The sequence below is a fragment of the Molothrus ater genome, chromosome 6, assembly GCF_012460135.2.
Source record: "Molothrus ater isolate BHLD 08-10-18 breed brown headed cowbird chromosome 6, BPBGC_Mater_1.1, whole genome shotgun sequence".
Taxonomy (NCBI): domain Eukaryota; kingdom Metazoa; phylum Chordata; class Aves; order Passeriformes; family Icteridae; genus Molothrus; species Molothrus ater.
The window spans coordinates 31,779,332-31,851,420 of NC_050483.2; the positions used below are offsets into that span (position 1 = coordinate 31,779,332).

Sequence of the window (72,089 nt, forward strand, 5' to 3'; positions counted from 1 at the left end):
TAGAAATATTTGATAAATTGGTGAATGTACCCAAAGCCTAGATCGTGATGATCAAAAGGGATAACCCAGGCTTGGAACAAACGCTAGAACCGCTCTACTAGCTACAACAGAAATCAACACACCAACAAACTGTTTTAAGAGTTTTAAGATCTACAAACTTTAATTATAACAGAGAAGTACATTTAGATGATACCTTAAACAGGGCAGACACTACAGGACAGCCACACCTTTGGCATATCACAGCTCAGATGGAAGCTTTTCATGTGCAGTTGCTGGTAGGCTCTCACTGAGGACAATTTGTTAAATCCAATGACTCTGATTACTACCTAGTTTACATAAGATTTTGCAATGTTGACTTTTCATACAGTGACTCTTCGAAGGTTTCTATTTTCTGTTCTTCTTCCCAATTATGTTAGCAAGCTTTTCTCCTTTTCTGGAACTGCTTCCTACGCTATATTATCTGGCTTGACTCCCTAAAGTTGTCTACTGACCCTGACACATATCAGATGTCAGTGCCAAGGACCCTTCTCATTCATGATCCCACACAACAAGGACACTGAAGAGCTTTCAGAATGAGGCCGTGCTTTTACAATGATCTATGTTAAATAGATCTAAGTAAGTGCTACTGGGAAAATGTATGGTCTTGCTCTCATGCACTGTTTGGTTGTGGCAACAGTTGAGTTAATATGAGTGGGTGGTGAAATGATTTAAATAATTAGTACTGTATGAAAGAACATGTATAATTTTTATTTAGGTTGTCTTAATTTATTTTTTGCCCGGATTTTGTGTTCAACCCACTGTATGGTAGCACATGCACCACTAGTTGGTCCATTCTAAAGAGCAGGTATGGACCCAGGAAAAATAGCATTAAAATAGATTTGAAATCACAGCTTTCAGAAAATTACTTTTACTCTGATTCAAGGCCAAGCTATGTTTTTGGTCTTGCAGTAATTTGGCGGGGAAAAGGTGTATCTTGATGAGCAACTAAACTCCAAAGATCCAGCTTGAGCTGAGGCAGTAAGACGATTCTTTCACTTGGTTCTGATGGTAAAATCCAATTTATAAGTTATTATGGTTGCAAAATCTTCCAGGAATCTGAGCACATGAGTACCAAAATATCTAGCTGGTCATGTTCCCTTGGGAGCAATATGGTCTGTCCTAGGCATAAGCATCTTGTAACTCTGCTAGCATGGTGGCTTAGTATCATGTTATACTTTAAAGCAATTAACTACTGAGTGGAGCTCTGGGAATAGAAGAAATATCTTGCTTTTCCATAGAGCATATCTCTGATCCTCTGATAACAAACCAAGCATGAATCTACTTTACACTAGGAGACCATTTCATCAGAAGGTCACATTCAAGGGTCAGTATGTCAGAGCTGCTGTCTGGGCATATAAACTGAATATTTGTATGAGATTGTGTACTGTAAGATTTACTTATGGATTACTTTCAGGCCACAAAGCCAGAACGTACTCTTTCTGTCTAACCTCCATCTATTTGTGTGTGTATGTCTGCATGCATGTGAACTTGTTAAGAAAAATGTGTTAAAGAAAAAGGAAAGATGGCTGGGATGTACTTCTCTGAAGTACAATTCAGCCAGGAGATTGGTTTACCAACACAACTGCCACAGAGGACGATATGTGACCTTGGATATATATTAATGTATTTGTGTTTCTTAAACCATAGTGGACTCCAAGCTCTATGCTAGGAATGACCTTACAACTTATTTAAAAAATGGCACCTACTGAATGTGATTGCCAGGAATATGTAGGGTTTTTCCTTTTACCTGAAGTTCTTCAGCAAAGCAAAAGTCAAGTTGCCCCAGTCCCTGTTGTGATAATGGTATTTATCACTGCCTCTGAGAAAAGCCAGTGAGCAAAACTGATCATTTTGGAAACCTGTAATGTGCCTAGATTGTTGGCAGAAAATTACTTTGAGTATCTGAACCTTGTCAGTTAGTCTTAGAATTAAAGAACCAGTTCATGAAATCTATCTGAATCTTGGTGTGAGGCACATTAGCATTATGATGACTAAGTAATGTTTAAAAACATAAACTGAGCTCTAAAACAATGATAATGCAGCATCTCCGGGACCCTGTATTTTGTACTGCTCTGTTAAGCGTATTTCTCAAAAAAAGACCATTTGGGCAAATTTCGGTTACAAGATATAGGGTGACTTTGCTCTTTCAGATTTCTTGCCTGGCCATTTCTTCTCAGAATCGGAAAAGCTGACAACATTGAGTTGGAAGAGCAGTCATAAACTCCTAATCGTGATACAAGAACCATGAAAACCACTGGGGCCCCTCTCCTTGCTCTGCAGTTAAACTGGAGGGACAGCGTCAGGTGCCGGATAAGCCTTTAAAATGGCAATCATCAACGTGGGCACCTCAGCACGGCACAGAGGCTCACTTGGTGGGCCAGCCGCGTGTCCCACGGGCGAGCTGCAGGAGCCGGGCCCCTCCCGGTGAGCCGGGCCTTCGCCGGGCCCCCCGCCCGCCCACCAGGGCCGGCGGCGGAGGGGCCGGGCCGGCATCGCCCCTCGCTCCAGCCGCGGCCGGGCCCAGCCACGCGGGACCCCGGCGGCTCGGAGCAGCCTGCCCTGGGAGCAGAGGAGGGGAGGGGAGGGCAGCTCCTGCACTGCCGGGCCGGGCCGGGCCGGGCCGAGGTGGTGCCGTGGAAAAAAGTTGTGGCGGCTTCAGAGCTGGGCGCTGCGAGCGCGTGCGGGTACTTAGTAAAGCCGGCGGCTTCAGAGAAGCGCAGCCCCAGCTCAGTACTTCCTCCTGCCGATAAGATCTCCGCCAGCGCTCGTCACGGGTGGCGGCCGCCGCCGCCGCTGCCCTACTTGAATCGGTTTCAGACTCCTCCCGAGGCGAGACGGGAGCGGGAGCGCGGCGAGGCGAGGCGAGGCGGGAGGGAGGAGGCGATGCTGGGGGCCGCGCCGCTCCGCCCGGCCTCCTCCGCCCCGCGCAGACCCGCTCCCAGCGCTGCCGGCAGAGCCTGCCGGGCGGCGGAGCTGCCGCTGGGACCGGCATGGGGACTTTAGGCAAGAGGAGAGAAAACCAGTGAGTTTGGCGTGTTGCTTTATGCCCCCCTCGCTCCGCTCCCCGCGGCGGAGGGCACCGGGGTTGGTGTCACGCCTGAGAGCGTGCGGTGCCCGCCGGGGCGGTGGGGCGGGTGCGGCTCTCCCGCGGCGGGGCTGGCGGGGGGTTCCGTGGGGCACGGGGGTAGGACTGCGGGCGCCGGCCGGGTCCTCCCGAGCGGGTCAGGGAGGGGAAAGAAGCGCGGGAGGGAGTGTGCGGGGGAGGATTTTGTTTCACTCTTAGGGATGCCGGTGTGGCCGAGCAGGCGGGTCAGCGCGGGTGGAGGAGCCTCACGTTACGGTGCTGTCTGAGCGCCGCCCGGGCTCGGTTACCTGCGGCACGGCACCGCCGGGGCAGGCGGCCGGGAACGCGGCTGGCACCGGCCCGCCGGGCGAGCGGCACCTGCTCCGGGGTCAGTTAGCCGGGGGTCACTTATTTGTGATGTCCACCCCACCGCCAAGGGTGTACAGTGGAAATGCAGGGCAGGCGTCCCCCCGCTGCATCTCAGTCCCCCTTTCGTCTGTCATGTCGGGTGGCTGCTGCGAGAGGATGTGTTCTAAGGAATAACCAGAGGTGCTACCGGCTGAGCTTTGCCTGTCCACTATGGCCAAATCGGCCACATAACTGTAAACTTTTTTCAGGTGTAGAAACTTCAGGTTTTCTCCTGGGTATTGCCAAAGCCTGAAATATCTTCTGCCTTAACTCTTTGTTACTACTTGCTGGGATCCTCTGCCTTGTGTTGAAGAGGCACAAATAAAGCTAGGAATAAAGCTGGAAAGGGGCTTAAGCTTGTAAAAAGAAAACACTGAAAGCTGATCAGGCCCTTGTTCTTTTTATATGAGAACAGGAAGTCAGATCACAAAGCTAAGAGGGAAATTGAGAAAAAGGGGGAAGGGTAGAGAATATTTGCGTGTCAGCTACTGTCAGCCTAACTACGGAGGAGCTCAGTGATGAGTATTGCGTCTGAAGGGTCAGGTGTGTATTTTCCTGAATTTGAAATTAGCTGGGATCAGTGTTGGGTTGTAAATGACACCGTGGTCAGTTTCGTGGCTTCCCCAGCATTCAAGTGAGATGGAAAGGTAAGGATGAGGCTGGACTCTGACAGGGATGAATTAGGGTCCAGTCTGTCTTCATAAAGCATGCATTTTTTTAGCTTCATGCAGGAGTGCCTATTCGGGGATGTCTGTGAATTTATTTCTACTATCTCTATGTAAAACACACTCTGGAGGAAATTTATGCCTTTTCTTCCTGGCACTATTAGAGTCTTGCATAGTGTTCCAAGAAAAGTTATGTGATAGCACCTTAAAGACACTGGAGTCACTTGTTTAGGAAGGCTGTGGAGTGTCTGAAATAAACCCAAAGGATCCCTGAAATTTCAGGAGTCCCTGAAATAAACTCAAGGTTCATTGAAATGGCAGTGCTTATTGTTATTTTGCAAGCTGTATGGTTATACTCTCAAGTCAGATCTTCCAGTGGTTCCTGGTATTTGCAGGCAAATATATTAAATCACTTTTGATTAATACAGTACTGTTCTAATTTACTATTTGATACAGAAATATGAACTTGTGTGCAAGCAATGAAAAGCCTTTAATATTGTCCATAAACATACGTGTTCTTGCAGTAAAAGGTATTAGACGAGTAAAACACAAGACTAAAATTAGATATGTGCTTTATTTTGGTCTTATTTACCATTGTTATTAAATACATTTATTTGCTCATGTATACTATTTTAAAGCAACCTAGGAAATAATAGTATTGAATAGATGCAAATTAATATATTTGTTTTGATTGTGAAATACTCCACTATTAGGTTGTGCTGGTATTTTGTTTACTTAACAGTGACTTCTCAGATTAAATCAATAAAGCTAGTCAGGTGTTTTCCAATGTGGTTAATATTTTTTTGCTCCTTTACTTTTGGTGGACACAGACATCTGATGGTAGGGTATTGCATACTCTCCAACAAACAGATTATCCTGCTGATAATCCTGACAGGTCATTCAGGGAGCTCTATGACCATGTGCTCTGCAACTGACATTTAGCAGAAAAAAAGTCACTTACTGAGCAGTCTGTTTGGTGTACATATCAAGGGGAAGGGTTATGTATTTCAGCAACCCAACTAGAAAGAGTTAATTGTCCTTTAAATCTTTCCTCCTTTCCCATGCAGTGTAAAATTTGCCACTCTCTCTTGTATTTACTTCACTATTGTGCTTTCTTCTAGGCAGCCTGCCCAAGCATGCAGCACTGCCCCTGAATCAGTGCTGGAGCTGCAGCAGACCAGCCACTGCCACAGCCTCTCAAACCATACTCAGGTCATGATGGTGCCCTTGGGGCACCTAGCCAAAGGAGCCACTTTGGAAGACCTTCTTGAAACCTGCATTCAGTCTTTTGGTGAGTGCCTGGAGGTTTTTAGAGTCATATTAATTTGTTTCTACGTCTATGATTACGTTTCTGTTGGCTGTGTTTCCTAGTAGGGAATTAAATACATTTATTGGTGAAGTAGAATGGTGTTAACTGAGAATTGTCTGTGCTACAGGTGATTGTGTTGGTAGTTGATGGATGTGTTTATGCAGATGTGTGTAATATATGCTGAGAGATTAGAATAACTACTGCTTGTTCTTGAGGGAACTGGACAAATTCCAATCATCTACACTTCTGAGAGTACTTTTGTTAAGTACCAATTTTGTAAACTTCAGCAAGTAATCATTATATTTTTGTATATTACAATAACATTCTCATAATGCGTGTAAGCAACATGTTCATATTAAACATTTTTAAACAAGAAGGGCTATTTTTAAGCTAGGTGAGATAACACTGGATTGCTTTTTGCATTATCAGTGTAGATTTCAAGTTGTTTCTTTATAAGAGGAAAGAGTCCAAACAGAAATCACAACTGCATTTTTTAAACGTATCAATTATCTATTTGTCTTTTAACAATAAGAATTGAAATACAGATAAGTGTAACCATTGCCTGAGCTGTGTACCCCTAGTTTCCCTTTCCAGCTTTTTCATTAGTGTGTTTATATTCAATTTTATTAAAATGTTATTACTGAAGACACTTGAAGTGATTCTGAATAATTTGCTTATAAGTAGCGCATCTGTTTGTTAATGCTGTCTTTCAGTGCTTTGAGCTACTCCCAAAGTATATGTGGGAAAGTCTTAGTTTCAGAAGTAGTCCTTAGAAGATAAATGTACTTGAACACCCACTCAGCTCTAAAATAATTATCTATATAGTTAAATAGTAACACATTGTGCTGATCTACTGGTACAGTACATAAATACTGTGTAAACAATGACTAATCTTTCACATTTGTTTAAAACGAGGGGTTTTTTAACTTTAAAGCCTTCTAATCAGCATGAGCAGAGAAATTCATGTCTGAGAAAAGCTGGTGAAACATGTAATTGTCAGTAAAGTCTTGTCTCTTTTTTGCTTCTTTTCTTCTCCAATTCATTATTGTGAAGACACTGAGCTTCTATAAAGCCCTAATTCCTCAACAAATGTTGATTGATATATATAAATAAGTTTCAGTTCAGTAGGAGGGGGATAAGATAGCTAAAACATAAGGCTTTCAGGTAGCTGTAATATTGTGACTGCTTGACCAATATTAATATCTCCACATTTTAATGAAAAAACAGTAATATAAATGTAACATTGTAAAATTATAGTATAGTTATTAAAGTGATTGATTTAAAGTAGTGCAGGTGAAACCCTGAGTAGATTATTTTTGGCTAATACTCTGTATAGCAATATAGACATGCTTAGGTGTTCTCAAATTGCTGAGCATCAATATATTAAAAGGACTGAGGTAATGAAGAAAAGTACCTGTGCAGTTCAGCTACACATGCATGTGAATCTTTCTTGAGGGTTTCACACTTCAGCTAGAAAATTTACTGTAATCCACTAGATAGGGTTTTCCTGACCCTTGACAAGCTGTACATGAGTCGAGCAATGTAGTGCATCAGCAAACATTGTAACTCACTAAGAACTGCTGAAATCATGTGTGCTGCAGAGGTTTAGACCCTTAATTGGACAATTCATAGTAGTGTCTGTATTTATACATCTTCCATGAAATTATGCATGTTCTTATGCTATGTTGGAACTTCGCATTAAGATATTTAAATAAAAATACAACTGCTACAACACTAGGTAACTTGCATTATAAAGTTCATTAAAGAAGGCTGTTGTACTATGAGCAAAACCAGTGCAATATTCATTCACATTATTGTGCCAATAAAGGAAGAGATAAAAAGTCTTTAATCTGAGATTTTGAAGAGGGTTGGGGGCAGGGAGCAAAATGGTGGGAAAAAAGCATAACTGCAGAATGATTACAAGGAATCTGAATGATTGAGCAAATTTCTTTCCATGCATGGTACTGAAATCTTCTAACCTCTATGCTGATAGTTCTGTTTAGGCTGAGATTTTATCTTCAGTCTTGGATATGCTGACCTATAATATTTTGTATGTTATTCTATAAAGTCATTATTGTGATTTGAGTAAGTTTTATTTAAATGTTTAAAGTACAGAATCCTCCCCAAGACATTGTACATTTGAAGTTTACTTTCTGAAAAAAGCCATTGGTTTATTTGCTGTCTAGTCTTAAGGAGAACAAGAGGCAGAAGATAGTGATGATGATGTATCATGTTTCAGAATATATACTGCATCTTGTTAGCATTATACTGCACTTGCTACACATGCTATGTGTACAAATACAATTCCTCTGTAATGGATGCAGCTGGGTTTATACTCCTGGACTCAATCATAGAAGTTTGGAGAAAGCAAACAGTGTGTAAGAGAGGCTGCTATCAACAATGGTGTGTAAGGAGAAGTTGGCAGCCTTTTGCTGTATATGCAGAGAATATCACAAGAAGGTCTAACCAAGAAGGTATTAAGTATCAGTACATACTTACAGCTGTGGAGAACCCAGGCTGCAAATTTATATTGATTCTTGTTGTATTAATTGTTGTAGTTTATCTTACAACATGGATTAGGAGAAGAAAGGAGGATGGGAATATGCTAAATTGAAGTTAAAAGTGAGACACCTAAACTTTGCTGCAGTATTATAAATGGGTTCCAAGAGGAAGGACTTTGTTAGGAAAGCCAAGTTAATCCAAAAGCTTAGTCAGTGCAGTTAACTTAAAATCCTGTTTTGGGGTGATTAGTATGTGTGCTTTTTCACCTCTCTCAAACTTGGTCTTCTTTAGCTTGGACTGATGAATGACAGGCATGTGCCTTAATGACAGAAACAATGAGGGTCTTAAGAGGTAATTTGAAGTCATGTAGGTGGTCACTACATCTGAAAGAGTACATCATACCAGTGTTTATTCAACAGCATGATGAGGAGATGCTAAAAGTAGAGGTTTCTTCAAGTCCCATGGAAATTTGAATCAGGATGATGAAGATGAATCATCCTGCAAATGAATTGCCAAAAGTAAAGGCAACAAAAAAGCAAGGATGTAAGTGAAGGCAGGAGTTTGGGAAAAAATAGCATGATGAGAGATTGAATGTTGGAAGTGTCTTAGAAAGGAATATTGGTCCTTTCTTAGGAGAGGATCTGTAGAGACTTGAAACCACTCTCACCAGCTTTAAGAGAAGGTATTTGGTTATACAGGAGAGTGATTCAAAACATGTTCCAAAATGTGTCTCAGAAGACCTTCCAACATTATAAGTAGCTACAGGATGTTGTTACTGCTATGATCTGGATTGACAAGAAGAATTGTAGAGCACAAATAAAGGCATCACACCTGATTGCCTAGAAAAGAAGGGGAGGAAAAGAGAGAGAGAGAGAGAGAGAGAGAGAAGAAAAGAAAGTGCATAGAGAGGAAGAGCAGGAGGTAGGGTAAAATGATTTTAAAAACTAGAAAAGACAGTAGCTGCAGAAAGGTTAGATTCAGTGCAACCTCTGCATCAGAGATAGTAATCTTGAACAAAAAGCTCATAAAGAGATAATTAAAAGTAGATTTTCCATTTGCAACAAAATGGCTGAAGTTGTAAGTTCAGGGAAGCAAAGAAGTAGTTAATAGATCTTGGCCAGAATATGACAGCTTCAAGAGGGAGATAATTTATTCTGGAGGAAATCTTCATTAGTGACTGTGATTAGTGAGTGGAATTTTACATAGAACAATGACTTTAACCCCCTGCATCCATTTTTTTCCCCATTATATAGCACATAAAGTGCCTCAAAAAATGTGCTTTTGACTGGCAGACAGTTCTCTGAAAGTCAGTATGGCTTTGTCTCTTATTTTGTTGCTAGTTGTGAAGGCATTTAGGTCTATCAGCTTTGTTGTTGAATCCAGCAAGAGGGTAAGGTCTAGTTTGTTGGCAGTTCAGTAGAACACAGGAAGCATCTGCTTAGTAGCACAGCCATACTTTTATGTCTAGTTCTTATAGTAATCTTCGTGACACTACATAAATGAATAACATATTTAGTTCAGAAAGTGTTACAGATCAGAGAGGAAAAATATATTAGCAGTGTTCCCTTCACTGGATACCTAATTTGTTAATTTTATATCTGCTAAATGTTCATGACATTTATCATGATACCCTAGGGTATCCTCATGCTACTGTGAACTTGAAATTCTGAATATGTGTTTTGAAGTCAATTTCTAATCTAGAAATTACTTTTGTTTTGTAACTTCACAATATGTTAGTGCATGGTAAGAGGTCCCTGTTTGTTTTCTTTGACTACGTCTATTTTTATCTTATAAATCTACTTTTTTAATCCAGAGTAAAGTTTAAGGGTGCTTATTTTTTTAAACAAACATACCTTTCAAAGATCCAGTGTGCTATTTTAACATGCATTCAAGCTTATAAACCATGTAGGGTCAGAGAGCCTTTTCCTTGCCCACACAGAATATTTGTTTAAATTGTTTTTACAAGTGTTTAAAGACTCTATTGCAATCAGGACAACATGTGTCTTCAACATAGTGCCAATTTGATATCTCCTTCTTTGGTCTGTAGTAAAGTCCTGAAATGTTACCTAGAATTACTTACAAACAATTCCAAGAGTGCACTTGAAAGCCATCGTTTATTCAAATACGTCTTGCTAAAAAAATCTGAGGATCATTTAAAAGCTGAGAATTCTGTAAGAGCTCAAGATGTTATTGTTATGAAGGAGTTTTTGTCCTTAATCTCTGAGTACAGGATCTTACTTTTTGGCTCTTACATTTGAGTGCTGGAAGTATGGTTACTGTAGCATATGGATGACCTATGCTTATCCTACAACTCAGACACTTCAGTTAAAAAGAGATCAAAAAGTATCATTTCAAATGCATGTCACAGTACAGTGTCCCTGTGTTTGGTTTCTTTAAAGAGGTTTAAAGGGCTTTAGGAAAGCAACAAAAATATTTCTGAGACCATGTAGCATAATTCCCTGTAAAATCTCATCCATGATAAACTGTTTGCAATGGAGCTACTTGTTTATACATATATGTCAGTTTTAACCCATGGAGGACTTAAAGGAAGTGGAAAATTACAACTTCAAAGATTAGCAATGTTCTTAATAGGATTTATGTGAACCTAATGCAATTTGCAACTTCTAATAGTCATAAAAGTCATAGAAAGCTAGGTCTAGGAGTGGGTTGTGATGTGAAGTTGTTCTGCCGTGTTTGATCTGTGCTAAACTAGCTTGTTGCCTCAATGTGTGATAAAGTGACATGTTTGTAAACAAACCTTAGAAACACTGGAAACTACATTCAGACTAATTTGGATGAAAGATGCCACAAAAGTGTTTTGATAGAAACCAAAAAATCTCACAAAGGTGCTGGTGCTGGTGGCCTCTTAGGTGTAAGCTACCTAAAAGGTAATCATGGTTCACATTTGCCGGAATAAAAAATAACTATATTATTGAATTGTGTAGTTATGTGAACTGATAATGTCTTTATATTGCTCATATCAATATAATGCAAAAAACATATTGAGACTTAGGAATTCTTTGAGAGTCAGATATATATTGCATCCATCTTAAAAACAACAAACCAGGCAAGTTAGAGTTCCCTCTTTAGAGCTGTAGGCATTTTCTCCTCTAAAATACAGAAAAAAATGAAAACTATCCCATTTTTCCCATATCAGTTATCTGGAAGAACTCACTCTATTTTGTACATAAATGCGTTCTTCCAGTCTAGTTCAAGCATACAATTAACTACTAAAACAATTACAGTTCAATTACTGTGTTTATCTATTTATCAAATTTACTATATAACAAATTCTTACATAGAATTCTGATTCAAAGGCAATAAATTCTTTCAAGGCATATGCACACCCACAGAATGCAACTATTGCCATTTGCTCTTTTCCTCTCAGGTTTGCCTGAACAATCACCTGTTTTTTCTCATGCTGCACGAACTTGCAGGGTTCTATCCCTTCTCTTGAACCCTGAGCTGAATGTTGAGGTCTCCAATTCCCCCCAAAGTGGTTAAGTTTTATCCACGATGCTGTTCTGAGAGAAAATGCTGTTGATCATTGTATGTTAAGTAATCTGAATGCTATTTGGTCAAATACAGTGCAGAAACCTTACTATTGCTTGGCAACAGAAACTATGTTAATGATCAATTAATGACATTGTGGGAACAGAAGAGTCATTACTGCTCAGTAGAATGCATGACATTGTGGGAAGAGAAAAGTAGTTACTGCTCTGGAGAATTCTAAGTGCTGTTTAGCTAACTATTAAAGTTAATTGTGGTTGTACCAAAATGAAAATGATTTCTTTTTTAACCTGATGTCTGTGAAAAAATTTTCCCAAAGAAAAGGAACTTTTAGATTTCTTTATATATATATTATAGAGTTCTATTTAGCAAATTTGACTTCACTTTTTCAATATAATTTTCCAAAGCCAAGAAGTAAGCAATAAAACAAAATGAAGAAAACTTGGACTTTCTTCTTTATAATGCAGTCTCTTATTTACTTATATTTACTACTGGGATATGACTGCAAATTCTATCTTCATGCATCTAAATATAACTTCAGGAAAAATCAGTATAACTGTTATTTAGCAATGCAAAATATTCTAATTGCCCATCACCAGCCAGCTGATACCCAGACAATTCCCAAGCAACAGCAGCCCTGACAAACTTGCAGCCTGTTTTTAAATGCTAAGCATTACATGGTATGACACAAAATATCCATTGGTCAGCTGGGGTCAGCTGTTCAGGCTGTCTCTGCAGCCTCTTGCTGCTGGGGCAGTGTGAGAAGGCATCCCCAGCTGCTGGGTTAGGGGTTAGTTTGCTGTAGTCTGTAAACACCAGTTCCAGAAGTATACCTAGAAGTTAATGTCAAGCCTAGGAAGCTTAGGTATGTGAGTGAAATGGTTAGTGAGGAATATTAGAGCAGGATTAGAGCTGGAGCATGCAGCACTAATGAAAATCAAGGTCAGGAAGTGGGATCCAAGGGATCTGCAACTCCTTCAAGCCCTGAGAGGCAAGCAGCTTGGTGTCTACTAGTCTGTTGCAGTTTGAGCCTTTGGTAGGACAGGCTTCCTGCTTCCTTGGATGTGGTGACTAACTGCCCAGGATCAACCATGCCCTTAGAGGGAAACTTGTTGTAAAACATTGCAGAGTAAGGGTTAAGCACACATCTGGGCCAAGTGGTCAGACAGGGACACTGGCCTCAGAAGTTTCTGGTTCTGTTCTTGGAGTCTGTTTTTTTCCTATCCATCAGTGTCTCTGCTGGCACAGCTGTGTTGCCAAGCATTACACTTGAATTATTCAGGAGTTGCCTGCAGCTCAAAAAATTCACATGGCTCCAGCATCATGACTTAAAGCTTTGGAAAAAGTCTTGAGTACTCAAATTATGTTTTGTAGGCTTTGGAGGAAAAGACTATTTTATTAAAAAGTTTGCATCTAAATTTGCTAAAATCAATATTTTAAATATGCTGTAGAAGGATGTGTGGTGTGCATCCGTGTGTGCAAACTTTTTGTCTTCTTCTGTGTACCTCATCTGAATTTCCAAGGCTAATGGAATGCTTTCCACCCACATTGCATTTGGTTTCTCTCAAAGTACATTTTAATTTCGGAAAATCATCCCATTTCCCTTTGACAAGAGCTTTTATCTCCTTGTTTTCATTTCAAAGAATTACCCACCTAGAGCTCTTTCTGCAAGATGTAGCTTTCCAAAAGCTGTTTCTGAGAGAGGGTAATGATTTTCCCTGGAGATTTCTCTCCCCTAATGTTCCCTACCCTCACACAAAACAGTCTCATTATTCTTTTTGGATACATATTATCCCCATTTTGTCTTGGATATATCTGCATTGTTTATGAGTATTTGGAGGAACAGGAGTGGGTTCCCCCCTCCTCTATTCTGTAGGGAGTTTAAATGGAATAGACTTGAAGAAGCACCAACTTTATGGGGTTGCTTCTAACATTTTTGTTAACTTGTCTTGTTTATAGAGCTGTTGGTGCAGGATTGATCACAAAGTAGTGGAGTTTTTCCTCTCAGGAAAATACTGATTTCTTCTAAGTTTAGTTTTGGAGCGTTTCTTCCTAAGATCGATTACTTGTGTAAATAAATATATGTAAAACTCAATAGTTGCAGGCATGTGTGGGCAATAAGCCAATTTAAAAAGACACAAACAAACGAATCCAAAACTTTGGTGCAATTCCCTGAGCTTTTTGGTGTTATCTGCTAAACATCATGTAACTCTTGTGGCATGAGGGGGAATTCCATCATCCTGTACAGAATTAAATGGAAGCTGGAGAGCTCAATATTCCACCATCTTCCTGCAGCTAAAACTATAAAAAGCATTCTATTACCTTATTACTTGTCGCTTTAGCAAGAACATTCTTATTAAGTTACATTATTTCTGAAAGATTTTAAGTACTTAATGATTTGAAACAAAAAAAAATCACTAAGGATGAGTACAAAGTTCTACTTAGAGTAATCAGCTGTAAAAATGGTATGGTAAAGTCCTTCAAATACAGCATTTCTGCAGAAAAGGATCTCATTGTGAAGAGGGACTTTAAAACTGAAAATGGTATTAATTACAATAATGATATTGTATCACTGCAGAAACTCTGTGTATATGGAAGGATGTGTGTACTTTCATATTTTCTGTATATACATTATACATTTGCTTACATTAAAATGGAGGTGTATAGAAAGCTATTATGCAAAGGGTATTAAGAATAATATTCTAACTCTGGTGCTAAGATCTCCTCTGTAGTACTATATTCAGGTTTTCCTCTTAAAGGTGTGAGCTACAAAGGGTTCAGAAAACAGCATCAAAGTTGACCAGAGAGCTAGAAAACCTTGCCTCTGAGGAATACAAAAAGGACAAATTTGATGTTTCTTAGCTCAGAATATAGATAAGGGATGCAACCCTTAAACAGAGAAAATATATTGATGAGGAAAAGAAATTTTTTTTCTGTCTGCTGGAGTCTAGGCTTAAGCAGCCCAAGTTGCCTGAAATATTTGATTAGACAGAAAGGAGAACTCTTAAATGATAGAGAAACTCAAGCATTGGAATTAGTCACCTACAAAAGCTGTGAGGTCCTCATTACTGTAGAATTTTAAGAACAAATTAAACTGGTTCTGAAGCAAGATTTTGAGAAAGCTGTTTCTGTATTGGAGCAGCAGAATACACTATATTGGCTCCTAGCCGTGATATCTGCCATCAACTGAACATTCAGCTGTCATTAAAAAATTAGTTTAAGTTAAATCTGCTTGCTGACCCTCAATAATGATGTCATAACTGATTTGGAGAATGGTGGCTTCTTATGAATCTGATTCTGGCCAAATGTATTCAATTTAATGAAGGTAGTTAAATGACTAGCTCTGTTACAGGGTATCAAATTCCAACACAGAAGTAGTAAGCATGGAGTAAGAAGGCTACTATGGATTGCATAAGTTTTAAGCTGAAGGGGAACAGACTGTTTCCTGTTTGTATAGGAAATTTCCAGGGAGTATGTGTAAAATACTCATGAAATATTTTATTTAGTTTTGGTTGCTTCTAGCCATTTTAAAGTTATCTTGCAGTACTGCACCTCACATGTGGGGCAGATGCATTGACTTACGGCTGTTTCATTTCAGTCACTAAACCCTACCATGTACTCCCACATGTATCTGCATATTTCTTACATGTCTGTGTGATTTCTCAAGGTCTTTGAAACCTTGAGACCTTAAGAACATAAGTTCCCTCAGTTTTCAGATGGCATGTTGACTTAATAATCTTTGCAGACATTTATAGCACCATCCTCATGCTGTGTTCTTTAAACTACTAGAAAAAAAATGCAGAAGTCTTGAAGAATTCTATGTGGCACATCAGAATAGCAACCCACGACTTTCAGCTTTGCACTTATCTTCTGGCAATTGCTTGATACTTTCTTGCACTGCATTGTTTTCTGCATTTTGATAACCACTGAAAGACTTAAGGGAGTTTACAAGAAGTTATTCGTGTTCTTAGTAGCTTAGTCACTGATCATGTGATGTCAGTGCTCTGTGATTCACTTCTGATTCATTTCAAATTGTACTCTAGGTGATACAGTTGGAACCTGCTTATGAAATAAAGATGGTGCTTATGAAATAAGGGCCTCTTAGACCTAGAAAAGCTAGCTTTTCTTTCCTACAAAACTCAGTTTGGTTAAGACATCCTTGGCATTCTTACTACTGCCTTATCATTGCCTTCATGCATCAGAGGGAAGGTCTCAGTACAGCGATCTCTGCTGAACAGATTCTTTCTGTTAAGTATATTTACCACAGGCTCGTGGCCATCAGGACCTGGTGAAAAGCAGGTAGTTTGCTCTTAGAGCCTTGCTTACCGACTTTTGAGCAATTTGTTTCTCTAAAGCATTCAAGGACCTAGAGATACTTAAGCTATTTCTAAATCACGGAGGAGTCACTTATTGGATCGTGCAATAGAGTGCCTGATGGGCCTAAATTAGAAGGTTCTTACCCTTGTGTGTTCTGAGTCTCACATAAGAAATGGAACTTTTGTAATTGTAGCTTTGTGCTACTACATGGATCATAAAATACTTATCATTAACTGTCATTGTGCTTTCACTTATGGAGTTAAGTGCTGGGAAAGTATATTCAACTTCTGCTTTATTTTTTTGTTTCAGAGTATATTTATTAAAAATCTTAATACAATAAGGGAATTTACAGGAGAAAAACATGCAACAAATAACTAGTTGGTTATTTGTATTTTGTTGCAGTGAGACAAAGCTAAGGCTTTTGCAGTAATTTGCAGCTTTCTTTAACGTAAATTGACTAACTGAAACACACCCATCGCACTTGAGTTAGTATTCACTCTGTGGTTTTGCTCAGTAGGCTGTGTGGTTAGAAGCAGGTATAAAAACGGAAATGAAAAGGAGTTTTAAAACAAACTGCTGGGGGTTCAGGAGAGTGCTGCAGAGGCACTCAGAGGCACAATTGCAGCACTGTCAGGCCAGCCCTCTTGCTGGCTCCACCATTTGTGCAAGATGCTTTACCATTGTAAATTGTGTGCTGGTACAGTTCCAGGCTTGCTGTTCAGTGCTCAACTGTACTGGGAACATTTAAATTTATTTTTGCAGAGTGTTTATTTTGTTTTTCAAGCCACTACAAATACAATGGGTGTTTTTTGTGAAGGCGAGCCTTTTAGTTGGATGAGAGAACAGATAGCCCCAAACTTCGTATTGCTTTAATGTGTGCAAAATAATTGCATGCCATTGTAATGAAGTGTATCTCTGTTGCAAGATAATTAGGTCTGGATGTGGTGAAGCATAAATACACTTTAATTATGCAGGAAAACACCATAAATGTGTTGGCTTAAGTACTCATAGTAGGCAGAACATACTGTTTTTCTCTGTACCTTTGTGACATGAAAAAGCTAAATGGAAGAGAGACCTTCTAGAAAATAAAAATTCAAATGGGAACCTGTGGCCAAGTGATACCTCTGTTATGTCACAGCAGAGGATTTTGCACACAATGAAAGTGCTAAGGGAGAGAGAGTGTTATTTTTTGTCTTTGTTGTCTGGAAATGATCTCTATTGAGCACTTACAGGAAGCTGTATATTCTTAAGAGTATGTGTGCACATATCCATTTGGCTTCCAAGTTAAGCATATACTGAACTGTTTTCCTGATTAAACAGGAGGTAGTGGATGGAGCCTCTGGCGGAACACCAAATTTTGCCAAAGGGAGAAAACTGATACAGGCCTCTGTGTGCAATGCCTAAAATAATTTTACTCTTTGTGAAGACACTCAAAGGGTACAAAATGCGAAATACTAAAGGCCTGATTAAGTATTTATTCTTAATGTTCCAGCCTCCCTCTTCAAATTTCCCACTTCTCTAGCTGAATAACTTGCTGGTTTGCCCTCAGAGCTCATGCTGTAATACCTAGGCAGTTTATATCTCAGAAGGATTCTTTCAGTAAGAATGAAATTTTGTGTGAACACAAACAAGGAACAGACAAACTTTGGTTCATGCTGTAAAACAGAACTCATAGCATAAGTCAAAAGGCAGATCAAGAACTTCCTGTTACTTGGGGTCTATGCTGCTCTCATTCATGGGGCTGTAGGACGGGCAGACTTTTCCCTTGCTCATACCACTGAAGGTAGATACATTTGGTATTTTCCTGTAGAAGGGCATGGAAATTCTTACCCAGTAACTAATGTGGATTATCTTGTTTTGCAAATGGGCTGTGTTTCAAGTTCCATTTTGGCGATGTGCAAGTTAAAGTGCCTTCTCCCTGCCTTCCCTAGCAGTAGATGTCATTTCATATGCTGGAAATCTGGTGTTTCACATCCCTCTTCCATTTTGCTGTATTGTGCTTTGCTTCTCTATATTGTTCCTGCTACTGCTTTTTAAAGAGAGAACTACATTTATTTCCATAGAGGTTAATCTATTTTAAATTATTCGGGAAGATAAATTTTCTTTTGTATTTGAAAGGGTGTCAAATTTCCATTCAAGCTACTTAGGTTCTCTTATGCCTGGCTGTGGGAGAGCATTGTCAGTTAATATTTACAAACACTTTCACTACTGTTTGTTGCAGAAATGGAAACTTTTTAAAGTGTTCTGCTACATTTCTTGTCCTTCATCTTTTTGACGGACAAGAACAACCCAGAAGACAGATGTAGTCTGAAGTCCTTCTGCTGAAATCTCTGTACTGCATAGTTCAAGTTGATGTGCAGTACGTTTAAGTCCAGGACAGGGAGTGTGCACAGGTTAACCTCTAACAGGGTTTCTAGCATATGTTGTATCTCATTCCATGTGCATCTATGCACATCTGTGATCCTAGGCTGTGTGTGCACTCTGGTGTTGTGTGCCATCTGTACAAAAAGGCTCACAAACAATTGAGAATATTGCTGTTCTGTTTGATAACTGTAGTCATACCAATGGCTGGCTGAGATGGATCAGTAACTGAACTATTTTGCTCTGCAGTTCAATGATTTGTTTCCAAGTTTATATTCATATGCCTAAAGCTAAGCATTTATGTGCATTGCTGGGCTTAGATCATCATGTATAATTATCTGGGTATTCTGATTCTGATTACTTTTGAGACACATATGCTTTTTTGTTTGCCTTTTTTTTTTCTTATTTTTAAGGGTCTTCCAAACACAGCAGTGAAATACAGTAGTTGTTATATGGCTCTCACCAGAAAAAGTATGCACCCCCTAAATTAGTAAGTTACTGCTATCTTTGAAATAGTGTACATGAACAGACCTGATTAGAATTAGGATTCTGAAAAAGCCTGTTGAAAATTGTTTATGAAGGTATAGCAAGATTTCAATATGAATAATCCTTTTTGTTTTTTAGATTTAGAAGGAAATGCATGTCAAAACAACCAGCTGCTAAAAATAATTCTGGCCATGCATCAGTTTTTCATCTCCTCTGCAGACATGCTTCAGAAACTTGTTGATCTATATCCTTTGTAATCTTCACCTGCTTTTAAGGTAGCTTAATAGCCGGACAAGTTTGAGATGGGTAAGTAGAGGATATTTAATCTATGGGTGTATTAGTATTCTACTAATTATTCTGTATACTTGTTCTTCACAGTTTTTGGTTGTACGGTGTGCTTTTGTTTGGTTTAGGGTTGGCGTTTTTTGTTTGTCAGGTTTAGCTTGTTATACACAGAGGAAAAGGGGAAACTCCAAGTCAGGTTTTAAGTAGGATAAATCACCCTCTCTTGGCTGGGGAGGGAATATCTAGCAGGTATTAGATGAATGTAGGCACTTCAATTAGCTACTGTGAACCTGGGTCTAAGTTTTAGATTTGTGTCTCTCTCTGTTCACTATCAAGTCAAAGAGTAAAGAACAAAACTGTATCATCAGGGTGTGAAAATTTTCAATGAAAATTATTTCTCTCACATGCACTCAAAATTGCTGAAATAAATCATAAGCTTTTCCTTTCTATTTGTTCCCATTTTGAGTTGACTGCTTGGACTCAAATGTGTGTGTTTCTGGATCATTAGGTTTTTCACAATGTAACTACTAGATCATATTCACAATACTAGCCTTTCTTTGGAATTTTTAGTTGTGGAATATGTTACTGTCTTCTTAGCTTTACAAAATGTTTACTCCTAATTAGATGAGCACAGTACAGGATGAAGACCTGTCATGCTAAGAATCTCCATCCAATTTTGGTACAATTCAATTTAATAATCTTTTCTTTCCTCAAACTCTGTATCTTCCAGGCATTTACAAGCAGCATCCTTACAACAGAGCATTACTGGAACACTGACTGTCTGACTGTAGCAGGACTGTCTTGCTGCTTCTCTAATGGCAGCTGTTGGATAAGTGTGCTAAGCTACAGCTGTGGTGTAGTGTTGTGTTTCACTTAGGCTCCTGGGCTCTTGGAAAATGCAACAAAGGCAGTGCTTGCATCTTCTTTCTGAGATGTAACATTTTCTACAACCAGAAAAACAATTCAAACTTTTGTTAGACTTGCATGTTTTGCAAGCTTGGTTTTTAACTCTGTGTGTAGCTCCCTGTAAAGACATTGAAAGTTAAAGACAGTTTTGAATGGATCAGGTATTCTGAGCTCTTGTATTTCACAAAACCTTGCAAGTGTTCCAGTTGCACTGTTTCCCATCCCCTAAATCATGGGAGTGATTTCAGGTGGTTACAAGTTCTTTGTAAGTCATCTAATTCTAGTCATTCAGAGAGTAGCCCTTAAAAATATTTGGGAACTTACTCAGAGTTCTGTAGTCAGCATAGTGTAAGCATGACGAAAGGGGAGGTGGCATGTCCCCTCAGCTGTGGTAGATTTAGGCTGCAGTTAATTGCAATCAGATTTTGAGTGTATCCACAAGGTATTTTCATTAAATTGTGTTTTCCAGGCCTGAAAATATGTGTGTCACCTCCATCAGAAGAATTAAGACATGCATAATACATTTTTCAAAATGGATTTTCCATGACTTCCACAGACATTGCCTACAATATCAAAACATGTTTTACAGAGCTAATAGACTAAAAATATGGTTGTTTCTTTCAGTGGCCAGAGCAAATAAAATGAAAACTGTTGTGTAGCTAGAAGATGAGGTTACTATGGAGAGGCATGTTACATTTTGCTCTACCATTGTCAACAACTGGTTATGATTAAAAGAAAAATGCCCTTTTTTTTTAATCTCCAGTGAATTAGCTGAAAAGGATTGCTTCATAAATGCATTGATTGATAAATTTGGTATGAATATTTCAAATTTTAATGACATCTGTCATTGCACAAGTTTTATGAGAAATTTTGAGGCATGTTGCAAAGAAACATGTAGAAAACAGAATCCCTTCGCTGGTTGACACTACTCAGTACTCTGGCAACAGCACCAATATTACTCATAGTAGTCATAGTTGCAATAAACTTTGGTAACAACCTGGGGATATACTTTGCATATACGTTGTATATACTTATGTAAAACCCTAATCTGGTATAATATTTGCCATCAGCAGGATGATTCTTATTGCTTACAGCAATAAGATTGGGAAGTATCAAGCATGTTATATTTTACATCATATGTGAATGGATGTGGTTTTCCTTAACAGTTTTCTACCTATCTTAATGCTTTAGAAAATAACTCTTCCATGCTGTGTGTGAAGATATGCTATTTTGTGAGGTAAGTACATTCCTGGTTGGTAGCTATTTGTTGTTAGCTTGCAGTCACCCACGTGACAAATATAAATATGTTTTTGCATGTCTGAAATTCACATAAAAAAGAGAAACAGGTATTCTGCTTCAGCTTTTCAAGGTTCACTTTAGCAGCTCTACACAGAAAGGTCCAACTGGCATTTAGCAGATCTGCTTAAATCGGTGCAAGAGTTCTCAGGTCACAGTTTTGAACTGAGTCTATATGAATCTGTATCTTAAACATCTGTGAAAATTGACAGAGCTCAGGAAATTATAGAAGTGTGTCTAATATTATTATATAGGTCTATTAAAAATTAAGTGGGATATTGCAGATATTTTTATACTAAGCAAAGCTCTATTGCATTTGGTAGGTAATTCTCCTTAGTACTTCTGCTTGCAGTGGTCCTGGTACACTCTAATTTTTGCCTATTAAGTATAATAAAGTTCGATATCTCAGTTTAGAGAAAACAGAAGAGAGGGAGAATATTCAGCTCTAATAGATTGAGGATATGTCTTTTTTACAGAAATTATTAGTAACAGGGGAGAAGAATTTGTTTTAAATTGTGATGATTTTATTATCTCAGAGCAGATTATTATTTGTTATGTCAGCATGCTTTAGTACTGTGCAAGATCTGGTAACATTTTTGCTCCCAGGCAAATTCATACATACGTGCATCCCTAAGAATGTGCATTTCCATTTTTCCCACAAGCACAGGTCTTTACATGTATAGTGCTGGGTACTGTGTCTGTCTGGGATGGAATTAATTTTCTTCATAGCAGCCTCTATGATGCTGTGTGTTGAATCTGAGTAAAACTCAGCATTATTTTACGTCTTGCTGAAGAGTGATTGCACAGCATCAGTGCCTTCTGTTTCACATCTCTCCCTGCCAGAAGTGGGCTGGGGGTGAGCTTGAGGCTGGGAGAGGACACAGCTGGAACAGCTGACCTGAATTGACCAAAGGACCATTTCAACCCATACAGGCTCATACTAAATTTCAGCCTAACTAAATCAAAACTTTTTTTTTTTTTGGTGTGTGTGTGTTTTAATTTTAATAGGTATTGGATTACAGAATTTTGGATTACGTTCAAAATGGACTCTAAACTATCCACAGCTATGGAGGAATTTCAAGAAGTGGTTCGAGCTAATGGTGAGGAGTTACATTGTCGTCTAATTGACACATCTCAAATGTGAGTGTCAAAGTCTCAATATACTCAGAAAACAAACTTCTGCTCTGAATTTCCTTTATTTGATTATAATGCCTCTCATAAGTCATATGTTAGCTGTCCTTACAAGAGTTTATACTTCATTACAGATGAAATATACGTTATGTAGTAGAACAGAATGCCTTTCAAGAATGGCTTAGGTTGAATTTAGCTGCAGTGTAGACTTTGGGCAGATTCTCTATGACAGCCAGGTTTTACCCTGTCCAGGGAACTTAGAAAACTTATAGATGCCTAATGATTTTGTGAGATCACTTGAAATCACTGAAAAAGGGAGAATAAAATTTGATTGGGTAACACATGAGGTAAAAAAGTGTGTTTGTATTTTAACAACAAAGGTAAGTAAGGATATAGTTTATTACATCGTCAGACTTTTGACACTGTTTAGATGATTTTGGTTACAAGATACTTGTTGTGACAAGAATAAATCGTAGAGCTGTACATCACATAGTTCTTTCGTGGGAAGACATTTCCCTGTTACATGAGAGTGAGATAGTTTGGTGGAACAGTACAACTGGCAAAACAAGTGTCAGTTTGTACTTTGAAAATGCACAGGCTAAAGCAGAGCAGAATTTAGCATACATTTTAGATCTGGTTATGAAAGAGGATATTTAGCATTTCAAATTGAAATACATTTTATTACTCTATGGGTCAATAGCAAAGGGAGACAGTTCATAGAGGTTGCTGAAGGAAATCTAAGGATTATTAAATGGAGGAGTTCTGAATGTGTTCAATGAAAACAAAGTTACAGACAGCTATTCTGAAAATGTAGAACTGATTGCAGAAATTATATAGACTCTCATGCTGCTTAGTAAGACAGTTCTATTGTACTTCAAGTGCTACATCAATACAATAAAGACTAACAATAATATTTTGTCATATAATCTCTAATGCATGAAAGGAGTTTGCTGTTTTGAAATTAAAATAATTCAGTTTTTACTGCAGTAAGGCATGAAAACAATGTTACCTCTGACTTAGGGAAAGAGGAAAATTTTGCTCTTCAGTAAATAACTTGGAGTAATTGTGTTTTAAAAGAAATTCTAGGGATTGGTCTAGAAAGCTGACACAGCGTGTAAAGGCCAACACCAGTAAGAAACGGAAAGTCTCACTTCTTTTTGATCACCTTGAGCCAGAGGAGCTGTCAGACCACCTTACCTATCTTGAGTTTAAGTCTTTCAGAAGAATATCAGTAAGTTATTTTTACTTATTTATGTAATTATTTATTTATATTAAGCAAATATGGGAAAGACATAGGAAATATGGCAGAGAGGTAACAGTACAGGATTAACTCTGCCATACAAGATGTTGGATATGCTGAGTCTGTTTGCAGACTCTTACTTTACTAGTACTGAAGGTGGCCAGTGTAACTTACATTCTGAGTAAATACCCTTCTGCTACAGCCATATGAGAGTGAGAGAATGAATCTCAACTGTGGGAGAGCTGGGACAAGATCAGTTGGAAGGAAGAGGAGAAAACCTTCCAAAGAAGCTCGTTTTGTTAGAACAAGGGATGCCATTGGACACAAGAACAGGAAAACTTGGAATATTCTCCTAGAATGCTAACCTTCTGTGGCTGTAGTGATCAGTGCAGCAGTCCTGTGCAGTGATTAATGGACTGTGCTGGACTCTGCTTGCCTTTTTTGATTGTGCATAACAAAATAAAGACCAGAGATAAGAAAGCACTTCAGAAAATGCCATTTTTAATATAAGGAGGTTAAACATATTTTATTATGCTTTCATATACAGAAACAATTTTTAAGGATTTATCCAAGATATTTTTTTCTCAGTAATGTGTGTAGCTGATAAGATGCAAACTTCCCTATGCACCTTGGCTTCACTTGCATCCCTGTATGGCACAACATTGCCTCTTTTCAAACCTGATACAGTTTACACATGGAAAAGTGAATGCTAGGGACCAAAATCTAGGAGGGTTGCAAAGTCTGTGTGAAAATAAGACTGAAAGCAAAGTTATTTTTTAGTGGGTTGTTTTTTGGGGGTTTTTTTTGCTGTTTCTTGTTATTTAGTTTGTTTCAGTGGTTTTTTTTGGTACCACTACAATATGAAGCTGAACCTATGCAAGAAAAGGGGCTCTCAGTAGATGGTGGAAGATTTCACAGTCATGTTTTCATGTACTTTGTTTTGAGCTGACAGTACGTGACTCTGTGTTTTGCGTTAAACTCAAAAAGCTGTAGAACTGAAGTCATGCACAGATTGCTGCCTGTAGGCAGTAATAATATGCAAGGCTTATATAACTTACCATTTTCAAAACCTCTGTGCAGATGTAAGGTAATTAATGAGTACAACAAGTATGATTTTAGTCAGAGTGTCAGATGTGTCATGGAGTTCCAACAGTTACATGCATGTATACATTTTATATACAGGGTACCTGCATATGTTTTTGTATAAATTGAGCATAACAAGACTTTGGGTCAGAAAATTATATGTAATTAATAATTAGTTATATTAATTAAATCTTTGCAGAGTATGTTCATGATGTGCTAAGCTGCAGAATCCTTTTGTTTTTCTAATGTGGCATCATATACCAGGAGAAAGATTGAAAATGACCAGCTGTGTTATTAATCCCTGGAATAACTATTTAAAGGCCTGGGCATTTAAAAGTCAGAAGGGAATATTTGATCACATACACAGCATACAGCAAAATCTTCCATGAGATACCATCCATCTTACAGCAAATTAAAACGCAAGGAGTGGTGCTGACAGAGTAAGGACTGGAGGCATGCTGGTGCTTGGAAAGTATTTTAATCTCTAGTCATAAAGTACAGGGAGGCCACAGTCTTTTGTAAGAATCTGGATTCTTGTTGAGGCTCTTAAGTTAGTCATCACAATAAGAGACTCTTGCAATATTTAAATACCTAAACTACTTTAGTGTATCTGCCACTAACAAGCTTGTTATAGTTGACTTCAAATTATTTGTGTACCACAATTAATTCAAAACTTTCAAGTAGCATTTTAGAGATTAATTTCTTCAGGATTTAAAGAAAAAAACCCAAACTTTTCTGAAGGAGATTACTGATGAGAAAAAAATATAAACTGATTCATAGTTGTACTGAAACTGCTATGAAGTTCATAATTATGTAGTCAGATATTGAAAAATTATCTATCTGTATAGAGTAGTTGCTTAAATTTCCAGATCCAGCTAAACCTGGCTGGAGTTAAAAATTCAAAGAATAATTGTAATGTAAGTACTATGTAATCTCAGAGATAGCTCTACTTATTACTAATATTTCTTCCATTTTTAATTTAATAAGGACAAATCTAGCGGTGTCTGCTGTCATCCGCTTTGAAAGTGCTAGTAGTTCTTATTAAATGGGTGGAAATAATTAATAAAGTTGCAAGAAGATGAGAGAGGGAGTGTAAGAAACAAACAACAGCCTGACCTGTGCTTAAAGATCAGTGCTATTCCACATATTCCTGTGGAAAGGAATTTATATCTCCTATAGCTATGAGTGTTTTTGGTAAGATATTAGTGGTCATATTAAAGAATGGATATAAAAATCCCATGTCATGTTTTCTGATTATTCAAATTCTTGTGTATTTTTGTTAATGGATAAATCAACAGAATTAATAAAAATTCTGTTTAACAAAAGCAAATTATTTCTTCTCCTTAAACTTAATTTAAGAATGGCTTAAAAAAAAAGTGTGTTACAGGTATCTACTGAACAATTTTAGATTGTCTTGATTAAATAAGAGAATCTCACAAGTTGTATCAAAAGTATTAAGGAGTCTGCATCCCTCACTCTTAATAGTCTTATCTTAGTTTCCTATTAATCCCATTGAACTTGCTTTTTGTATTAGTGTAATACGAAATACTTCTGCTTAGTTCAGAAGTGTGCCCCAGCTACAGAATACATGAACTGAACACTGAACTCCCTTAAACTATTACTGATTTATTGGATTACAATTTAAGTTCTGTTTAACCTTCCCAGTAGAAGTCAATGAATCTGTGAAGCCACTGAGGCTGGGAGGAAAGCCCGAGTTCTATTCATCCTGGGATTTATAAGAGCCAAGACTTCTGAGATAGGGCAAAAAGAAGCTTTCAGTTAATTCAATTAGTGGAAGCCCCTGCTTTGAAGTTAATAAAGCTTTTACGAAGGCAAGATTTCAGTTTTATGGATAGTTCAGGTGTAAAAGATGTGGTGTATATTTCATTTGCAAAGCAGACCTCTATCCACACACAGATCATGAGGCATATGAAACTACATTAATTTTCATTTACGCTTCTTTTGTTTGTTTAAGTTCTCAGATTATCAGAACTACATTGTGAATAGTTGTGTGAAAGAGAACCCAACAATGGAAAGATCAATTTCTCTTTGCAATGGTATCTCTCAGTGGGTGCAGCTAATGGTTCTCAGCAGACCAACACCACAGCTTCGGGCTGAAGTGTTCATCAAGTTTATCCATGTTGCACAGGTCAGTTAAAATCTAGCATGTTTGCTGTTTATTTCGTCTTTCTCTGATGCAGCCCTTTTTTCTGCTCTTCCCATACTACTGCTGTAGGGTGAGCTGGGAATGTTGGCACTGCTCTGCTGGTTCATACACACCACATGTGCATTTCTCTGTGTGTGTGCTGTCTTACGAAGTGTTCAGATATTAGTGTCATGGCACCAGGACTTTCTCATGTTTATTCTGAAGAAATTATTTTCACTGTAAAACTGGACTTCCTTTTGAATCAGCATGTGAGATTCCCAGTTGTGGCTGTGAATCTTTCCAAAGCATGAGGGACTCTGATGGCTTTGGCTGTAATTAGAAGCATTCCACCAGAAACACCTTTCTGGATAAAAAGAGAGCTAGGGTCCTATTTGTATTCTTTGCATACTAATTCAACTGCAGTTATAACAAAGATAATAGGCAGTGTTTCCTACTTGTGGTAGATTGTGGGAAAAGGGGGAAGTACTGAGGAGGTACTTTGAAGAATTACCATATCTGAAAATTTAATATTTGATTTAATAACTGCAGAGTAAGTTCATGTTACACCTAGTAAAATCACAGCTCATCACCAAAATACATGAAGTCAAATGGCACAAACTTGTAAGACTTCGGAGGAAGACAACAGAGGAAATTAAAATTTGGATGTGCACATTGAACAACCTGAACCTTTAATTTATACTGATCTTTTTTTTTTTTTTATGTGAACACAGAAGCTCCACCAGCTGCAGAATTTTAACACATTAATGGCAGTGATAGGAGGTCTCTGTCACAGTTCCATTTCCAGGCTCAAGGAAACAAGCTCATGTGTTCCTCATGATGTAATTAAGGTAGGTATTGCTTCTAAGTTTTACAAATAAGAGAACCTTTAACTTTTTTTGTCACTGCACACACTAAAATTAACCTTTGTTGGATAAGATGGAAAGACAGAACAAAAATTGCTTTGGTTTTGAAGGGTTTCTATTGATTATTTCATCTCTACATCACCAGTTACTCCTACACTTCCTGCAACCCTGCCTTTCTTCAAGACTTGTGTAGATTTTCTAAAGTTTCTCCTTTAGCCTTGGATGTCATGAGCTGCACTTTCATTTACATGCAGTAGTACAAAATAATATTCAAATATGAAAACAAAGAATTGGATCATAGAACACTTGAAACCAAACTATTGTCTTCTGTAGTAACATTGATCGTCCTTAATCTGTAAAATGCTAGCACAGAGCTCTCACTTTGAGTGAAAGGACTGATTTTGTTCATCTGATCTTTCCATTTGACAGGTTTTATTTAATTTAGACTTTAACAAATTTAGCCCTAATGCACACATAGTATGGTGGACTGTTAGGAATCTGTTTTAATTTCCAGTTAAATTCTTGTGAAATACCATTGAAAGCTATTAAAAAGGGAAGGCATATTTTTTAACAATGCTTCTTAAGCATTCATGTGGCTTCTTAAGAGACTTCTTAAGAGAATAAGATACTTTCTTCTTTTGGGGCCTGAGAGAGTCCATGAATGTATCTAATGAGCCTGTTTTGATCACAGTATGATCAACCTAAATAAACAGTGCCTACCTGGACCTGAAGTGTAACCTCCCAGTGGAAATGTTTACAGCCATCAGAATCTATAAAATCAGTTAGAAAGCTTATTTTAGAAACATATTTTTCAAATTTTGTCTTTTTAAGGTCTGCATGTGTGCACATCATTTGAATAACTTTTTGTTTCAAGAAATTGTATACAGGTGCTAATAGAAAACAGGTAATAAAAGTCTGGTAATTAGTCACTTGTAAATCTCACTCTTTGAGGTTTAACCACGTCAAACAGTTTGCAAAGGTTACAAATGGAGAACTTTGACAGGAATTTCCCAGAGAAGACATTAGTCCACTGATTTTATTATGTTAATGAGTCAATTTTGTACCTGTATAATTTTAAACAAGGGAAATATTTATACTGCTAGACTGAAAATTAATTTGGCCTTATAAAAACCCCAAGATTCTGTTTTTAATTCATTTCAATGGAAAAATTTTTCTTAAAAAGACAGGTGTAACACCTTGAACCATGCTGATCACACCATGATGGGATCATGGCACAGCACAGGGTTTCACTGCCAGGACCTCTCCAGCAATTCCAGCTGGTGTCCTGAAAGTCAGAGAGTGCATTCCAGATTTGAATGTCAAGATGGCTGCTCTTACGAATGTCAGAGAGCTTGTGCTCTGCTTACAGATTGACTGCATTCAGATCCCCCTGATTCGAGAAAATCATCTCTTTTCATTTGACTAAATGGGGACTGTAAGAAGAGACCAGCATTATAGATTAGGCTATATATTAACCATCTATAATTACATATTAGTACCTAATTTATGGGAATAGGAAATCTAGAATACCTAGATTTCATTCAAAGTTTTAAAACTTTTTTCAAGAGTAAATTTCTTAACAATAACATAGGAAGTTCTTGGCTGTATGACAAAAACAGAAACAGTAACAAGTGCTGATTCTTTGGTTTTCTTTTTATTTTTAGGTGTTTAATGAAATGACAGAATTGCTTTCGTCTTACAGAAATTATGATAGTTACCGACGTGCCTATAACGAGTGCAGTAACTTTAAGATCCCAATCCTTGGGGTCCACCTGAAAGACTTGATATCCCTTTATGAGGGCATGCCAGACTACTTGGAGGACAAAAAGATTAATGTGTACAAACTATATTCTCTGTATAACCACATAGATGAGCTGATACAACTCCAGGAAATGCCACTTCCCCTGGAGGCTAATATGGACCTTGTTCACTTGCTCACAGTAAGTGTGTTAGATGAGATAAATACATGCAATTAAAATTGTCATATACCTATCAAATAACTAAATAGAGAATCCCATTACTTAATTAATTGAATAAATTAATTGAATACATAAGATTGTAATATTTTTTCCCCAGAGGGGAAATGCTCAGGAATAGAAGAGAAGAAATTGGTGATGATTATGGCAGTAAGGATAGAGGTGCCAGTTCAGCAGTATGCTTCAAATTATTTCTATAAGGGAAGGAAATGTTTATTTCTGCTTCACTGTATTACTCTCTGTACTGTCAGTAAGGAAGATTCCTTGTGTTGAAAACAAAATCACACAAAAGTTCAGTCCCTCCAGATACTTGGCATTTCTAGCCAAGTTTCTTCTGGTGCTTAAGAAACTGTCTGACATAAACAGTAGTCACATATAGCTAATGTATTTCACTCCCAGTCATATCTAGTCAGTGTCATGCTACTGAAAAATTTGTACTGCCTAGGTCATTGTTAAAACTATAGTTTTGGCTTCTCCTAGTAAGCTAAAATACTACCTTCTATTAAAAGAGTAAATCTTCCTTTCTTGTTTCTCAGTTTTGTTTGGCCTTAACAAGTATCTTACCTTGGAAAAACCAGATAGTCCACTTCCACTTTCTGGTTACAAGCCCTGTTTCAGGAAAAAGCTAATAGATAAAAATGCTTATGTGCCTGAGGTTATTTGTTCTGTCTGGGAGCACCCTTGTGTGAGATTAAGCACACATGCCCAGAGCCTGAAATACAGCTATGTGAAGTGGTGAACTTCTTACTTTTTCCTGCTATTTGTTTTAAATGTTTTGTTTGAAATTATTCTAAGTATTTTTTTATTCTAAAAATGTTTTATAAAACATTTATACAGCTACTACAATTATGTAGAACTTTGGTCATAATTTCATGCAGGTATATATTACAGGATATAAATGAGAAGAAATACTTCATTTCAATGCAGGAGCTTCTGAACTCCCAATACTCCATGTTAGAGATTTCCAGATAATGGCAATGACAGTCTGTAATGTAGAATTGGACACATTTCAAATCACTGTGAACACCTGTGCAGCTCAAGTTAATTTTTTTCTAAATGTGATCTACATTTAAAAAATCACCAAAAAATATGAGTGCACTCCAGCAGCAAGTTTATAAAGTAGTAGTGACTGTTCTGGGATTAAACTAATGTGTTTGTTTTCAGCTGTCCCTTGATCTTTACTACACAGAAGATGAAATTTATGAACTTTCATATGCACGAGAGCCACGAAGTCACCGAGCTGCTGTAAGGGCCTTTACAGATTCTTAACAAAAGGAGGGCTTTTATGAGTGATTGTAATTTAAAACCAGGATTTTTTAAAAGCAAATTTTATCTCTTGCATTCAATTTAGTATTTTATTTTACTATATGCTAAATTGAAAACATTTTAGCTTTGTAGACTGAGTGAAATCTATTAAAGCACAAATTGTTTGGTTGATGATGAAGTTTAAGATGGAATATATGACAGAGTTGACACCATATAAGGTTTTATAATATGAACACAAAGACAAATGAAGTTGCTGTGTAGAGACATGACATCAGTCTTAATCTTGGCAGTTGATACTGTTTTATTCAAATGGAGAATCTTATACGATTCAAATGATGAAACCCACTAGCGTTATGTGGTAGTTTTGTTCCTGTTTTATTAATACGGAAAAGATGGTGATTTTACAGGGCTGTCAGTGAACTGTGACAATTTAAGGAATGACTGCTCTTTTGAACAGTTCAAGGAAGAGCTTAAGCACCGTGTAATTATCAAAAGAATGATGTTGGGTCCAACAGGTCATTTCTGCAGTCTTGTGTCACATAGTCCACTGACACAAATGGAAAAAGTGTAATACTGAAAATCTTTCCATGTGGTAATAATGAAGTTCCTTTCAATTTTTTTAAGCCTATGACACCTTCCAAACCACCAGTAGTTGCAGACTGGGCTTCAGGAGTGGCCCCAAAACCTGATCCAAAAACCATCAGCAAACACGTTCAGAGGATGGTAGATGTAAGTAAGGTTGGCCAGTGTACTTCATACCATTATAAACCTTTATAACCTTAATCTCAAGGTATGAGAAAATATGGGGATGGGCCTTCTGTCCTCACAAACAGATACTTTTGCCTACCTGTAAATAGCAGCAGCAGACATGAGGCAGGGATGGAAATTCCTTCAGGGGGTAAAGGGCCAGCAGGAGGTGTGAATGCTGGTTTGTGTACTTGCAGAGGCACTCTTTCAGGGAGCCAGGGAGTCCATTTCTACCAGGGCCTCCAACATCATGTTACTGATGCAGAGGCCTCTCAGTGGCTTTGTAACAGGCAGCAATTACTTTTTCTTTTCCTTTTGGATCCCCTGCTTTATGGGAAACAACTAAGGTTCTTGAGTCCAAAACTGATAGAGGTAGAGATGTAAAGAGTTTGTCTTTGCTTACCTGCTTTATTGCTTCCCTTTCTAAGCACTTCTAATATTGTGAGGCATCCTTTGATACACACTGTTTTGGAATATATTTCTAAATTTATTCTGGGTGTGCACCTTGCCTTGCAGCAGTGACAAACAGTAATACATTCCACAAATGGAAACAGTTATCTGCCTGACAATTCTGTCCTATAACTGATTTTCTCATAACACTGTCCCAATGAAATAAGCTAGGCTGCTACACTCATTTGGCTACAGAAACCACCATGGAGACCACTAATTGAGAGCATTAGTACAAATTGTATATGTGGGCCTGGTCGGAATGGTCTTAAAGCAGAGTAAAAAACAGCTGTCATTGTGTCGTGGAGCTTGTAGTCCGATGTTTTGCTGCAAACCAAAAAATCGTAATGCTTTTTTAGTCTCAAGCAAAAAATGCAACTGGGCTGTTGCACTGTTTAATATACACTGGGAGAAGATGGGAGATGAGATCCATGAATAATATGGAGGCTTTCTAAAGTGGTAATTGAGACCATCCTCATTATAAACTATTATGCTCTTACCTTGCACAGTCTGTCTTCAAGAATTATGACCATGATCAGGACGGATACATTTCCCAGGAAGAATTTGAAAAGATTGCTGCCAGTTTCCCATTTTCGTTTTGTGTAATGGCTAAGGACTGGTGAGTGCCTGCTTATCAACTTTGTAGCATCTGTTTTGGGAGAGATTTAGGGGGTTTTGTGTTTAAGTTGTACTTTATCATTAGGGTGTTGAAAGCATCTTCTTCAAGCACAGACAGAAGTGAAAACATAAATGACAAAAGCATCTTCTAAACATGTTGTGAATGACATCTTCATTGACCTTACAGCGGTGGTATCCAAGCTCATTTAGAAGGGAAAACAGACAATAGAAAAAGAAACATTTTTCAAATTATATCCACTAAATACTGCTAAAGAATTTTCCTAAGATAAAGCTGCCCTTAAAAATAGAGAATTGGCAAATGTATATTTTGATAACATCAGGAACATTTTTCTTAACATATTAGAGCATGAGAAAGTACAGTAGTGATTATTCAGAGGTTTACTATGAAGTAGTTTTGAGGTTGCATCACATGTGCAGATATTCCATTTATCCTGTCAGTCTGCAGTTTAAATGTGTAGATAAGCTTCTGTATACTTTGGAAGCAGTTGGCAAGATTACTGAGATCACTTTAGCTTTTTGTGCATTAAACTATTGCTATTATAAAATGTGAAGGAAAAAGATGTTTAATTCTCTTTATGCATTTGACAAATCTATGTCTCACAAACAACTTTTCTTGTTTGTTTCCAGGGAAGGTCTGATTAGCAGGGATGAAATAACAGCTTACTTTATGAGGGCTAGCTCAATCTATTCCAAATTAGGACTTGGCTTTGCTCACAACTTCCAAGAGACTACTTACTTAAGGCCCACTTTCTGCGACAACTGTGCTGGATTTGTAAGCTTACTTTTTAGTAAATTATGTTAACTTTCTTTGGAATTATGCCTTTTTATCTCATAATTGCCTTGTGTCATATACAGAAATGGATCTTTATAAAACATCAGTGAACACCAGACTTCTGCCTCTGTAGATGTTTAAGGTACCCTTTTCTCCCCTCTTGGCAGTGCCAGTATGTTTAAACATGGTTCATATTTTGTGGGGTTTGGTTATGTCACCAAAAACAGTCTCAGGCAAGATTTCCAAATGCAGAGCCTTCCACTCCTTGGGGCTGCTAGAATTCATGTCGTGATACAGACATGACATGCCTCTGCCTGTAACATGGAAGGTTTCATACAACTGACTGTCCTACCAATCTTCTATTCAGCTGAGATCAGACAAGGGTGCTGAGACAGAAGAATTCTCCATCTACACCAGCTCCACAGCTTCTTGAGGAACTGCCACATCTGCTGATGTATTCAGTAGATTAGCTCAAGATATTTTGTCATTGAGACACATAAAATACTGTTTACCTTATGGTAAAGGGGTAAATAGCTCTATTTTGACATTATGATTAGAAGTGCAGAAAAAGAAGATATTCTGCAAGTGCTCAGATCTTAGAAAAGAGTGGAGCTTTTAGTGTGTTTTTTATCTGGGCGTATCAAACATGCAGAGAAATATATTAATATGTAGGCTTTTTGTTTGTTTGAATTTCAGCTATGGGGAGTCATTAAACAAGGATACAGATGCAAAGGTAAAGTACTTTATACTTTGTTAATTTTAATCCATAATTGATAGGGAATGACAAAAACCTGTGATCATCCTGAGATCCATGGCTATATCTCTACAGACGCATTTAATCTGACCTCCCAGGGAGGACAGGACTGATTCAAGAATAGTATGACAGATAAAAGAAATGCAGAGATGAAGGGACTTGTGACTGACAGCCCTAATGCTTTGCAAGGCATGACTGAATTCAGAGGGTTTGGGAACAGACCCTTGGACACAAACATCACCACTCTGTGAATATTGTGCAGCACATTCCTAACATCTGTTTTGCAGTTTTCTTCCTCATACAGGTATCAGCTTTCTCTGCAGCTCCTACAGTCAGAGCCCTTATGTGACTGAATGGTGCCATTTTGTACTTTCATAATGAAAAAGAGTTTTAGGCATGTATAGCAAAGGGATGTTGTTTTACAGATGTATGTTGTTACAGGTAATGCATGTAGAGAACACCAAAGAAGGCTTCTTGCTTCCCAGGAGGGCAGTAGTGCTTAGATGCTACACCAGAGCCACTGAATCATGTAAACATTATTTTGTTTACAGACTGTGGGATGAACTGTCACAAGCAATGCAAAGACCTGGTTGTGATAGAGTGCAAAAGAAGACCCAAAACTTCAGTTGCAGACAGCAGCCCAACATCTGCTCTTGCTTCAAGCCTCTGCCCAGTAGGAGTTAAAGAACAATTCCATGGTGAGAAAAGATCAAAATATGTAGATAATCTTTCCTTTCTTTGCTCCTTTTTCTTTTAAAGCTGTTGTACAGCATCCTTTTAGGTTTTGTGAGTTAACTGCAGTGTTCTGTCTACATAGAAACTAGAAACAGGTGTATATTAGCTTGTATCAATTAACACCATTCCTGCTGTAGACTAAGGATGGACTCCCTTTCTGGGAGATCTCTTGTCACACTACACAGTGTATGGTGCACAAATTCCACCAAATAAGGGGTAAATCTTCTGCCAGACTCTCATGAGAACTAGATGCCATGTGACATGAAGAGTTAACAGACTTCCTTAACTCTCTCACCTGGTGACAAGCAAGTCTTGCTTTTTAGCAAGTTGTAACATTGACTTCTGCACTGTTACAATTCTGACTCAAATTTTAATGGGGAGTTTATAAAGGCAGTTTTCCTATGTATCTGTGTGCTAGGAAAAGCAACAGCTAATTATTGTCTTTATTTTTTCCACTTCAGTAGCTGAATCTCTAACTCCTATCCATCTGTGCATCTTCCACAGAATTGGAACTGAAAAATCTACACTTCCCTGTTCTTTTCTCCTTATATCAAACAAACTGTATAAAATTTTCTGTGTAGGCTTCCAAAGGAGGAATGTTTTCCTTGAAAACACCAGGCTACTTCTGTTTTTATTTGGATTTTGATGTTCCAACTCTTTGCATATTCGCTTTCTTTGAATTTCTTTCCTGTTCTTTGCCGGTATTTAATGTTCTTCAAATCTGCTTCCTGCCACTTTGATTATCAATCATCTTTTGTGTTATATTTAAGATTCATACTGCTGGATTCCACCTTACGCTTCCTGTTAGCATATATGTAGAGCTCAGTGCAGCCCATTTCTCTTGGCACTATGTGCATCTCTGTGATTGTGTCTGAAATGACTGCAGCACTACGTAATAACCACCTCTTACCCAGATCAAAGTTTTTCTCAAGCTGACCTTGATGCCACACCTGTTTTCTTCTTACTGATCCATATTTGTGTTACTGAGACAGGGCTAAGAGTTGTTTCAAGGGACACAACATTGATAAACTTCTGATGACATCTATTTTGGAGAGCAATGAATGTAAAAGTCAGTAAGGAATAAATGCTTTATTTATTAAAACCATGTTTAATTACCATGCCTCCTGTTTCTCCTTTTCTGGGAGAAGAGCTTGCCTTAATTTACCATATATATTTTAAAGGACAAGAAGAAGGATCATTCACCTTTCCTAATGGAGAAGTAGTGGAGCACAGTGAAGACAGCAAGGATCGAACCATTATGCTCATGGGTTCCTCAGCTCAGAAAATCTCAGTGAGACTGAAACCAGCTGTGATTCATAAAAGTACACAGACTGATCCTGTACTGCTGGCTGGTGACGTGTCTCGTAAGCGGAGAGAGAAGAAAGAACACAGGATGCCAGAGAATCCTTATCTCCAGGCAGCTCCAGCATCCTCCACGTTTCCAAGCCCAATTCTCGGCCGCCGAAAGGCATTTGTTAAATGGGAGAACAAGGACTCCAGCCAGAAAATGAAGGAGGAGCATCACAGCTGTAAACCTTCATACCAGGAACTTGAGCAGGTACATACATGATGGAACAAATTCTGTTTTACACAACAGTGTGGTCAAGTGGTTGATGTGTGGGGGAGTGGCTGGGTGGCAAGGTGTCACTTCACTCCAGTGATTGCCAATTGCAGTTGAACAATCCATGAATGACATCATAAAGTCTTTGCCACTTTAACTTCCAGCAATGCTTTATTTAAATGATAAAGTTTAGTGTTAGTTTAGGGCTTTGAAGACATTCACACTGATCCCTGTCTGTTCTAGAATGTGAACATAATTTAATCACTCAGGACAAAATGAGGAACATAGTTCTGAATTTCTTCCTGATTTTGGTGGCCTCTGCTCCCCCAGGCGACAGGATATATGGGGCTGAGAGGGTAGGGAGCTCTGCTTTCGTTCAACTGGCAAGTATAAGGACCACCAAGATATTTTGCTGTGGACAGGATGCTTCTTGCTAGATTTCACCTGCATCAGCCCCCTTGTGTCTCAGCTTACTCTAAAGTGTTCTGACACAATAGCTATTCCTAACACTGTGTCACCTCAAACATGGGGCCCAGGCTCAGGTTTGTACAAACACCTCTCCAGACAGATTAAAGAGACTGTTGCAATTCCAAAGGTGCAACTAATGGATAGATCCAGCTATAATTATGAGGAACAAAGACTTGTTTTCATACTTTTTTCTCAATATTTATCTCTATTCTGTGATGACCACAGAACCACAGTCTAATCTTTGAATGATGACTGTAACTTTCAAAATATCCCTTGGTGCTGATAAAGTGAACTCATGTTTTATCAAAGATGAGTGGTTTATTAAGACCAAGATTAAGACAGTCTTCCAGTACAAACCACTTCCCTTTCAATCAACAGTATATTCAATACAAGGATATGAAGCATGGATGTAACTTGTAAAAATGTATTCTTTAAAATGTCCCATTTATGTGAGCCCTGTAATTTACACTTGCCCTTGCTCCCTCCTTCTGACCTCAATCACTAAACACCAGATGATGTTATGAATGAATGGCTTCTGCTACATCAATTTCTGCAGGAGTAGAGTGGTAAAGTGTGACCTGTGTTGTTGTTTCCCCAGACTGCTGTTGTTATGAGAGGTGCAGTGGAGGGTGGATAAGTGCAGGTTGTGGACATGAGTCAGATACCAGCTGGTGGAAAGATGTCAGAGTATACAAAAGGGTAGAGCAGGGACTGTGGAAATATTCAGATAAGTTACTGGTTCTGATGAGAGCTACACCAGTTTATTTTTATGGCGGTCAACCTAAATATACAACCAGACAGTCCTCAAACAATTGCACTATAAAATACAATTCTCTATTTTTTTTTCTTGTTTGTTTAGGAAAGGAATATTCTAAAGGCAGACAATGAAGGTTTAAAGATCCAGCTGGAACAGGCACACAAAACAATTGAGTCTCTCACAATCCAGAAAAGAAACCATGTAGTTGACAGTCTACAACACAGAGACTGCTCCTAGCAGATGAGAGGAAAATCTCCCATGGAATGGAAGAAAGTAAGACTGAAAGAGGGGCTCTGATAAAGCTGCTTACCAAGTGAACTGGAGAGAGAATCTGAAGGATATTAAGCAGAAATGTTTCTCTTTACTACATTTTAAACATGCACTCCCAAATACATAAAATAATTTTGACCTTGTAAGGTAATTTAGCATTATCTGTGCAATGAAAATAGTATCTTCTGGGTTTGCTTTTAAAAGGAGTGAGAGTGTTGCTGAAGTCTCTGTTCATATTGAAGACCATATTGATTTCCCAGTGACTTACTTGGCTGCCAGCAGCACACCTTACCTGTACAAATGTTCTGACAAAGTAGATATTCATAAGACTGAGTCACCTCAAATTTGGCCCAAACTCAGTTTTATAGAAACAAATGTGTGATAAAGCTGAGTAAGTAAAACTACAGAAAAAACTACATTAAGAAAAACAATTCCTTCTTGGAGCTGAAACCAATTAAAAACATGAAGTGAACGGTCACATTTAATTCCAAAAATTAACAAGAAAATTAAAGTAGCTAAGCTAATGATATATGATTGATCCATACACTTTAAGATAAACTGACAATTTTTTAAAACATCTTTCAGAGCTTTAGAAGTTCTGCGACTCAAACACTTACCTTTATTAAAGTAACAGAAGTGAGACTATAGAGACTTTTTGAATACTGCTTCCATGCCATGACTTGGAGGATTTAATTCCCCTTACTTGGCTTAAGGAGTAACTTGTTGTCCACATACAGTCGATATGGGACAAGGTTGATTATATTTCTCTCACATCACAGTAGATGCCATTGTTGAGCAGAATCTTTAGAGCCATATTATGAGGGAAACTGTACAGCAATCCCTGTGCAATAGCTACTGTATTTCAGAGCTCCTAACAAGATTTCTCCATTTTCTCTCTCCTGGATTTCACATGCACTTTACATTAAGAGTCAAGATGAGTGTGCTCCTATGTCTGTAAATTTTGTATAGTAAAAGGTGCGAGGGAGGTAACTTAAAGACACAAAGTGTATATATTTTTAAGAGAAAATAAAACGTCTTTCAAGTTACTGATAAATCTACCTGTCAAAATAGCTGATTTGAAAATTCCATTTGCATTCCAAGAGGATCTGTATGCTTAGAGGTGTATATTTGTCATCACACATATAAACATCATAAACAAAGTCCACTTAATGCTCATCACTTCTGAGTTTCCAGTTCCATTATAGATTGAAATTTAGTCAATGACAGTAGCATCTGTGCTTTGTGTTCAAAGTGGCATAAATATACATTCCATCCACAAATTACAGTCATTATCAAATATATGAATGCTTTATTTATAAAGTTAATTTGAAAGTATTTGCCAGTTTAGTGATTCAAAATTGCTTGGAAATTGGATTGTGCTTGCAACTCCATGTACAAGTAAAAACAAATGGAGGGAAAGAGTAGTAGTAGTAGATTTTCTGTAACATTACTGTAAATAACTGAAATGCATAGGAAAAAAACAGCTCTGAAGACTGTGCAGCTTTTTTCAACTCATACACTAAGCCTGAATTATTAACAAGTAACATGGAATTGCACTTTGGTCAGTGAAGCAATCAGAATGGCTCAGGTCATGTCTGCAAACTTGGTTTACTCATTTTCTGTGAGCTTCTTGATTTTGTCCTCTATTCAGGGAACTACAGCAAGGTATATTTCTAATAGGCATTTAACAAATAAAAGTCTGTTTCTACAACTATTAAACAAGATAAAGGTTGAATATATTTTCACTTATTTAAAAAATACCCCAGAGGAGCAGCTAAGACTCATAGATCTTATTGTACAGCCAAGGTAAGTGCTCACTGGTGGTCTAAACTCTGGATTTGAATAGAATTTGTGTATATACTTAGTCTATGATGGAATTTGGAGATCATGAACAAAACCTCATAGTTAAAAGGAAAATTCCCTGATATCAGCAGCTGGCCCAAAGGCTACTGTGTAACTAGCTACTTAATACTCCAAACTGAGTTATGACCACAGATTTGTAAAGTTCTAAGTGCTAACTTAATGTTTCTCTGTGAAGTTTGCTTGTTCAATTTGAAAGCTTTAAAAGGGCTCTGTTTGCAGGAATGTCTTACAGAACAAGTGTGCAGTGCTTCATGTGTGCTGGAAACTTCCTGCTTCAAAGAAGTCAGCTGATACCTGGATAACTTCAGAGCTCTCTTAAGTACCTTCAGGTTCTCTGTTTGCCCAAAGCCCCTAACAGTTATCTCCTTCCACCCCACCTTAACAGTGGAACCTGACTACAGGGAAACTGTTAAAACTGACAGTGCTACCCAGAAAAAAATCACGTGCCTTTGTGTTAATCTTCAAGCTGCTTTATGTTAGGAAAAAGAGACACAATTAGAAGTGCTGTTTAGAAGTTATCAAACAGTGATACTGAAATTTATCTCATGGCCAAGTCAAATGGAAACACTCACCTCTTCCTTCTCTAGGTCCAGATGTGCTTACAAGAAGGCAGAAAGAACAAGCACCATTCCCCATTCATTTAAGCGTGAATTCTGATTGTTTAAAGATAAAAGTACACAGATTGAGGAGTATGATAATTAACAAGGCAGGGCTACTGTTCATATTGAGGTTAAATACAATTGCTTTTAGATTAGCTCATATATGTTTTGGAAATCCGTTTTTGTTCTAGCAGCATCTGTTATTTTGTTGTAACTGATCTCTATAGCAACTTGAAAAAGTTCAATGCTGTCTGAAAAGATTGAAGAAGTGTACAGATTGTAAAGATTTTATATAAATTGTAAGATTTTGGTTTAATATTTATAGCAGAAAAATATTAAAATTGCATTTCATGCCACCTCTGATTTTGTATCTCAGAGAAATCTATACAACCTATACTCATCTTCCTTGACTGTTATCTGAGACCCTTCTGCAGCATTAACCTAGTACCAGTGTCTTAGACCAGCTTTACCTTCTCTGAGCCTTGGTGCCTGGGAAAACTTGGGAAGCTAGGTATTTGCAGATTATTTGTTGGGTATTTTAGTGGCTGACACAGTAAAAACACTGTGTTGTTACTCACTGTTCCAAGTATTACAAAGCACCCGTTATTTACTATCATATTCTCTCACTTTTGTTAAGAATGGTAATTTTGAAGATTTCACAGCACAGTAGCCAAGTTTAAGCAAGGCTTCTGTTGTGTCTGCTAATGCTGCCTGCTGTTGCACAGGCAGTACTGTAGCACCCTAAAGGCTTGCTATTTACCTTATAGTAAACTTCAAACTACCACATCCTAAATTGGTTTTTATATAGGGAAATGGGCATCCATTCAGTTATCTTCAATCATGAAAGGGAAGACGACAAGAGGTGAAACTCCTATTTGTATGGCAAATCTGCTCTATGGTCTTATGCAAAACAAGTCGTGGGTTTTTTCATAATTATAGAAAGTAATAAAATAAAACTTGAAAAGTAATTGGAGGATATTTCTTTAGTTTACATAAAGAAAAAAGCAGTGATCATATAGATCACTATGCTTTTAAATTTCTTTTCAGCAAGATAAAATCTAACTGAGATTTCCTTAGTAATCCCAGACAAAATCCCAGACTTGTGATACAACTTTATAGAAAAAATTTAACAGGCAAGGTATCTATTGCCTTCTCCATTTTAGTCAAAATACATGTTATTTCCATTACCATAAAAAGTAAGTTTCACCACTATTGTAAATCACTAGCGGGAATTCTTTCTTACAAACAAAGGAGGAACATATGATAGTGGATCCAAATCACAATACACACAGATGATGGAAATAATTTCAAGTACAGTACTTTATTCCTCAGTGTTTACAGCTGTTGACAAAAGCGTCTCACAATTCCTGAAAAAAATCCCCAACCTTTTTTTTCAGATTTTCAACAAACAAAACAGTATTAACTTAGGTATTCATTAAGTGCAAATAAACACAAAAATGTTCACAAACCTATATATGAAAATCTTTTACTTCCGAGAGAATTTTTGAAAATACTTTTTTTCAAAACAAAACTTGAGGTTGAAATCAATTACTTTCATGGTGTTATTGCATTGTTTGAGAAATTAAAAGCGTACATTCTGACAAAAGGACAGCAAAGGATACCTCCATGAAATATGGTGGTGCTTTATTTTTTAACTACTGGCTTCACATTTTGAAGTTATTTAAGAAAGACTGAATTGGCCAGATCAAAAAAAAACTCTCCAGCCTATTTGTATTTTCATATTTTACATGGTCTACATACACATAACTGAAATATGATTCTGAAATAATTCAACTGTTAGAATTGAAGTGGACATGTACCTGCTTCATTTGATGATTTACTTCATTCAGAACTGTCCTGCCTACTAACAAACAGGATGGACTGATGAGTGTAAAAACACCAAGGCACACCCACATCTGCAGTTACAACAATCCAACTAAACTGCTGCAATCTTGCTGCAATCCTAAGACTAACGAAACCTCTAAGCATAGGTAAGTAATTTGTTTTTCCAAGTGCAGTTCCTTGATGAAGCCACATGCTTGACTGCTGATTACTTGTAGCAAAAAGAAACATTGGGATGAGCAAATAGAATTTAATCTTAAGGCTTTGGTTGTTAAAAAGCTGCTCTCTATTCCTTTGCTTACCAACACTTTGCTCCCAAGGCCAGCTGTCTCATTTGGTATGTCATTGGTTTGGGAGCTATTCCAGAGCATTAGGCAAAAACCAAGCTCAGAATCATGAGAACCAGTACTGTGTTCCCATGTGGGGTCTCTCCATAACCACTGCAGAGGCTGCCAGGAGCTTAGGCCAGTAAGAAGCATAGAAAAAATTTGGCAAAGGAACTACAGTGCTAGCAGTTGGGTGACATTAAGCAATTGCTGCAGAAGTTCACACACATCCCAGCTAACAGGTTCTAGCAAGCAAAACTCTGCTTCTTTTTGTCAGGCACCTGCTGCAACCCTAAAGCCTGGGTAAAGCCATATATATCACATTAGAAGCAGCATTCTCAACCACACTGATGAGAGAGAAAATAACAGAAGAAAAGCTTTTGAAAGATAGTAATTTGATTTGGAACAGAACTTTACATTCTGCATGAAGTTCCCAGTGAAACAGGACATATGTATGTTTATGAAGGTAAAAAAACATCTTTAAAGCATACCAATGGACACCAATAGGAAATTGTGCAGAAAGAACATGTAACTGAGGAACATAAATCCAAAATCAAATCCTGAAGTTCAACCTGCAGTTATGCCTACAAGCGCTTCAAGCCTGCTGTGCCATTTAATCATCAGACACACCAGGTTCATCAGATGCCTTCCTGAATCTCTCTGTAGTGACCTGACCCTGATAAACACTGTCATGAGAACATTCTCAGGCAGCATCCCCTTCCTACCTCTGTTCTTGGGAGCAGCCTCACAACATGGGAGAGCTAAAAGATATTGGGCAGCAGAAACTGACTTCTTTAAGTGACAGCACTAAATTTAATTCCTGTCTACATGTATTTACAGCCCTGATGGTATGTCAGCTAACTCCTTCTAGACTAACAATGTGAGGGAGAAGGCACCCATACCATGTCAAGACAGGGCTTCTTTTAGGTTGGCAGAGAGAGAAATCACTGAGAAATGGCAACTGCTGCATGAGGTGTCTTGTTAACTAACCAGACAGCTGGTGATTCCCAAACACAGAGCAGGCAAGGGAGAACAGGATAATTTAAAAAAACTAGTGGAAAGAAAAAAAGGTGAGAAGAAATATCTTCTTTCTTAAAAAGCTCAGCTTGTTCCAACTTTGTGTCTCAAAGCTGATACACAAGGATATACACACAAATTCATACCAGACATGATGCCTACAGGTTTTCTGCCCAGTCTGATTTAAAATTTTTTTTATGAAACACCCACAATGGAAAACAGGTAAAATGAAAATAAGACACTATCAAACCTCACTATGATGAGTTTACAGTTCATGCTCTGACCATTAAAGAGTGTCTGATACATTATGAACACAAAAAACAACCTGATTCAATTAATTTATGTAGAGTATTCATTCAGAATGTTACTATAATGTGAAGTTCTGCAAGAATAATCAAATCTAATTGAATAAATTTCACCAAAGCCTTAAGGATTTTAACATTTGAAATTAAAATTCATTTTCATGAATGAATTCATGAATTCATTTTCATGAAAACTATGAATGAAGAACAATGACATGAAGAGAACAAGCCTGAAAGCAGCATTCTTCAGTCTTTTAAAAGTGGTTTCATCCAGTTCTTAGGCCTACTTTGTTTTTTCTACACAAGATTTTGGAGCAGGAGAGTAGACATGCAACATGCAATAATTAGAGAGGTCTGACCATTAATATATTTTTGTTTGTTTAGAAAGGGTTTTATTCAGTTGTCTGAGACTTATTTTAAATAAAATGACATAAAAAACACCATATAAGCAGTATGAAAAACAAGGACTTCAGTCATCAGATTTTAATATAAAACTTCAGTTAACTAAAAGAACTCAGTGAGAACATCAGTTGGTCTAATGAAATTACTAATATGGTCATATTTAATTCTAACCTAAACCCAAGTCAACATATCTAAATTCCTAGTACCAGTAAACACTACCACTATATTCTGCCAGTTACTCTGTTAAGATTTACAGTACTTCAGTATCTTCGGTATCCTCCCCCTCCCCTTCCACCATATGGATCACCATAGCCTCCCCTGCCACCATAGCCTCCCCTGCCACCTTGGAAGCCACCTCCACCCTGGAAGCCACCCCCACCCTGGAAGCCTCCTCCACCTTGGAAGCCACCTCCACCTTGGAAGCCACCTCCACCTTGGAAGCCACCCCCACCCTGGAAGCCACCCCCACCTCTTCCACCGCCTCTGAAACCTCCTCCTCCTCTACCCCCTCCACCCCCCCAGTTACCTCTTCCACCACCACCACCCCCCCAGCCACCTCTTCCACCACCTTCTTGTCTTTTTTGCCATGGAGGCATTTCAGGAGGAGGTGGTTCAATCTCTGTTGGTCTGCCTCCACGGTCAGGGACTCTCCCCATCAGAACCTGTATGGAAAAACAGGTCATTTTCAGAGTTACAAAATAGCAGTAATAACTTGAAGAGACACAGGATTTTCTCCTGTGAACAGAGAAATGCTGCCTGCTGTTTTCAGGAAATTTGGCTCCTCAGTGCAGTGCCTGACAGCAGAATCACTATCTCCTGTCCCTGTAACACCACAACAGAACTCTGAAAATGTTCTCATTTTTCACCTCTAAAACAGAAATAACTGCAGCTAGCTGGCTCATATTACTTTTGTGAATTTTTAATGAAGAACAACGCAGACCTGAAGCATTAGTATTGCAATAAACAATATACACACTTCATATACAATGTATACAAATGCACATATATATTCATACAGAAAAGACTCCTTCTGATGTGGCTCTTCTACTTAAATTTCAAAATTCAAGTTCAAACCTAATCAGCCAACAAAAAAAAACCAACTGGCAACCTGATGTGCAGTTCTCAAAGGCACACCAGTTTGGCTAACATTAGAAACTACTGACACTCATAAAGAGCCAGAATGAACAAAATATGCAACAGGCTGCAGTAGCACTTCCAAGAAAAGGAAAAAAAAGGCATCTTGCCTATGGCAGGTATTACTCAGTGTACAAAAAGAAAAACTGCACTGGACAAAGTTAAACAAAACAAACATCTTTGAAGAAAAAAAGACGTATCCAAGTAAGTCTTTTTGTTGTTGCTTTTGTGTTTCCTAAACTCTCTGTGATCAATGTTAACATTCCCTGATCAGTCCCAGGCACTCCAACTGAAGTCCTCTCAAGAAAAAAAAACCCCACCTTTCTCTGAGATCCTACAATAATTAAGAAATTTCCGAGTGTTAAGGATCAAAACATATTAAAGTATCTAAATGAGGTAAAAAAGATTAGAAAAATCTGTAAATACCGGATCAATAAAATCAGGTTTAGTCACCACCTGAATGGTGAAACTCATGTCACTACTTTGCAAGCTTCAGCTTTTATCACACACAAGAAAGCAGCACTAGGTTGATTCAATACTGCAGCAAACCAGGTAATTTTCATCAAAATGACATTTCTACAGAAACTCTTGTGATTTATAACACACTGATGAATGAGAGATGTAGGTTTACAAACCAAATAATAATATCCTGGCAAAGGTAGCTCAGGAACTGATATCACAAATACTTATATCTATCCTTGAGGTGTGCAGTTCCACTGAACTCAAGAGGTTATTTACACATACACCCCCCATACTTTTCCCCCTCATCTACACTACTCTACTTCATCCTGTTGCATGACTGACTGTCTAAGAAGATCAAAAAAGGACTTTCTGCAATGTTCACCAGAATACTGCAAACCTTCCTTTCTTAAATGGAAAAAATGAAATTAAGGTAGCAAGCAAAACCAGTGTTTAACTCCAGAATTCCTTTTGAGAGGTCTGCAAATGCCCATGTCCATTTCTCACTGCCAGAACAGTGTACCTTGTTGATAGCACAGGCAGTCTTCTCCCGTGTTGAGCCACTGCTGGTTCTTATGATCTTGGACAAGTCCTCGCGAGCAGCGAGAAGGTGAGCCAGTGAAATGGTGGACTTTGGAGACAGCGCGTGGCGCTTGGGCTGATAGATCCGAGCTATTTCATCTGTTTTTACCTGAAGGAGAACATCAAACACTGCTTACCTGCCAGGTATCGAACACACCAACAGATTTACTATAAACCATGTGCTGGTCTCAGTAAGTTTCAATTTGAACACAAGGTGAGGTGTAGCTTCTGAAAATACAAACTGCATTACAAAACATAGTGCCAGTTATCAGCAGTTCTATTCCTGCTGGTGGAACTGTTACACAGAACGTGCTGCTGATTATATTTAATTGATGCTGAAACTTAGCACCAGTACAAAAGAAACTCCTCTATCCACTGGCATCAAACAGATTCTTTAATGTCTTCCAACATGTCTACAGACTAAAACTTAAGGAGTCCATACTGCTCTCTCAAGAGCTTTACATAACCATATTCAACAGATTGCTTCTAAACATGATGAAAACAGAGCAGCTTCAATATAAAGTAAATTTGTGGAAAAAACTGAAAATATATCAGTGCAGAAAAACACTTTTGCAAGACATGAAAAAGTGAGACTGAGAAGAGGACAACATTAGATTTTTTCCAAGCATGCTTTGATGCTTCATTTATTTAGCAGAAAAGAAAAATAAATATACTTTCTGGGAAAATCTAGAATGACCTTCAGAGTGAAGTAAAACATTTGTTATTGGCTAGACCAGACCATGCTGAACCTTTACAAGACTGTTCTGCTTGGTAATTACTCCATCATTTGTGAACCCATTTCAGTCTGCAAACTTAGCCCTCTTGGAGGCTGAACAAGTTACAAAGAAACGAAAAAAAAAAAAATCCCCAAAATGCTGTACCATCAAAAGTAAAGAAACTTATCAATATCTATTTAATGGTGGAGAAAAAAAGGCAAGCTACCAATTTTTAAAAAGACAACAATTTGTCTCTCGGCTTAAAAAAATAAAAATCTCTAAATTACATCAATTCCAAAACATTTTCAATCCCCAAAACCTTCTCAAAGAAGTTATGGACATCCTTCAAGAGAAATAGGGAAAAAAAAAAGATTTAAAACTGTACGTTATTTTGGATTAGTAGGTAACCTGGTTATTACTGTAACTGCATATATTTCACATCAACAGTCTTTACAAGACAGGAAAACGAATCATCTGACTGCTTTATCATCACAAATTTCTTTAAACTATTGTTCTATTTCAAAAGGGCATTCATTGTTTTTATGGAACAATAGCAAGTGACAAAGTTTTAGTCTGCTTAAGTTAGTCATCAGTCACATCAACTACATTTTAGAAGGATACTTTAAATTTGAAGATACATAATTGTATTGGTACAGCTGTAAGGAAGTTATACAAGTAGGGACATCTCCTGGCTTCTCTGAGCTAAATGCCTCCCTTTTCCTTTCTTGCAGCATAAAACATTCACAATCCCTCCAAAAATTAAACAGTGAGCTACTCCAACGCAGCACAGTAGCACCTTGGCTCATGTGCTCCAGCGATACTTAGTGAACTTCACGTAGTTGATTCTGCACGAGTCAATGACAAATTGTCACGTCACAAAGACTTGTAACAATCCATACTTTCAATAAGCTTTCCAAGTTTTAAAATTTATTCAGCTTAAGCTTTCTAAAGAAACCTTTGGAAGGAAAGCTGATCTTGTCACTAATGAACAAAATCATCTGCCTCCAGCTTCCCATGTGTCTTCATCAAATTACAAACTTTGTGTGTCTTATCTCCCTACTCTTTGGGATACAAACAAGATACATTTCCAGCTCAGAAATATCATGACTATTTTTTAATATACAGAGTTCTAACAAACAGTACAAATGAAATTATCACAATTAAAGCAATACCAGCAGAAAAAATACAGAGGAGTGCTTTGGAATTTTTAGTGACTGGAAAGATTACAAGCAATTGTGTGATTTTCTCACGCAAGCTACTATTCAAATAACCTGTTCAACTGAACAGCTGTTCATATAGTAGAATCCAAGATAGGGGCAGTCACTGTAACCTCTCAGACTTTATGAACAGTACCTTTTTACAGCCAATTTATGTTAAGGCCCAGTATTTGTCTTACTTTTGAATCTGCACAAGGTGCAGAAGTTCCCTCCTAGTTTACTTCATTGGAGGGTGTTAGATACAGAAAACAGGGAGATGGGAACTTTTAATTAAAGTGAGAAACCCCAACAAAGGATGCTAGAATTTCTAATTGTGAAGCTATAAACATGGACTGTGCCATGCCTGGTTAAATCCATCCCCTTCCTCAATACCTAGGATTTGGATATTACAACTTGAGATGAGAACAGGCTGGAAAAAAGATAACAGTGATGGAAGTGTATTTGTGTATTTACATGGCATGCATATTCTGTAGGAAGACTTGGGGAACAGTAGTAGACTCCCACCTACAGGAAGCAAAAAATACATCAAGTTTACCTTTGCTCTATCAGACCAGCCAAAAGACTGCACAGTCACATCGAGCCTCTTCATCAACATCCGCCGCCGACACTCGTACTCACTGCAAAGAGCATCATTGATCTTCTCCAATCTTTCCTGCAGGGTTACAGTAAGAAATTCAAACAGACAAATATATAAAGTTATAGAGGTCAATCCAAACTTAACCCCACCCATCAACTAAGATGTCTGTCCTGAGGTGACCACTACAAACTGCATAGCATCTTTGTAATGCTATGCTACAGTAGTATGCGTGTACAAAATTATTTAAAAATGAACAATGGATGAATCAACACAAGGCCTGTTTTATAATGTCAATTCTGGAAGTATACCTCATTATCACTGTTAGTATTTAGCAACTGAATTTTAGTATTAATATTCAGCAATAGAACAGTGACTGTAAAAAGGCAAAGTTAAATGAAGCCATATGCATTTATTTTGACCATCCTGTTAAATACTGAAAAGAAATGGAGAAACTTTTCTTTACCACTTGGTCCGAGTTCAGAGGTTTTGTTAGCAGTGATTTCCCCACATGGTTATTTTTAACTTTGGAGAGAATGTCCTTCACCTGAAAAAAACACATACATCTCAGAACACAAATGATATTTAGATTTATTTCAGCAAAATTTGTTACAATCTCATTTTGCTACTTAGAAGATCAAACATAGCACATTTGTTTTAGCGGACTCATGAAAACAAACACATATCTTCTAGCTTATGGTCCACTATAGAAAGATTTCCTGAGTACTTTTGTAAGATGACCAGCCTCTATACAAAAATATTTTATGGCACATCACTTGTCTTCCCATTAACAGAACAATAGTTATATAGCAAATTTATCAAGTGCATACAGGAAGTAGGACTAGCCAAATTACTCATTTTAGATACTACTAAGTGTTGAATGACAACAATTGAAAGTTCAGAGCTCTGTTGCCAAACGTTACACTGGGCTACAAAAATCTGGTGATGGGTGTTATTAAGAAAGGCAGGAGATATGACAGGCATGCAGTCATTCTCTCTCATTAATTTTATTCTAATCCTACACCTGGTTCCAGCTAACATTATGTTTAAAACTTTTGCATTCACCCTAAATCATATTTGCTCATACTTCTTCCACTTGTTCTTGCCCTCAATAATTAGAGATGAAATATGCTCTCTCTACCTTCCAAACACCACTGCATTTTCCTCTCTCATTACAAGAAATCTCTACCACCTCTTCTTGAGTGAACTTCCTTTGGCAAAGCTCTTCTAAAATCATTACCAAGAATGCCCACAACACTTGTACATAGCTTGAACATAATCCAACTCATTTTTCAGCTGGAGTTGACTGCATGCATATTATTGTTCCTCCAAGTTTTGTAAAGTCTGATGGAGAGAACTACATCTTTATTTGCTTTAGTAAATAACCATGGGGAACCAAGCAAAATGAATTAAACTAGAATTAATTTTCTTTTATATGTCAAGGGAAGGATTAAGGTAGTGCATGATCTACAGTAAAACCTGTAACTGGGGACAGCCATTAGATACATTTGCAAGGATTATAAGACTTCATGCAGGCACACAGGCATTTACATTACATTTGTCACAAAGGCATGGTTCAAAGCTCAGTTTTGAGCTTCACATGTAACAGAAATATCACTAATTACTGCTACAAAAAAAAATTTCCAGAAGTCAAAAACCAAATTCTGGAGCATCTAGTTAATTTTTAAAACAAATACTTAGAAAATCAACTCTCATATGGCAGGATTTTTATAATTATCTCTTTTTTTTTGTGCATATGAAGAAAAATACCTGATCTCAAATTTTCTGTGAAAACCAAGGTTTTTGTTCTTTCTTTTTACATCACTGCTGGGCAGCACTCTGGCAGGCTAAAAACACAGTATCTCAGAAAAAGTCTGAGGTAAATATATTGTGCAGTGAACAAATGAAGGGAAAACACTGTTTTGACTCTTAACAGAAAAGACAGCCTAGCAGTATCTGAAAAGTGGCAATCTAGTTAGTGTAATACTCCCTGTTACTGTATTCAATTCATATCAAAAGAGGTTACAATAAGGGGTGAAGTTCAATTCCATGTACCATACTGATCCCAACACTCCTTCTTCTCTGGTAAGTCTTGCTTCTCTGTAACCTTTTCCTTTACAAAAAACACTCCAAGGTTGTCTGTCTTCTGCATATAGCCATTTTTTTTTAACTGAAGCATGTACATGGTGCCATATTCCACTCCAAAATGCAAATGCACCCAAGCACAAACTATGTTTGAATTTAAACAAATGTTTGAAGATCAAAATCGAAAGCTAATAATCAAAAATAGAGTAAGATCAGTATGACAAAAAGAGATGAACAGATCAGTAATGAGTATAGAAGGAATGATCAGTAGATGAATTAAAAATTCTATGGGGCAAGAGGTGTCTACTCACATACAACTGTGGTCAGAAATATTACTTCAAAGTTTGAAAGAAAGAGTCTATCAAAATGAGACCAGCTGCTGAAACAAAAACCAATACAGCAAAATGAAAAATCCTCAATGTAATTTACAGTTAGATTGTGAATGAAGATGTGAAAGCCAGTGATGCTGAATACTACCTAGAGATTAGAATTATTTTAGGTCTGTGTTGTGTCTGTATAAGTTGGACTGTTCTGTTCCCCCTATCATGTAATGGTTCTGCCCTCGTTCTCCCTTCCCTCCTTTATGCTGCCAGTTATCCCAACTCCTCCCCAGTTGCCTTGGAGATCAATGTACCCTTTCTCAAATCCCTCCCTGGTGCCCTGTCCATCACTTGACGCTCCCACCCTTCTCTCTAGAACTCTCTAGAAACTCCCAGCTAGAGTGTCGAGTGATTGGTTCAGGGGCCGGGGCCCCACCCTCAAGTTATCCCCATTGGTGTTCTCCCCAAGTCAATCTTTTGTATCCCACTCCCCTCTGAAACCCTATTCGTCCAAGGACTGACTCCTCCCTTGTTTCCCTCCCTCCTTTTAAGCTGTTGCAACTTCCCCCTCTTTCTCTTCGGTTGCCAGTTTCCCTGGGAAGCGAAGCGGTCAGGCTGGGGAAGGATTGTCCTTCTCGGATGGCCCGGCTGGCTATCCAGCCCCGCGAGCAGTACGGGGGCACCATCCCAAGCTCCGTGGCTCGGGACAGCAGCGAAGGCAAACGCTCTGTGCTGTGACAGCAGCGCTGCCCTGTGGTAGGACGTGGCTTGGCCTGTGGCTACAGTCAGCAGAAACAAGAAGAGAGCGCTCTCCAGCTGCGGTGAATCCAGGCTCATTGGGTCCCAGGGGAACCAACAGGCTGAAGAGAACAAGGGGAAGTTGCAACAGCTTATAAGGAGGGAGGGAAACAGGGGAGGAGTCAGTCCTTGGACAAATAGGGTTTCAGAGGGGAGTGGGATACAAAAGATTGACTTAGGGAGAACACCAATGGGGATAACTTGAGGGTGGGGCTCCGGCCCCTGAGCCAATCACTCGATGCTCTAGCTGGAAGTTTTGTAATTTTGTACTACTGAAAAAAAAATTAGCTCCCATTTCATTACCATGTTCAATGTATTTATATAATATCCTCATCCTCCTCTGTCAAAACAGAGAAGTAATTTTTACATTTAACACCTTTTGCACAGAAAAACATCATATATGTATCCACATCCAGAGCTTTTCAAGATTTTGAAAAAACCTGACCTGTGGAAAGGTGTCATATTATTAATTTAAAATAGCAACACTTATAGGAAAGAATGTTGCCTTAATTAGTCATAAGGTGTACTGTACAGTTGCATAGAGATCACCCAAAATCTTAAGCACAAAATATTTTTAAGCCTGTTTCTTATACCTGCAGATAAATTCAGTATTTATCTAACTTTAAATACATTTTTGTTTGACCTGATGTCTGGTGAACAGGACAACTCTTCGTCTTGTTCCCTGCAGTTACGTTAATCCTTACCATTACATCTGTAAAATTACTACAGATCAACAGCCAAATGAAACACATTAATTTAGATAATAATAAATTCTAGGATTTCTACCCAAATATTTAAAAAAATATTCTTCTCACACTTCACTTAAGCATTATTTTAGCTTAATTTTGACTTAGTTTGTTCAGTAGCCCTTTGTAGTTTCTTTTCATTCCACTGATATGTGAAAAGTAGCGCAGTACTTTTAATAATGTGGGCCAAAAAAGTTCAGAAGTCTTTTGAATAATAGCACATTAAAAGTTTTTTCAAATAAACAGTATTGGAATGTCACTTTGTAACTAGGTGTGAAATTCACACTATCTTGATTGGAAAACAGCCACATGTAAGCACTAGTTACAAAGCACAACACTGGCATGAACTTTTCTGAATCTTTCATCAATATTCATTTAGAATTTATGGAGGTTTCTGCACTAAAGTTCAGGTTCACTCCTAGATTCCCCCTTTGTAAATATACTTTACAAGGGAACAGCATCTTAAACAACTTAAAAATTAGTATCAGTTTTTCAGTACTGTATAATAAGATATGCTTAGTGATAGAAGGCTGTAATACTGTCCATTTATCTCTCATTTTCTTAGGTATATTGATAACCACAACCCTAGGTAATTACAGGAGATGCAAAGATACTTGCTATGATTGTACACTCAAAGTTTGAGCTACTATAAAACTCATTTTGAATGAGAAAGCAATCCTGATTTTATACTACTCTCTTAAATAAACTGGAAAATCACTTAAAACAATTAATGTTCTAATGTTCCATACCAAAATACAGTGTGTGATCTGGCCTTTGGTAGGTTGCTGCTGCACAGCCCAACTATTCTCAGAACTACTCCCACAGCTACTGACAATGCTGAAGATGCTAGACAGAGACAAAGAGTAGACATGTTGAAATGCTGCAGATACATTTGCAGATACACTAAATAAAAATACTAGATCAGTATGTAAGTCTGTATTATGAATGATATAATACTAAACATCAACAGTGCAATTTTATGCAGAATCTAACTAAATCAAAAGCCAAAAAATATTTGGAAAAATAAATATATCGTTTCAAGTGAATTTCTGTTTTCATATTTTAAAAAAGTAACAAAATGGTGCTCTTAAAAAAATGTTTACCAAGCCAATGAACTTTAATTGGTGGCACCACCTTTCTAAAGCAGCTATACCTCTAAGTTTAGGTCTCTAACTCTATCATCTATCAAACTTGTCCTATATTAAAGTAATGGATGAAGGACAAGTAAACACATTGCAGAAATTCTACAAAATCTCCTGCAAGGTAAGAAAAAATCCTTTGTTCATAAGGGATGAAACACACAGAGAACAAATTACACTATTAATGTGGAGTCACAGAAGATGAATGAACTAGTTTTGCCACCTTTCTACACTCTGAAGTGAGTAGAAGTGGTATGACCACTGTGGAACTAACAGACCTGAAAACTATTGGAAAATAGTCCAGGCAGCATTTATTAAAAAAAAACAAAAACAACAAACCAAAACCACAGATGAAACGCTTTTCAGATTCTGCTCATTTTTAGTACTTCTGAAAGTGTAATAGTTTATACAAACTGGGATGGCAACACCATGCACAACTGAAGCCTGTGATGCTGTCTGATAGGAAATGTCAGACTTTGCAAAAGGTGACAGACACCAGGTGTCCAATAATTCAAAGAAAACATTCTATATCACTATGTGTGTATGAAGGAACTGGTGCTGCAGGTCTGGTCTTGCTGTTCCACAATTGCAGAACTGGTGTCCTGTCCTGTCCCTACAATGCAATGAAACTAAATCTGCACCAGAGAAATGAAGCAAGGAATTGAGCAAGGAAGGTCACAGCCTATGAACGCACATGGATGCAAACACAGCTATCACTCACAGAGGGAGATGAACACAATCAGGCCATTAGTCGTCAGACGTAACTTTGACATTTTCATTCCTGAAACAGTGCTAGAATTGTTTCTTCATCCCTTCAAAAATATTTACTGAATGTAAAGATTTCCTCAGAACTAAATAGATCAAGCACAGATATAGTGTAGGAATAGGCAGTTCCACTTGCACCTAGGTGATGCCTTTTATAAATTAACCTATTTAAGGTTTTGTCTTGTCACACTGAAGACAGATATAAGAAAATCATGCAAGTAACAGGCTCTCTCCCCAAAATCTCTGAATGTTCAACTGCCCAATTGTTGATGAGGAAGAATGAAAAAAAACAAGCACAATCATGTCAAATTATTAAATTCAACAACTCAGAAGCAGAAGGAGTTTTCATTCTACCCTACGAGGCGGATCAGTCACTCTCTCCCCAAACACTAGAGAGAGAAGAGCAAAACTTTTAGCTGTCAGACAGAGAAGATAAATTCCACCTCAAGAGCCTATTTACATTCTGCCATAAGGAAATCAGACTAAGGATCACATCAGTGAAATGAGTTAAAACCTGGAGGGATACAACAAAAAGAACTATCTTGCTGACTAAGGTTTAAGTTGGCTTATTCACCGAATACTGGCAATTCAGGCATTTTCATTCTCTTCTGCAACAAATCCACACTTGCAATTAAGAAATTAATAAACTAAAAAGGACTAATTCAAGTTTTGGATATTAAATGTAAATACATTCCAGAAACGACTACAGGTATATAAATGCACAGTTATTACCCAAAGCTTTCTGCTTGCTACAACACATCTGAATGGGTAAGAGGAAAACTTCTACCTTAAACTTGCATGGCAAAGTATGTCTGATCAGGTACATTGCAACCTCAGGGAAATGCTGAAATACTTCACCTCGTAACTCAAATAGTTTACCATAAAGACTAAGCTGGCTTTCAGAATTAAAATTCTTTTGCACTTGTCAGATAGGGTTTTTATGGGTAAGACTGCTGGGCCCTTAACTCTACGATGAATGCTTACAGGGACAGTGTAGTAGTGAGAAGATGTAAAAGCCCATACCTTTTGTTCCACACTGGTTAACAAGGGAGCAATACCAGAAGATGAGGAGTTTGGCAGACCCAGTGCTTCACAAATAGCTTGCATTTCCTGAATAATTTCATTGTGCTTTTCCAAATGAGAGCCTTTAACTTTCTTGCTCTGCAGTATCTTTAAAGCCTGAAGTTCTGTACTTAGAAATACTAGAGAGAAAAGCATCATAAGAGCAGATTTAGAGACACTTAAGCATTTCTGCATCCACATTCTCAGTACAGCTACAATATCTTACATTTGTAAAATAACTGTGATAAAAGAGAGACCTTCTCAGTTCTCTTCTGAATAGGTCAGTATGTTTCCTACTCTTTACCTCCATTTTCTCTCACCTGAGTTCCTACCTTCAGTCTACACACTGCATTTAACTGTTCAACTCCCTGCTGCCACCAGATCCCAAGTTCCTTGGCTAGTTTCACATTACCACATTGGTTCCTGCTGCCACTCCTTTGTCCAAGTCCAGCTTACACTTAGACATTGCTTCCCTCAATTCTGTTTTCAGCACCTTCAGATTGTGCAGCACTGCTGTTCAAGCTGCCCTCTCACAAACACAGGAGGCAAGGTCTTAGTTTAGGTGAGCTGGAACATTTGGATCAAGAGAGGGATCAGGAGGCCTCAGTAGGATGCACCATACTGTTAAAAGAAATTTTAGTTTCTGCTAAACAGCTTTCTAATGCTGCTCTATTTTTCACTTTGCACAAATGAGTTGATGTATGCTGAGCTAGTATGTAAGGACTGTACATATCAACTTAAAAAACATAAAGAACTCCTCAGTGTAAATTGTTCAGTTATGATAAAGCATGCACATAAAATACTGTATTATAAATGGGAAAAATGATTATTACTCACAAAGGAGTTTAAGACAATCTTCTTTCTCTCTTAATCTGTCTTTGATGTCTCCAGACACCAGTGATGTATATGGACAAGCCATTTCTCTCAGAAAGCCACTAATTTCAAGCTGGAAGCTCTCTATATCTTTCACTCCTATAGAAATAAATGCACAATTAATGGCTTGTTACAGAAACATCAAAATGCAATCTAATTTTTTTAACGTACACTTCTATTGCAGATTTCAACAGCCCAAAGATTAACCACCTACCACACCAGTAACATTTTTCTTTAAGAAGTCCTACATACAAGAAGATATGCCTTCTAATAGTACCTTGTACTCATGCTTTGAATGAGGTAATGCTACAGCAGTCTGTGAAGACATGAACACAAATGACCATCAGAAGGAAGTGAACAATTTATGTCACTATATAGCGTGTCAATGTAATTTTCTGATGAAGAAGTGACAGGAGGCATGAGCCCATTATTTTCAGTGATTGGTTTTAGTTCCACTACTTTTTTGGTGAAAACATAATATGAAATCTCATCCAAACTCCAGCCCTCGGCAGGAACAATCAGGCAGTGCTACCAAGCACTCCAGGTATCCACACACGGTGCTGACAGGAACACTGTGCTGGACCAACAGCTGGAAAACACCCAGCACTGCAATTTATGCCATCAAAATACGATTACAGGCATGAATGCACTTTTCACATTTATGTATATCTAAAACCACCTCAAATCACCTTCTTTTTTCCTTTTGAAACAGTCTTCAGAACAGGAGATCTTAATCTTAATCTAAGAGCCACATATGTACAAATATCAGCCTGAGTTTGGCTACCTTTCAGGTTTCTTGTAAACTTCAACACTAATTTCACTATTAGCTGAACAGTATGGGTCTAAATCCACGGAAAAAATAATAAATTAACATTAATATACCATCTGTTGCAGTGATGCTTTCTTCCATATTACAAAGTGACTTTATCTGGGAACCTAACCAAATGCAAAGCTCAAAAAATTCTGGTGAAGACAATCCATTTTCTGCTGCTTTTTTCAGGGCCTCCTCCTCCAACAGGGCACCCGTGTACCTGCACAGACAGATAAACATTAGTAATAAGAAGTAAGCATAACATAAAATATACATATTTTCAAATTATTTTACTGTAAGCTGGTTAGTAACTACATTTAAAGGAATTATTCTTTTTACATTACTTTTGTCAAGGAACAATTCAGATTTCTTTCTTTTAAACACACCAAAAAGTTATTGGTCATTTATATACAAAATAGTTTGTCAGAAAACATGAGACAGGCACTTTCACATGTGTATGTGAAAACACTTTGATCTCTCAGAACTCAAGTGTTAACTCAAGTGTTTGGTCAAATTTCCAACTAACAGTAACAACTGACTGCCCAGGAGTAGTGGGAATAACATAACTGAAAACTAAATTTCGCACAGTTTTTGTCCCTCACCATGCGAAGCACATCGCGGGAGGTGGGCAGGCACCAAAGAACGAGGCGCTGCCCCGCCAGCCTCCAGCGCCCGCCCCGGTGCCGAGCGCAGCCGCTGCACCCCAGGAGCACCCGGCCTCCCCCGGCCTCCCCGCGCTAGAGCCAGGCCGAGCCCACCGCCCGCGCCGTGACCCCGCTCCGGCCGAGGCCCGGCCCCCGAGCCCCTGGCGCCGCCGCAGCGCGGGGCCCGTTCCTCCGCCGATGCCGCGCTCCCCCTCGTTCCCGCCTCCAGCGCGGCCTCTCGCCCGCGGCTGCGGCTGCCCGCGGCCTCTCGCCCCTCGCAGAGGGGAGCCGCCGCTGCTCCCTGGTTACCCCAAGGCCTCCAGCGCGTCCAAGATGTCGCTCTCCATCCCCGGGCCCGGCGGTAGCTCCTTCATGCCGGCGCCGCGCCGCGCGGTGCCCGCCTCAAACCGGCCCTCCGCAACCCGCGCCCGCCGCCGCGTTCCGCTGCCGCCGCACGGCAGCCCCGTCGGGGGGCGGCCCCGGGCTGCCCCCGCCCCTCCCTTGGCTGCCACCCCCGCTCCGAGGGGCCGCTGAGCGCCTCGGGGCCATCCCCCTTCTGTGTCTGGGGGTGACCCTTCTATACAGCCCGCCTCTGCGTTTGCTCCCGTGCTGGGGAGCGCCCGGGCTCCCTGACCCTTCCCCGGCGGGGCTCGTCTCCTCCTGGCCCTGCGGCTGTGCTCTGCATTCGGCCCCAAACCCCCCGACTGCCCGCTGCAGTCGCTTATCCCGCTCCACCGGGTACCAGCGCCTGGAGAAACACGGGATCGGGAGCGACCGCAGCCACCCCTGGGGCTCCGGACATGGCTCACGCCAGGGCAGCCAGCTCTGCCACCCTACCCCGAGCCCCCTCTGGAACGTGGTTCAAAAAAGCAGGTGTTGAGGCCTGGACTTCTGCGTTATTATTGTGACCTCTCAAATTGAGAAATTCTTCCTGAGATGGTGCAGGCCGTATCTGCCAGGCACCTGCAGATTTTCCTCTGTGGGGTAGTGCCTCAGCCCTGCTGTGCTGATTTTGGCTGAGGTGGAGTGAACTCTCTCCGCTGTGACTTGTATGGGACTGTGTTTCGGGGCTGTGCTGAAAGCAGGGTTGGTAATATAGAGATGTTTTTGTTGTTACTGAGCAGTGCTTGCACAGAGCCAAGGCTTTTTTTGCTTCTCATACTCTCATAGTAACCCACATGTGAAGGGACTGGTGGTGCTGGGAAGGGACACAGCCAAGACAGCTGATCTCTACTACCAAAGGGATATTCCAGGCCATGTGGCATCATGGTCAGTATATAAAGCTGGGGGGAAAGGGAATAAAGGGGGATGTTTGGAGTTACAGATAATGTCATTTGTGTTCCCAAGTAACTCATGTCCTGGAGATGGCTGAACACTCCTAGTGGGCTCATGGGAAGCAGTGACTTAATTCCTGTTTTGCTTTGCTTGCATGCACAACTTCTGATTTATGTATTAAACCGTCTTTTATCTCAACCCACGAGTTTTGTGGCCTTTGCTCTTTACTTTTTAACCCAAGTGTGTTTCCATTTTTTTGATTCTCTCCCAGAGGGAGAGAAGGAGGGAGTGAGTGAATGGTTGCATGTTGCTTGGTTGCCAGGTGGTGTAAAACCACAACAGCCCTTTTGACCTTTTTTAACCAGTGTTTTCTTATATGGACCTTCAGAAAATCCAGTGGCTAAATTTATGATGAAGACCAGAAAAGCATCCAGTCAGATGGAAGTAATTATAACATAGGTGTTCTTAATGTGTGAAATCTCTACAATTTTTGAAGTAACTATTTTAAATTATTTCTGTTTAACAGAAGATGTGGCTTTATTGAGTGCTAAGCTTTAAAAAGCGGGAATCAGGACAGCTATGACATCCTCCCACACGCACAGACAGAAATCTAGAAATTAAAAACATTGTTTATGGCAGTCAGGGAAAGGAAGAGCATCCTGAAGGCTGACACACTTATGTTGACCGTATGTGTACATCAGTGCCTCAGCAATCTCTTTCACAGCTCTCAACTGGCTTGTACCATGTGACAGAACTTTGATTAGCTTTTGTTTCAAATGAGCTAACATAATTTCTCTAAATCAAGGAGCATGCATCTGAGAGCAGAGATTCAGAACATGAACTCTTGCTCCTTTTTAAACATTAACATCCAATTAGTAGAATGAGAAAACAAGATGTGCAGAACTGGACAGAAATAGCCACTTCTCTTTTCCTTTCTTTTTTAAAGCTGTACCTCTATGCCACCCAGAGTGATTCATCACTGTACAGTTGTTCTCCAAAACTGGGAAGTTTTCATATCAGTCAATAATGCAGGCTAAGACAAAGAACTGGGAACAACTAGAAGTGAAACTGGCATAACATTATCAAAACTAAAAAGAAACCTGGTGATTTAAGAGATACTGTGTGGTACAAGTAGATGGCAGCAGTGGGTCTTGCTTAAATATTCCTAATAAAAGTATTTTGCTACTTTATGTTACAGGAAGACACCTAAATTAGTAATTTCTCCCACTGCCTTTTGATAGCATTGCTTATACATACATACATATATACATACATACATATATATATATATATATATATGATAGCCAAGCATGTGTATCAGTAACTGTTTTAATTCCACAGGGTGCTCTTGAAAAATTGTAACTTTTCTGTGTACTAGAGATGTTCTCTGTATGAGGGAGGACAAATTTGAGTTTCCCAAACTGTCCCTTGATACCCACAACTGAGAGAGGATTTTGGTTGTGATTGTATCCTAATGCTCCTCTCATGGTGTTACCGTTCATGCAGACCACAGATTTCTCCATGTCCATTCCTGAGTTTCCCATCTCTGGGGAAGGGAAAAAGAATCACAAGAACGCCGGCTAAAACACGTTTTGTAACCATCTGTGCCCATGGGTGTGGACTTTGCCTTTGCCCCATGCCCTTTGCAATATCCAAACATAAGCATCAAACCATAAGCACACAAGTGAGAGCACCAAAAGGAGAGGACTTGGCACTCTAGAGCCATTACTTTCCAACAGAAAGCCCATGTGACATTAGCTAGGTCACCAGTGCCCAGAGCTTTTCAGTTTTTATCTTTTCCCTGGACTCCCAGTTGGCCATCTCCCTCAGCAGTCAGGTAACTCTTGGTGCTAGCCCAAGGAAGAAATAGAGGTGCACAGCCAAGATTAGAAAATGAAGACAGCATTGGATCAGCACTGACTTGAATCAGCTTGAACTGATACTAAATGGCAGCTGTGTCTCTCTGTACAGCAAGGTGAAGATGGGAATTTTGGGGAAAGGTCTGCCACTCTGTATGAAATCTCTAAATTACAAGTTGCCTGTAATCTTGCTAAAAAAAAAAATACATGACTCAGTTTTCCATTGAGGTAGGTAAACCTCAAGTATTTACTTGCATGAATATGACAAGTCACAAATTGTTACACTGTTCAAAACTGCTTGAGAAGTGCTCCTGCTGCCAGGCTTGCAGTGGGCATTCTCAGACAGCCCAGTGGCAAGAGTGGGGGGAAAGGGTCCTGCCTACTGCTGCAGCAGGGCCATCACCTCCTGGTCTGCACTGCCAGCAGAGATGGCTTTGGGTTCTGCGTGGTGGGCACAGTCTGTCTGCTCCTAGAAGGGAAAATAAAGCTGCCCGCAGATGCAGCAGCTGCACATTTCGAAGGTTCATTGCTTTGTCTTTCTCGTATGCTCCACAGGAATAAAAAATGAGGTCTCTTGAATTCAAACAGAATGGAGCCAGACACCGTTTTAATGCAGGAGAGGTACAAGTAATTTGCAGTACTAAGAAACATTTAGCAGACAATTAATTGACCACTAGAGGGGATCATAGGAGTGGAGAAGGAGTGGAATGTACTACGTGATAAATGCTTTCCTCTAATCCAAGCTCGCCTACGTGCAATGTTAAACTGTATGTGCACAGTTTAAAAATGATTGAGAAAAGACAGCACTCTGCACTCTGTATGTACTTAGGTTGATATAAGAAGCCTATATTAAGTTTAAAATACACCAAAAACAAGTTTACTTGTTACAATGAAATCGCTTCTTTACACAGATATTTTTTCATCAGTTTAACTTAATCCAGTCTGTTCAGTTTCCATCTGTAAAAAGGTGCTAATCATTCTTTTATCCTATTTAAAAAAATAGGTTCTGTTCTTCAGACTTGCTGTCATTTAAACAAGTGTAGCTTGCTTGTTTAAAAGCTAATGTTAAGTTGCTTTTAATCCTTCCATAAGCTTGTTCTTATCTTTAAGGATGATTTAGGAGTAGCCACCCCAGGCAGTATGAACCTCATTACATCATTGTGGAATCAGACTGCAAGTTGACATTGATGTATATATTTTAATTACATCAGTCTTGCAGATGAAGTATTTGCACTGAATGTGAATGATGTGATATCCATGTCACCGAACCTGAACAAATTTCCACTAGCTACAAGGATCCTGCCCATCCATTTACTGGCTATCTTGCTGAAATTGAACTTGACATCCCATCATAAATATTTGATTTAGAAATCACCCTTCTAACATCTTCCAGACCAAATCAAGCCACCTGAAGCAGTGACATCAAAGTTTTCAGTCCAGAATGAGTTCTTTCAAGAAACTGTGCACAGTAATAAATTCTGCAGAATACAAAGTTCAGTTCCTTGAAGATGGACTGCTCTCAAGTGACTTTCTTGTGGCACATCTCTCTGCACAGGGGTGGGAGAGGGCTGAACCAGGCAGCCATTGACACCTTGCACAGTGACTGCAACATGCCCACTAGTACCCTTTTTCCAGTATTTGTTTAAGAAGATGGTGTCTCTTCACTCTCCTTGAGTTGGAATAAAATGAATAAGGCTGTCTAGCTTTGTAAGGTTATAGACTTAACTGCACATCATTGAAGTTACTGAGTTTTGTCATCTACCTCTGAGGTAGTAGGTATGGGGCCTAAATATTTCAGTGAGATATACTTGCACCTTTCAGCATCACTAAATAAATATGAATAATTTGTTTCTCCTTTTTCCTAGTGGTGCATTACAAGAGAAGCATTATGACTATTAAAGAACTTAGATTTCTTTTTGCTTAAGTGGAGTTTCCCAGAGAAGATATCAATACATAACAATACAGAAAGAAAGGCACTGAACATAAGCAGTTTTACAAAAGGGAAAGCTGAGTGACACGTGGAATTGCCAGCACCTTTCACCTCTGTCAGGGGACTCAGTTTAATTGTCTTCTTGCTACCAAGATAGTAATTATACTGTAAGGACTAATTACAACTGAAATTTCTGTTGTTTTTTGGGGGTTTTTTAAGGGAAAGTGAGAAGATGATGTAGCCCTTAGGTGCCCAGTGAACATTTGTTTGCCGAAGAGGCTGCAGTGTGCTGGGCATAATTTTGTAGGCATTATTCCATTATGAATGAGATTGAAGCCACAAACTAGTGCAACATATTAAGTGAGCAAAAAAAGACAGACCTGCAGTAAGTCTGGCCCCTGCTGCAGCAAATGTTCAGCCTGGCAGGACAAAGCAATGAATATTCCAAGTTCTTATTTCTTATTCTTTTAAAAATAAACTGTGCCCATTTTGCTCTTCAGACCATATGGCATGAATCATTTCAGTGAAGCATTCATCATGATTTACACTGACATTATTTCTTAGAAGTTAAATGGTGGGGCTTCACTGGGAGCAGCTTCATGTATTACAGCCATTCTTGTCTCTTTCACTTGTTTCACTGAAAGGTAACTTCATTAATCTCAGCTCAAAACTGGAGTTATGGGAGTGAAACCCAAGCACAAAGTGTTTGTGCTTTTAGGTTTTCTGGCTGAAAGTTGATTTACTCATAAATGTACACAAGCTTTTTAGTTTAAGCTTTTATACCCATGTATGATGTAGTCATACGTGCCTGATTGCTACTTACTCTGTTTTCATTTTAAGAATGTACAACAGAGACAAGTCTTATGATGGTTTACAAATACAAATTTAATGAGAAAATGCTGAATATTTAAGTGGCAAAGAAGGTATGTGATCAGGAGTGTGAGTTACCTGAGAGGGATTCCCTGAGGTCAGAAACCTGCTACCGAGTCCTGGCAGCCTGTGTCAGTAACACCATAAGGCTGCAGGGCTGTCCAGGAGAGCCTGTGAACAAGGGCAGCACAGACACTGTGCTATATCCATGGGGAAACTGAGGATGTAAATTTGCAGCAGCTCCCTCTATCAGCTCTTAACTCTTTTTTATCACTACCTGTTTCTTTTTTTCCATAGATTTCCCACAATCAAGTGAATTTTCTGTGGTTTTTTTCCCCTATTAACTCCCTGCTGAGAGACCAGGAAAAGAAAGATCTGCTGTGTATAGTAAGACAAAATTATTTCTCTGCTAGTCATGTACACAGTGTAGCCTTGGGAAATCACTTAAAACTCTGTACTTCAGGTGTAAAAGCACAGTGTTATCTGAGCACTAAATATAGTAGATCAGAATTTAATAAATAGAAGAAATAATAATCATCCTCCTGTCCTTGATTGATAAAATGTAAAGTATCAGACTATCTATCCTAGTTAAAATAAAAGACAGGAAACATGAAATATTGTTAAACGATGGGAATAGCTTTACATCTAAAAAGTCCCTGAATCAAAACATAAAGTGGCAAATGTTGGGTCTTAAATGTAAGGCTGAGACTTTCAGAGTATGAGGCATCCGTTCCACTGGGGCTTGACTCACAAGTCATACTTCACAATTTATAGCAAAACTGGATTCTTAACATATTGGAATAAAGATTTTTAACAAGCTTCCATCTGTTAAACCAGCGAATTGGCTTGGTCTGATCATGCTTGCTGTTTTAATAAATAGCCAGCATCATTTTTCAAACCACAGCTTTCAAATTAGTTTGGAGCATTTCAGCTCACAGTAGTTGTGGCCAGTCCTGAGAGATTGACATTGCCTGTGCTTTTGGAGGAGCCTGCACCACACAGAGGGCCCAGCCTCCCGTCCTGGTGGCTTGGAAGAAAGGTATTCCAGTGCCACTTAGGAAGGGTGGGCTGAGAAGTGACCTCAGGATAGCCACTTCCTTGACTAATGGTATTGCAAATGAGACATAATTGGTCTCAAACAGGAAGGGAGTCAACCACTAAAGTCCGAAAGCAACTCCCTGTCTGGAAGGTGTGTTTGCCACAGCGAAAAAAAGCTACTCTGTTAGCATGGGAAAATGAACTGAGGGCATATTTGCCTTTTTGCTGTGTTTTTCTTTTTCAGCACAAATGAAAATGTCAACAAAGAAGTGTGTGTATGGAATTAAATTCTTGCTTTTCCCTCTCTACAACAAGACATTTAGGGTGTATCTATATTTTTCAGTCATTTTATATATTAGTATTAAATGTTAAAGCAAAGCATCATAAAGTTAAAATGAATGTTTATGGTCCAGATTAAAGCAGTCAAAAAGACATCAAAAAGAAGTCATAATGGGAGGGGTGTTTAGAAAAACAGGTGAGATTAAAAACATGACTATTACCAGCTAAAAAGATACACTAGCATGAAAGGCATAACACATGCTTGTGTTATGCAACATGCTTCTCAAGTCCTGAGTGATATGAGTGTCCCAAACAGGAAGTGATGAGGATTTGGATGCTGACCACCAATCTATGCAGTCAGAGTTTTTCTTACCAGACAACAGAAATAAATGAACTGTGCAGTTCATTGTTTCTTCTCTGTCTTCTCTATTTCTACATCCACGCTCATCAGTTTCTCACCCATGCCTTTGTGGGGTGTTGGATCCAGACTTTTTCTCTTCTCTGTCTCAGTCTCAACCTTGTCCTGGTTCCCCTCATAAACTTCAAGAGACTGCAAATCACAGGAAGTGACAAAGGTTCAGGGAAATGGTGCTTAAATAATCTGTGTGAGGCAGTAGAAGTGACATAGCTGAAATAATAAAAAAATAGTAAATTAAAGGCGTGTGTAGCATTTGAGCCCAAAATATTGAAAACTGACAGCATTAGAAGCAAATAAAAGAAGTATGATGTGGCCTTTAACGAATGGAGTCTTCCTCTCATGGAAAAATTCAATACAAACTCACATGTACACACATCCATACATATACATGTGTATATATCAAAGCAGGTCCTTAACTTATATTTCAGGCTGGGGAACATTTTGGTTCTTAGTCTCTCTTTTTCAAATTATTCACCTAGGTACAGCTTTTGTGAAAAGTTCTTACTTAGCATAATTCTATTGGATTCTCCTAGGAAAAGAAATAAGGTATTTTTGGAAAGCTTATTTTCCTTTCCCTTGAACTGTAGGCCTTTTTTTTTTAATAGTAACTCAGCCTTTTGGTTTTCTTTCACCCCTTTCACCCCCTCTGTTGCTATTCCTTGAGAACTGTGGGTGGCCGATGAAGTGGTGAACATCACATGATGTCACTTAGCAACCTGATGTTCATAAATAGCAACAATCATTTTCCAAATGGCTATTTTTCCCCATCAGAAAAAAATGTTTAGACCTATTCCATTCTGACAGTGCTGAATTCTTCATCTGACTTCCAGTATATTTGTTGCTTATGCTTTCCTTTCTGGGGGTCTAATTTCACATGATTATATCATGGCTGATGCTATTAGGATGGTTTCAACTTTTTTCTGAGCTTACTGGTAAGGACAGTAATTGTTTGCACCATTGAAACTCTTCAAGAATAGTCTTCTTTCCCTTTTCCTAAATGCCTGTATTGCATGAGTCTAAGATGCTCTCAACATATTCTTGTTGAGATGAAATCAGAAGGGTCATCCACAAACAATTTTTTAATTTTTAAATGCCTTTGGGAAATAATCAGGAAGCTCAGAGATGTATCAATTCTTTCAGAAAGAACCTGGATTTGTGTGTATCCTCTTAATACTAGTATAATAATTTAAACTATTGGCTTTGCTGGGAAGGACTATCTCTGTTGAATGACAGACTTTTGCAAACAGCTTACCTTCACATGAGTATTAAGATGGAAACCAGAAGATAAGATTATAAACTATGGAAAGTAGAATTGTGCAAGCCTTTGAAAAGGATCTTGCAAAAGTCACTTAGGAAATATGGTGAAATTGTGCAGCCACCTAAGCCCAGCTTGTCCTCAAGGAGTTCTCTGTCTGAGAGCACAGAAGAAAAGCCAGCCCCAAATCCTGTCTGAGCAGCATCAGTTCCCCTCTCCCTAAGCATATGGCTGCTCCTCAGAAAGCTGGGGGCTCTGTAACTGAGAACAGGGAGTAATGTGGGTGAAACCAAAGCACTGTCACTATGTGTGCGTGATTGACCGCTTCGACAAATCCTCCAGGTACTCTGTAAATACTCCTCTCCCTCTCACTATTTGCATTGGTAATTCATACACCAAGTAAGTAATGGCTGAATGACACAGATAGGGGAAAAAATCTGTTTTTCTTGCTCCCTTTATTGTTTTATTTGATATTAAAAAAAAAAAATATACTACAGAACAGAGAAATAGGGAAGACTGTACTTCCTTTCTATTTCCAAGACATCTTTGTCATTCATACCTTCTTTCTGTGAATCTGCATTTCAGTTCTATAAAACTGGGGGGGGGGGGAAACCCTCTGATAGAAGCACTTATGATGCCCCAGAGCTCTCTGCTGCTCTCACATAGCTGCAGTATCTCCCATCAGCAGACTACTGCTATCTGAGCCACTTTAGGCACAGCGGCTCATGGCTGGAGGGTGACAGCAAGGAAATCACTACAAACAGTCTGGAAATCCAACTTCACTGAAGCCAGAAGAATAAAAACTGCAAAATAAACTGCTTCCTCTTGTTGAGGGAAGTGAGGACAGAGGTACCCAATCAGCTCTCAGTCTACTAAACCTTTAAACTCACTTTAACAGGAGAAGCAGATAAAGTGATACGTGTAATATATTACTTTCTAGGTTTTCTTCCTGTGAGCAAGCAAAATTAAGACTACTGTAATGAAAGATGAATTAATTCAAGCTGGGATTTGATGTAAATTACTCAGACTGAGAAAATGAAAGGAAGATTATGGCCTCTGCAAATGCATTTTTTTATTCTCTGCCAATACAAGGTTAACTTTTTTAATTCACATTTTTATTACAATATACATGATAGGATCATTCACAGAAATCATCACATTCAGGGTGTGCTGGCTGGAGACATAGAAAGTCCTTAGCCTGATTACTTCCCAACATATTTTTATTTGCCTCATAATCCTTTTGCATTTTACAGTGTGAATTAGAGTTGGAAGACATATCTAAATCAAAGACAGGCTGTGGGGTGTAGCAAAACTAAAACCTCAAAACAGTTATGAGCTGCAATGAAGATAATTTAGGAAGGAAGAGTATTACAGAGTTTTTTATGTCAGTAGATGGTGCTCTGTATAGTATCTACACACACAATGTATATGCATAGAATGGTTTTAGAGATGGTGATTGTTACGCAGCCTTCCCTTGGTGCAGTGGAAAGAACTTCTAGGGGAAAAACTATATATTAAATTCAAGCTGTTCACAATTCTGCTTAGATTTACTTGAAAATAGACGTTTTGCCCCTTATTTTCTAACTCATCTTTGAGTTCAGGTGTGTTCATAGAGGGGCTTGCTTCAGTAGATCTGGCTTCTGCAGCAAAATATCATGTAGCAAGTAAAAACAAATTATGCTTCACAGCTTAGCTGAATTTCATGGTAAGCCCCTTAGACAGAGCTACATGTTGCATTTAGATCCATTTAGGTACTTATCTGGGAATGATATTCCTTAACAGTCTTTTAAAACCCCATTTTATCAATAATTTATCAATTTTATAATTTACTTTCAATATATTTTATGTTAGCTCTTGATGCTGACCTTCCCAAATTATAATTCTCCTTATTTGTTATGAACTTTAGGGGACATCTCTAACACATTGGTACTATTTAGGACTTCTTTTGTAGGAGCTTTTGCTCATCCTTATTTTATTTTTTTGCAATATGGGGACCCATTTAAACACCAACCTACCTAGAAGATTTCCAGGCATAAATAGGAAAAAAAGTAAGTAGTGCTGAGACATGACCAGACTTTAGGGTATGCTGTTTCCTATTTCTTTTCCTGAATGAAGAGTTCAGCATCTTGCAAGACAGGAAGCTCTCTGTTACAAATCACAGTACATACAAAGCATGTAAGTTGTCAATGGCCCAGTGGTGACAATGGAGAAGCTCCTTTAAGACAATTTGAATACACCTTGCAGGCACCCAGAGATCCTTTCACCACTCCTTTCTAACATGGAACTGGTGCTCCTTGCTCTCTATTAAAACATAAAGATAGTGAAAAAGTATTTTTAGATGGAAGGAGTTGGTTTAGTTGGTGATTCCACCGAGACACTGCTGTGTTTCAATAAGAAGAACATGGTGGACAGAAGGGAGGAGTCAGGATAACATGCTGGAGCACTTTCTAGGCCAGTTTTCAGCTCTATCAGTTTTCTTGAAAACAAGTTAATGGAGGGGCCTAAGTCTTCCCCCTGGGTTTTGCATGCTACCAGCTGCAATGCAGTGATGTGAAAACCCAACCTATCTTTCATAAAGCATGAAATGTCTTAGATGTGGAAGGGTAAAGCTCATAAAACTGATTGATAGGAGCAAGATATAGCTTAGTTATCCACTGGGAAATACCAAGGGACAGGCAAGGGTCCAAGGGTTGCTGTTGTACTAAGTAACAGTCAAATTGTGTTTCTTAATCACTAAGAAAAGAAGGATGGAGGTTGTATATTCTCACTATTTCTGCATTTTCTGTATTGTATTTGAACCTGCACTGTGCAGCCTTTGGTCCCACCCCTCAGGTCATGCCTCCCATCTGTCTGCCAAGCCCCATCAGCCCATCATGTTTTACTCTACCCTGCCTGCTCTCCCTGCTCCATGTCCCCAGCCGCGGCCCCCACCACGTCCCTTCCCCATGCCACCAGGCTGCAGGCTGAGGCTTTCTCCGGCAAGCCTTCTTCTTGAAGATTATCAGTTATGAATAAATCACTTTCACTGAGAAATTTCTAGAATTAAGTCTGCCCCTACCTAGCTGCATGCCTTGGAAATGTGCCTTTTTGACACAGCAAATATTTATTCTATAGAAAGCACATTACACTAAAGAATTTTTTCAGAGAGCCTGGTGGATGGAACAATCACCATCACTTAGGAGCACTGACACCAGCACTGCTGGGGTCCAAGCCTGGCACTCGAAGCCCAAGGGGTTACTCAGACTGGCTGAACTTTTGGGACTGATTCACACACCCTCTTTACTGGAGAATTTTAGTTAGTAAATCAAGAATCATAGATAAATTATGAGGAACCTCTGTTTTGTGAATCCTGCCAGATCCCTGGGGCTGCCCAGCAACTTGCTGTTTGATATGATTGCACCTGGATGTCCAGCCAATATATAATGTGAATTCACAGATGAAATATTATGCACTGAGTGATTTCAGGTGCTTTTTAGTGTGGAATAGATAAAGCAACTGAATGTGTCTGTTAGTGCCTACAGAAACACCCGAGGAAATAAGTCCTTGCTCTGAATTTGGCTCACAATCCCTGTGAGGTGCAGTTGGCTGTCCATTAAAAGGGAACACCTCCTGGAAGTATTGTAAAGGAAACCACTTGGTAACACTGAGAAGTGTAGAGGCTGTACAGCTGTACAGAAAGGGGGGTTGGTTAATGCACTTGACAGAATAAGACATTTTCTTGAAATATAGATTTCAGCTGGAAAAAACACATTTTCAAACCAAAATATTAAGTAAGTTTCTTCCTAGATTCTACAACTGTAGTAAACATTTATATAGAAATGACCAATTTGAGAATCAAAAGGAAGATTAACAGCTTTAGTTTTATATGCTAGCAGCCAAATTCATTTCTCACTTTGTGGAATTCATCCAGGCTTCTACTCTCTAACTTTAGTGAGTTATTCCAGATTTAAACCAGTGTAAGCAAGGGCAAGTTAAAAATACTTGTGCCACAATTGGCCTTGAAAATACATTTCTCCATGACAGACATTAAACTGACTGCTGAGGCAGACAGCATGTCTTGCCCATAATAATTTTGTATTTGCTTCTTTTTCTCAGTCCTTAAAATGAGTTCATGACTTCATGACTCTTAAGAGTAAATGCATTATATAATGAATACAGTTTTTATTCAATATTTGGGGGAAATTAAAGTAAATGTTGTATGTAATAATACTGCCTGGAAAAAGCAGTGATAATAATTCTAATGAGGGAGTCAATAGAAGGCATTTAGTTAATCCTGTGGTCTGAGGTAAATGGCAGACAATCATGTAAACCTAATTAACATCATAAAACAAATACAAACAGCATTAGCCCATCAGTTCTTAGCTAATCTCTTATTTTTTTTCAGAATACTATTGCATGAAAGGGTTAGGGCTTATATACTAAAATCTGATTCCATAAATAATTTGTCATGCTTTATCCAAAATTGACCCAATCTACACTCCTGCAAGCAGATCTTACTCACGCAGATGGACCTTTGGAAATAAGCTTTGCCTAATGGCATTTCCTCCCTTTTATTCTGGTACCTAAGCATTGCACAGAGAGAGGTAGATTAGTGAGAAAAGAGAAAAACCACAATTGCAATAATTATGGTATCAAATTTCAGTGCAGACAGTTAAGTGAAAGGAACCTTGCTGAAGCATCAGCACCAGGAAAAAGCTCCTGGGAATAAGTACATTTTATTTGGATTATATTTTTGGTTTGGGAGAAGAATTTGTAACATTTTCTTTGGGGTTTTATAAAGCAAATATCTATAATATATCAGCAAATTTGATTTCTGATCATTCTGTTGTTTCCTTCTGCTCTTCATTAATCCTGGAGGATTCTACATCATTTTTAGATACCTTTTC

The 72,089-nt window shown here is 38.6% G+C and overlaps 2 protein-coding genes across 3 annotated transcripts; one reads left to right on the forward strand and one right to left on the reverse strand.

The window, feature by feature from the left end:
- The first annotated feature begins 2,826 nt into the window (after positions 1–2,826).
- On the forward strand, positions 2,827–40,828 carry RASGRP1 (RAS guanyl releasing protein 1). 2 transcript variants are annotated; one of them, XM_036383242.2, is made up of 17 exons: positions 2,827–3,061; positions 5,298–5,467; positions 18,800–18,905; positions 21,027–21,089; positions 22,157–22,288; positions 23,357–23,510; positions 26,578–26,751; positions 27,480–27,596; positions 29,276–29,551; positions 30,752–30,832; positions 31,478–31,582; positions 32,557–32,666; positions 33,314–33,458; positions 34,155–34,191; positions 34,764–34,910; positions 36,129–36,505; positions 37,836–40,828. In XM_036383242.2, exons 1-17 carry the CDS (start codon positions 3,030–3,032, stop codon positions 37,968–37,970), a joined length of 2,361 nt encoding a protein of 786 aa, XP_036239135.1. In that variant the 5' UTR covers positions 2,827–3,029; the 3' UTR covers positions 37,971–40,828. The 2 variants fall into 2 exon arrangements, with proteins under 2 accessions (XP_036239135.1, XP_036239134.1); XM_036383241.1 differs by lacking the exon at positions 2,827–3,061 and adding an exon at positions 4,061–4,158.
- A 939-nt stretch (positions 40,829–41,767) lies between these two features.
- Positions 41,768–58,733, reverse strand: FAM98B (family with sequence similarity 98 member B). Its single transcript, XM_036383244.2, has 8 exons — positions 58,589–58,733; positions 57,707–57,855; positions 56,789–56,923; positions 55,913–56,091; positions 49,503–49,583; positions 48,998–49,114; positions 46,471–46,638; positions 41,768–45,016 (listed from the first exon to the last, which is right to left on the reverse strand). Exons 1-8 carry the CDS (start codon positions 58,651–58,653, stop codon positions 44,615–44,617), a joined length of 1,296 nt encoding a protein of 431 aa, XP_036239137.1. The 5' UTR covers positions 58,654–58,733; the 3' UTR covers positions 41,768–44,614.
- Between the last annotated feature and the right edge of the window lie 13,356 nt (positions 58,734–72,089).

Excerpts from the sequence above, each read along its gene's own strand:
- RASGRP1 (XM_036383241.1), top strand. The coding sequence starts at position 4,106 with ATGACACCGTGGTCAGTTTCGTGGCTTCCCCAGCATTCAAGTGAGATG. Across the intron at positions 29,552-30,751 it reads ACCTTGTTCACTTGCTCACA|CTGTCCCTTGATCTTTACTA; the intron begins GTAAGTGTGTTA and ends GTTTGTTTTCAG. Across the intron at positions 33,459-34,154 it reads GCGACAACTGTGCTGGATTT|CTATGGGGAGTCATTAAACA; the intron begins GTAAGCTTACTT and ends TTTGAATTTCAG.
- FAM98B (XM_036383244.2), bottom strand. The coding sequence starts at position 58,653 with ATGAAGGAGCTACCGCCGGGCCCGGGGATGGAGAGCGACATCTTGGAC. Across the intron at positions 56,924-57,706 it reads AAGCATCACTGCAACAGATG|GAGTGAAAGATATAGAGAGC; the intron begins GTATATTAATGT and ends TTATTTCTATAG. Across the intron at positions 45,017-46,470 it reads CTGCCTGTGCTATCAACAAG|GTTCTGATGGGGAGAGTCCC; the intron begins GTACACTGTTCT and ends TTTTCCATACAG.